This window comes from Ambystoma mexicanum, chromosome 3q (genome assembly GCF_040938575.1).
Source record: "Ambystoma mexicanum isolate Mex_15411 chromosome 3q, UKY_AmexF1_1, whole genome shotgun sequence".
In the NCBI taxonomy this organism is placed as follows: domain Eukaryota; kingdom Metazoa; phylum Chordata; class Amphibia; order Caudata; family Ambystomatidae; genus Ambystoma; species Ambystoma mexicanum.
In genome coordinates this window covers 1102813670-1102885758 of record NC_090926.1, presented here as the reverse complement: position 1 = coordinate 1102885758, position 72089 = coordinate 1102813670, and positions in this window count along the sequence as shown.

The following is a 72089-nucleotide window of genomic DNA, read 5'->3' as shown; positions in this document are numbered from 1 at the left end:
ACATGGCGCAGGATGTCATCTGCGTACAAGGCCAGCTTATATTCTCTGCTGTTTACTCGCATCCCTTCCACGGCGGCATCTACTCAAAGCATTTGGGCAAGCGGCTCCAAGGAAAGCGTGAAGTTTATTGCCGAGAGGGGGCAACCTTGTCTCGTTCCCCTACTGAGGGGGAACCAGCGGGAGAATTGGGAGTTCACTGCCACAGATGCTCTTGGAGCCGTATAGACTGCTTTGATTCCTCGTCGGAGAGTGGGGCCCAGGCCTATTTTCTTTAACGTGGCTTCCAGGAAGTGCCATTCAACTCTGTCGAACGCCTTCTCGGCATCGATTGAAAATAACGCTGGCATGTTTGATGATTTTTTGGCCTCGTCTATTAGGTGAAGGTGTTGGGTGTCCTGACCCACGTTTGGACTATTATGCTGCAACATTTGGTGCTGTGGGCTTAGGAAATCCAAGATGGTGGAAAAGCCCACATTTGCGCCAGAATCCAGGAGAACCGCATAGTTTTGCGCGCACCAAAATGGTCCCTTGACCTGCCACCCACCAGTGCAAAGAAAGATGGTTCTGTTCAAAATCAGTTTTTATTAATGTCAAAAATTGCTAAGATCATGGGCCCGAAACCACCAAACAAAAATACAACTATGGTTGAGTGTTTTACTTTACTCTACTACAGATCCACATCAATGCCATGTCAAGCAAGGATCATATACTATCAAGTAAAATCCTTTCTTTTTGAAATGTATTCATTCAAGACAGCTGTCAAAAATAGGTGCAGTACTGGCATTGGACACTGACCGGCGCTGGCGCTCTATAAATCCTGACAGGAGAGCTGTCTTGCAGAACTGTGCAGTGAACAGAAGGGGGTCTTATGTAATTAAAAGTTCAAAAGACTTGCCTTTCCTGAGAACTCTTAACACCCCAGAGACCCACACCAGGAGGCAGGATATCACATGGCCCTGTTGATTGAGAGGGAGGGGACTTCCCTGCAGCCTGCTGGACCCAACACAATAGACCATTTCAATTTGATGGGGTATGCTGATTTTGGGTGTGGACTGTAAACAGAGCTCTGCTCGGAAAAAAGTGCAGCGAATTGACAGTTTGCTTCATTTCAACCACGTGTAAAAATATCTGTCTTTTGCTTCCATTACTGAATCCCGTTTTCAACCTGATAACCATCCCTGAATCATTGGTACGGCTGACCTGAACTGATTTAAAGTATCTCTCACTCACCCTGAACCTCTAGAGGGAATTAAAAGCATTTTCAGCATATTTTTCACTTCATTGCCACCACATTTAAAAGGATCTTGCCTGTTTTAAAATCATACCTGTTTCCCTCTAAGCTCGCTGGGGTGAACTGGAAATTTGTATTGCATTTTGTATTCTTGAGAATTGTGTGCTCTCCTTCCATCTCCTTATCTTGCCTAGGGGGGGAGGGAATTGTCAAAGAAAAAGTGATCATATTATCTTTTGTTGAAATCATAACAAGTTTATTTGTGTGCTGCATTTTTCCCTCATTGCTTTCCTTGAAACCATAAAAGTATTTTCTGCTACCTTATCCTTCTTATACTAACTCCTCATTGATTGTAAAGAAGTGTGCTAGTGTCAGATTATCTATTGTCGATCAACATTATATTCATATGCCTAAGTGTGATGTCAAATATTAATTTATTATAAAAGTGTGATATATATATATTGTTTAATTTTTCCAATAAATCTTTTAAATTGAAAAACAAACCTACTTCTTGGCTCAGCGAGGTCAGGGGGATTCAAAGAGAGGGGCGTTATACAAGGGTTTATCATCCAGAGTATAACGTGTCATAAAAATATGTGAATAAGGGCTTCCCTTGAGCAATCCCAGACAAGGCACTGACTTAGTGGGAGTCCTTGATTGGAGTCACTTGACAAAGGGTCTTTCGAGTAGAATCTGCACCTTGTCTACCTAAGATGAAATCCACTTGGCCGTTGTGGATTATTACGGGCATGTGTGACTCCAGCCGTGCAGTGAGGATTCTTGTATAGATTTTAGCATCGGTATTTAGAAGGGATATTGGGCGGTAGGAGGCGCACTGCGCAGGGTCTTTGCCCTCCTTGGGAATGACTGTTATTAGCGCTTCTGAGAAGATTTCGGGTGCCACGCCGGATTGGAGGATGTTGTTGAAGAGATCAACCATGAATGGGAGGAGGGCGTCCTTAAAGGTCTTGTAAAACCCTGCTATGTAGCCATCATTTCCGGGGGCTTTCCCTGTTGGAAGTCTTTTGATCGCCTCCTCAATTTCTTCCCCTGTGATGGTAGCGTCCATGGCTTGTGCTATGTCCAACGGGAGAGCTGGCAAGGATACTTTGTCCATGTAGTCTGTGATCGCCTCTGGATGCGGGGCGGCATGCAAAGTGCATAGTTACTCGTAGAAGTTGGCAAAGGCTTCAGGGATATTGGGGGAACGATGGTCGTGGGGAGCGTCTACGTTGTGAAACGTAAGGACCCATTCTTCTCGACGTTGACCTCGGAGTCTTGCGGCGAGCAAGGCGCCCGCTTTGTCCCCATGTTCATAATGTTTTTGCTTCAGACATTAGAGTTTGTGCAGGATGCTACCTGTTTCTAGTTGTCGCAGCTCTTCCCTCTTGTCGTTGGCCTGCTTGATCTTTTGTAATCTATCAGGGTCCGCAGATTGGGCCATGAGATTGAGTTGAGTGATTTCATTCCGGAGTCTAATTTCTATGAGTTGGCGTTCTCTTTTCTTTGCTGCCCCTCTTTAATGAGTATTTCCCTCCAAGTGGCTTTGCCTGCCTCCCATACTATATTCATGGAGATTTCACCTATATTGTTTTGCTCAATGTATTGGGTGATGCCCTGCTCAAGCTATTCCCGAAAGATTAGATCCTTAAAGAGATTCTCTTTGCATCGCCATTTGGAGCTCTTGTGGGGGAGGGCCATCTGATCAATAATGACCATGACCATGTCATGGTCCAACCATGTGACGGGAGATATGGTGGATTCGGACATTGCTGCAGTGAGTTCCGAGGTTAGGTATATATAGTCAATTCTGGAGAACGTAGCATGTGGTGTAGATAGAGAAGGTGAAGCCTGTTCGGTTCGGGTTCATGTGTCTCCATGCGTCTCTGAGACTGTAGGCGTCCATCATTTCTGCGGCCAGTGAGCATCCGGAGCCCGACAGGGGGGTCATAAGTGGGTTGCCTGCTTGCCTGTCCTGTTCTGGATCCATCCATGTGTTAACGTCACCTCCAAAGATCACTTCACCTTCTGCTTCAATCATGACTTTAGGGATTGTTTGTTGTAGGAATCTGGACTGTCCTGTATTGGGCGCATATACGGACGCAAGAGTGGTGATGGTGCCCTGTATCTTGCCCACCAGTACAAGCGCTCTGCCACTCACATCAATCCAGGATGTCCTTTAGATAACTGGCATCTATTTTTGTGCATTGGGGCCATTTGGTGAAAGTTTGTCCACTAAAAACGAGATAAAGCTTCATCAATGTTATTATCTGTTCCAGCAATATGCCTCGCTCCTACCACAATGTTTTCAAAACAGTGTGATCTCGGTTATAGATCTTTAAATTCTTAACTGTAGCTGGAACTTGGTTGTTCTTCTATTAATAATTCCCACCACTTCAATGTTATCTGACCAAGCGGTTAGTTCTGTGTTTTCCAGATGCCTGCCCCAGATGTGTAGTGCTAGCCAGATTGCTATGATTTCAAGAAGCGTGATGTTTTCTGGTCCCGCCTGTTGCCTGCCATGTGTCTTCCCATTCTCCGGCGACCCACGCTGTTCCCAGAATGGCCCCAAATCCTTGCTCCCAGCTGCATCGTTAAAAAGCACTCTTCTGTTACTTGTGTTCAATGGCATGAGCTATAGTGTTGTGCCGTTGAAGCTTGTGAGGTATCTTCCCATATCAGTAAATCATCTTTAACTTCCTTGCCTGACCTAATGTGCAAATGTGGCTTTTGGCAGCCTTTTGTCCTTAGTTCCAACCTCCTTGCAAATGTTTTGCCCTGTGGTATGACCATGGCTGCAAAGTTTAAGCTTCCTGTCAAATATTGTATCTCTCCCACTGTGCCTTTTCCCTTTTTACCTAACATCCTGATTTTTTCTAGTAATTCCTCTGCCTTTGTGCTTGGTGTCCTGCAGACACCAGAATTGGAGTCTTTTTTTATTCTTAAGAAAATTATGCATGTTGCTGGTTTGGTTGTCTTTTCTTCTACCAATGGTATGCCCCATTGTGCTGCCTTTTCTATCATTGTTAGCATGTCTTGGCATTCTCCTGCCTCTATATGCCCTATCAACATGAAATCATCCAGGTAGTGTGATACCTGAGCTTCCGGTAACTGTTTTAGAAAGGCCCACTGAAAAAGTGAGCTAAATTGCTCGAGTAGGGCGCAAGATACTCCATTGGTAGACATTTGTCCACATACAATTTTCCATCAAAAGTAAAACCTTAACAGGGTTGCGATTTTGGGTGCACTGGTAAGAATCTAAATGCTGACTCGATGTCCAGTTTGGCTACCAGAGCCCCTTTTTCCGCATTCCCTGACTTTTTCTGAGTGCTTCTTGGAAATGGGTGTAGGTTACTGCAGTTTCTGTTTCTGGGATTCCATCATTCACGGATTGCCCTTGTGGGTATGATAGATGATGTATCATTCTTATATTTTCCGGTTCTTTCTTGGGCATTACCCCTGGTCGGGAGCATATGTATTCTTTGAAAGGCATTTGTTCCCAGGGCCCTCCAATTCTCCAAAAATCTAGTTCCATTTTTTTTAATTTTCTCCTTCATTATCCTTGTGTTGTCTCTTCTTGATTTTTAGAATCTTTGGGATTTTGGGTGGCCCTTAGCCCTTGACGGGGATGTAGAATCCCTCTTTGAAACCTTTCTCATTTATTTGGCAGATGCTTTTGTCTGAGTATGCAGCTAGCGCTGCCTAAAAACGTTGATTGGGGGTTTCCCTAGTTTAGTTATATTTCTGCCTCCTGTCTTATTGTTCCTCTTTTTTGGAGCCTCTGTTTGGCAGACGGGTGTACTCACCCTTTCTATACTTATCTGGCTCAGTGATTTTATTGCTGCTTGCATATGCTGTCTTAATATGTGACTGAGTCTTTTCTCCATTCCCTGCTGGCTTCCCATTCATTAAGTATAAATAATTGTGAAATAATTGTTTTGATTTTTGAAATACATCAAAAAATAATAATAATTTAAAAAAAAAGTATACATAATTTTGGACCTCATCCCTTTTTATCTCTGGCCGTTGGGCCATTGCTCTCCTGAATCTTTCATCGTATGCGAGCCATGTGTCTCCACCATAAGCCTCTTTTACCTCTATGATTTTATCTATGTAGGCCATTAAATGTGTCCCCTCTTCTGGTGTTTTCTCCAATATTACAGTTGGTAGAATATAAAAAGCCTTCAAACAATTGTCCCAATTGTGTTCTACCTGCGCAATTCTTGCTATTACGTTTCCCTCAATCTTTTTTCGGCTCTTTAAAAGCACCCATTCCACTTGGTTGTGCTTCTGCAGGTGAAAATATTTCCAAGTACCCTTTTTCCCAGACTGATTCTGTGTCAATTTTCCAGGCTAGTGGCCTCTTGTATCCGTTCAAAATCCCACTCTCTAGTGTTTTCAGTCTTTCCATTAGCTGTGCATTTGTGACCATCATGTCTTCTTTTTGTGAGGCTGTTGCTACAACATTTGCATCCCCCTCGCCTGTTATTGTGGGGCCCCCCTTCAATTGTTGGGGATGCTAGAAAAGGGGTCTGCAGTGCTCGGCCCTTGCCCCCCAGCTGAGCCTGTCTGACCCTGTGTGCAGTTGGGGCTGGTCTATGCCATTACCGGCTGTTTCCCTCTGCCCACTCGTTCCATAGCTGTCTCTGTAATTATATGATGTTGCTCTATTTTATCAAATTCTGCATTTACTACGGGGTCTTATTGAGTCAAATACTTGTTTGCAAAGTCATCTAAACTATCAGACCTACAGGCTTTCTTTTTACCTTCCTTGCTGCCCTTCTTTCCATGTCTAGCCGAGGTCTGTTTTGCTCCTACAGTTGGTTCCCCAATAACTGTCATGTCTGCCTCTTCATCAACTGAGCCTTGCTTAGTCTTTCCTTACCCATTGCCAGCCGTGTATGAGCTCTGCTTCCACTGCCCAGAGCATGAGTTTTGTTTTCTGTCTGCCTGCTGGTTCAATGGCTGTGCTCATCACCATTTATGGTTGCTAATTTCGAAATTATTCCCCCCACACTGTTTAGCGTGCTTTGTATGCACAAATTGACTTGAAAATCTCGGACAAACTTTCTCCCTCTTGGAGGACAGTAGAACCGGGTCTGCTGACAGGGAGATAGTCAGTATCCCTGTGGAATCCCTGAGCTGGCTGATAACTATGGACCTTGTGGAGACGTCAACCAAATACAAATAAGAGCCTGGACTCAGTCAACCACTAACAAGGGCAGAGAGAGCTATTTGAACCACCGGTTACAAATTCACAAAGAATGGAAGAATAGCTGCAAGGAGCGGCTGTGCTTTCCTGAAAAGGCTGAGTGACATTGGGTGGAGGCCCGGTGAGAAGGTTTGAGATCTACTTACTTTAAAACTGATAAAAAAAGAGAAGCTGAAGCGAAAGCCATTCTGACCATAGGTTTGATTTATTTTTATTTTAGCCAAACCTGGAAAATAATCCCGAATAAATTGTATGTGAAATACATTGATATCTTGTGTCCTTTATAGAGACCACTTAACCTTGTGACATATGATATAGTGAATTTGTATCAACGGTGTGTGTGAATAGCAGAGTTTGGGAAATCCGCTATAGCACAGAGAACACTAACATTTTATTTGTTTCTACTCTTTCGGTCGCAGGTTCAAATCCCACATGGTCGACTCAGCCTTTCATCCTTCCGAGGTAGACAAAGTGACTACCAATTTCGAATGGGTATTAATAATGTATGCAGATATGTGCTATGTAAAGTGCTTTGGATCAAAGCGCTATATAAATATCAAATTATTATTATTATAATGAAATGGAGCAAGAAGCAAGAATAAGATTTATTCGGTTCACATTTCACTTTTTGGAGGAGGGAGCGGGGACTCACAACCTCATAGGCAGGGAGCAGTAAACTAAAGTATATGAAGTGAGTCACATAGGAGGGGTTCAGAATGTTCTTCATTTTCTCAGGACACTTAGGCAGAGGGTAGCAAAAAGCCAGTCCAGGAGGCCATCCAAAAATGGGCCGAGTTGGCTGGGGTTGTGATGTGATGATGTCATTGATTGAGGTAGGGGAAATATCTTGAACAGAGCCTTGGTAACCATGACACAATCTCTGCCCAATCACAGGAGTGGATCGGTGTAGAGGATTAATGTTTGGCTGTGTCGTTGCAATGAATATAGACTTCAGTTATGACACAGATGTCTTAAAAGATTCAGTGGTCATAGTCGTAGTATTCAGTGATGTAAGGGGTGTTTTTTGATCTGTCATTCCAGGGGGGTGAATTGGGTTATTTAAGAGTGAGCATAGTTGTTTAAAGGTGTGTTTCAAGGCTAAAGTGAGGCATTGTAGGCTAGTTGCTTTGAGGGTCGGAGATTTGAGCCATAGGATAACTGAAGGATGGAGGTTGGATGATATCCAGTAAATGCTGGTAAAGGAGATGGTGGCAGAGTGGTGGCAGGAGGATTGAACCAGGACTGGCTAAGGAAAAGCAGATGAGAAGGAAAGGAGCAACAGAGGCTGGAGGGAAAATAATTGAAATTAGTTCCAAAGGAGATGATGAGGACAAAGGTGAATTGGGTGCAGTTGCGGGTATGATATGATATGATATGGTACGATATGGCATTTGTAACGCGCCTAAACACAAGTGTTTCAAGGCGCGAGGGCCAGATCCCATTTGGGATCTGTTCTGAATGAAAGGACGTTTGGGAAGATGTGAGAAGTATGTGATTTGGGTAATCTATGTGGCAGCTCACTTTGATGTAGTGAATGTGCAAATGGAGAGATGAGTTTGCGGTAAGGAGTTAGGGATGATTGGCAGGTTTGAGGCTTGGGCCTGCAGCCTTGTTGGCAATCTGCATAAAGGCACGGGACTTAGCTCACTTGTTTTAGCTCACTTCAGGTATGAGCCATGGAGCACCTGAAAGACTGACCACAACTGAGTGCCCACATGTGGATCACCCGGTGAAGCCAACCGTGCAACACATTCTCGATTTAAGGGCAACTGACTGTGGGTTAGAGTGTTGTGCACCTCTATTTACACTGGCAGAATACTAGGTCCTGATGGAATGTGCTATATTTTGTTCAGAGTACTTAGCTTCCTGAATGCTCTCCAAGGGTATCCAAATATGGTATGGGGCATGACCGGGATCAATGATGGCATGGCAGTCCACTTCAATAACTACACAGGGGTTGCACATGGGTATCATGAGATGCTTTTCAGCGATCTGACAAGGTCGTTTGATTGGGATGGTAAATCCAATGAAAATAGCCTGGCCACTTCTGCTGTTGGGTGCAACCTGCTTCCAGGTCCAACTTGGATCCTTCGTTTCCTCTATCTCACTCTCTACCTGTGGTGTTCCCCAGGGGTCTAACCTCTCTCCCCGACTTTTCAACCAATACCTGGCACCTCTTGCTCACCGCATTGCTGCTCTCTTCTCCAACATTTGGTGCTATGCGGATGACACTCAGTTCGTTTTCAGACTCCCCTCGGCCACCTCTTCTCCTTCCCTCATCTCTGACTGTCTGTCCGGTATCCAGGAGTGGTGTGCCACCAATGAGCTCTGCCTTAATGCCACCAAGACAGAGATTCAGCTCATTGGCACACCTTCACCCTTCTTTCCTGCCACTATCTGGCCTGCCTCCCTTGGACCTCTTCCTGCTCCCACCTGTGAGGCTAAGAATCTCAGGGTCATCTTTGACTCCACACTCTCCTTCTCTCCTCACATCTCTGACATCTCTAAGAAGTCAAACTACCAACTTCCCTTTCCTCTCCTTCCCCCAGAAGCTCACTGTCTCCAGAGCTCTGGTTCTCTCCAGGCTGGACTTTTGCAACAGCCTCTTTCTAAATCTGCCTGCTTCTACTCTTCGCCCTCTGCAACTCATTCAAAACAGGACTGCGAGACTTGTCCTTGGCCTCAAGCCCAGGGATCGTATCTCTCTAGCACTGAAATCTCTGCATTGGCTCCCAGTGGCTGCAAGGATTAAGTTCAAGACCCTCTGCATTGTCCACAAAGCCTTCTGGGGCCTAGGTCTCCAATACCTCCAACTCTCTCTTTGTAAATACTTTCCTACTCAATCTCTTCGCTCATCCACCTCCAACTCCCTAAGGGTCAGTCGCTTCTCCAAGCAACGAGTTGGTGGTAGACCTCTTTCTTCTTGTGGGGCCTCCCACTGGTACAGCCTCCCTGCCTCTCTTAAACTTGGGGAGAACCATCTCCGGTTCCGGAAGCACCTCAAGATTTTCCTCTTTCCTTCTGCCTTCTCTCTTCTTCTCCCCTGCTGTTCTCTGCCTGTTTTGCATTGGGCATCTGGCTACCCTCTGATTTCGGGCCCAGATTCCCTTCCCACCCTGCAGTTCCCACGCACTGCCTCCAATAAAACCTTGCATTTGGGTCTGTATCTGCTACCCTACAGTCCCCTCACTTGCATGTATTAGGCACCCGCTGTCTGCACTTAATTCATGCACTTGTTTCCACTCCCACCCTACCCTTGCACTTTCCCCTTCCCCTCTCCCCTGCACTTGCACGTTCTCAATGTCACTGGGCCTAGTAAGATCGTTATTTTGTCCTCTCTTGTACCCCTCCATTGCCTCGTCGCGTCTTGAAACACTTGTACATAGGCACAATATAAATAAAGTATCATTGATGTAATGCTGGCTTGAAAATATATTTAAATAGAAATTCTTAAGGTTCAAATGCAGGATGTTGCAGGGAACCACATTTTAAAATCACATTGCTAGGACACAGCTGTACCAAAACTGCAATACCTTTAGAGATTATTAATTTGGGTGGCATAAGAAACCTTGCCTTTTTTATTAGGGACATGCAGGGCCATCTTTGTTTGTTTGTGCATTCTGGGTATTATACTTCTGAGCATAGAACATTAAGTCCAGAACTACCATTTTCAGAATGTAAAGAAATCAAAGAAAAATACAATGGCTGGAGAGACACCTCCCACATGAAATGGTGTTAGCAGGTAGGCCATTAGTAAAGGCATTATGGTTGGGGCTTGTGGGCAATGATATTACTGGAATGCATGGGTTAATGTAAAATCCATCTTACCATTGGCCTTTTGAGGTGAACGCCACTATCTCTATTTACAGTAGTTTGCACCCCTCTTCCGTTAACACTGGCCCTTGGTCCATGCGAGTGCATGCTGGAAATCACATTGCATATGTAAAGGGAAGTTTGGTATCAAGGTGATTATGCTCAATGTCACTTCTACCTTCACATTAATTCCCTGAGTGGACCACGGGGAGGCCCGCTGATAACTGAGGGATGCACCAGATCAATCACTTGTTATTGTGCTCCCTGACCTGGAGGTTATTAACATATGTGCTAACAAGCAAACTCACAATGCCAGACGTGCCTGTCCATGACTCTACTATAGGCCAGTTTTTTGCCAGACTGGACCACTCGACTAAATTGTAACCAATCTTACTAAACAAATGCATTCTTTGCAATATATTTGACTAAACGCACCCTCTTGGGTAGTCCTCAAACAGTCTGTTCTGGATAGTAATCAATTGTCTCGGCTGGTAAGAAAGCAAGCGGGTTGAGTGCTCGCTGCTGCGAGCTGCAGGTTGCAGGTTCACATCCTGGCAAGGCCAATTCGCCCTTTCATCCTTCCAGGGTTGATAAATGAGTACCTACTTTGATTGGGATGATACAAATATATTCTATGTACAGCCCTTAGGCATAACAACGTATCATTGTCAAGTTTATTCCTGAATAAAGATTCCATAAAAACGAAAGAATAAAATAATACAAGCAATTAAAAATAGCAATTGTAACAATAAATACATAATAAAAAAAAGAACAGCGAGCAGTCATTGCTATTATGCAATATATTAGTAGGTTTGCACAGAGATTACAACATTCAATCATTGTTGCCAGTGGTATTCATAGCAGGGTGTATTTTCCTAATGCACATATCCTGTCTAAGATGTGATAATAAAGACAACCCAATAAGTTTTGTTTCGGTTCTAAGTATTTGCTCTCGTTCGTGTGTAATCCGGGCAAAAGCACAACACATTTTTACAACTATCAAAGCAGCATGGACAAACTGGCTTTTTTGATTTTTATTGAATAATAAAACGATGCAGGAAGTTCTATAATAGAAAGGGAAATCTGCTGATCAGATTCCCTTTTCGCAGCTCCATGCCAAAAGCATAGCACACATCTTTGTCTTGCTGTACCAGTATCCTGAGTCCATTGCCTGCTCTATCCATGGCACCAAGAAGGTTTGAAGGCCACAGATGCCCGCCGCTGCTGAAATCCACTGCTACAAAAAAAGGAAAGAACCAGCAAACAAGCCTAATCTGCCTGTGCCCCACGACTCTGGAACCTCCTCCCTGTCAGCATCAGACTCGCCCCCACGCTCCTACAGTTCAGAAAAGAACTCAAGACCTACCTTTTCAAGGAGCCTCTCCTCCTCAACAACTTGGCCATCGCGTCGCCACCGTGCGCACCCTGGCTTGCGAAGCACCACTCGCCTTCTTCCCCGCCACCATGTATAGCTGCATCCCTCCTCTGTGCTTCTCTGTATCCTATCGCACTCAATAAATACAATAATAATAATAATAATAATAATGTAACAGCGGCAATGAAAGAAAAGCGTCTGCCGTGCAGGAGCGGCATATGATATAATATGGCATTTATAACGCGAATATACACAAGTGCTACAAGGCGCGACGGGGCAAGGGAGGGGAAACAGTGGGAAGACAGACAACGATCCTACTAGGTCAAGTGTCATTTAGATCGCGCGAGAGCAAGGGTAGGGAGAAAGGGAAAAGTGCCTGGGGGAAGGGAGAGGGGAAGTGCAGTACATGGGATAGAAGAATAAATACAATAAATCGATAAATAAAAGCGGCCTGATGGTGGCAAGTGCAAGGTAAGAGCAGACATAAGTACTGGTAGGTGTATTGTAGGGATACAGAAAACCAGTCCCTAAGTGCGGGGGTTGCCAGGGAGGCAGGGCAGGTGTGCAAAAGGCAGGACCTGGCCCCAAGATCAGAAAGGGTGGCCTGGTAACCAGTGCAGTTTCGGCCAGGAATTTCAGCAGGAGAGAGAGGCAGAGAAAGCAGAAGCAAAGAGGAAGGTTTTGAGGTGTTTCAGGAACCTGGTTCTCAGGTTTCAGGGAGGCAGGAAGTTTGTTCCAGAGGGAGGCCCCTGCCGAAGAGAGAGATCGACCACCAACTCGTTGCTTGGAGAAGTGGCTGACCCTGATGGAGGTGGAGGCAGATGAGCGAAGTTATTTGGGAAGAGAGAGTTGAAGGTAATGCGGCCCCAGGCCCCAGAAGGCCTTGTGGATAATGAAGATGGTTTTGAACTTATTCCCTGCAGCCACTGGGAGCCAGTGCAGAGATTTCAGTCCTGGATAGATACGATCCCTGGGCTTGAAGCCAAGGACAAGTCTCGCAGTCCTGATTTGGATAAGTTGCAGAGGGCGGAGAGTAGAGATAGGCAGATTTAGATAGAGTGCTGTTGCAATAGTCCAGCCTAGAGAGAACCAGGGCCCTGGAGACGGTGATCTTCTGGGGGAAGGAGAGGAAAGGAAGAATACCTCTGAGGAGGTGCAGCTGGTAGTGTGACTTCTTAGAGACGTCAGAGATGTGAGGAGAGAAGGAGAGTGTGGGGTCGAAGATGACCCCGAGGTTTTTAGCCTTGCAGGTGGGAGCAGGAAGAGGGCCAAGAGAGGCCGGCCAGAGAGCTGCAGGGAAGGAGTGAGAGGGTGTGCCGATGAGTAGAATCTCAGTCTTACTGGCATTAAGGCAGAGGTCATTGGTAGCACACCACTCCTGGATAGCAGACAGTCAGAGATGAGGGAAGGAGAGGAGGAGAAGGATATGAACCCCTGTACCCAAATGACAATGAACATAAGATTCCCATGATGGTGGCAGGATAATCTCTGAAATAAAGCTATGCCTGAGTTTAGGCATAGTGCATGGTACTATTTATGATTTTGGCCACCACATTCCATATCACACATGTGTCAGGTCCTATGAATCCGCTCTGCCGTGGAAGGTGATGTGTATTGGTCAGCTGGGCTTAGCTCGCCAAATGGATGGACATGAATCTGGCAGCCAGGCCTCCTCTTTGATCTCTTTGTGAGGGCAGGTAACTCCCTTCACCCAAGACAGCCACACAGCAGGCAGCTGTCTTTGGCCCTGGCATCAAGGGTGCACTCACTTTGAAAAGGAGTAGGTTTACACTAAGGGGCTGTATCTCTAAGGGCCTTTGTTCTCAGTGAGAAGGAAATTATGATAGGCAGGAGGGCTCTGGTCATTGGAAGGAGACTTCCATCATCGTGATTCTCACTGTCCCTCTCTCATTTTCTAGTCCCTTCCACTTGCTCTGGAGCAAAGCACTTTGGGTGTGACATCAAAAATGCAAAGTCCACTCCGTTCAAGAGCAGGGATTAGACCACTTTAACAGGCTATCTTTTGTTCAACCACCAGAGGACTTTTGCCTTTAAAAGAAGGGGTCTTTCACCCCTTATGAGATACGATCTGAATCACTGGAGAGTCACACACCGACTCCAACCTTGGGTTACAACCACAGCTCGACCCAGCTAGCTCTTGAACTGCTGCATCATTGATTGCACATTGATGAACCCAAGATAACCACTTCCACATCTGTCACATGATAACTCGTACCACACGTAGTGTCGCTCATCGACCCCTCCCTTTGACTAAAGTCTGACTCAGACTGTCCAACTGTGAAGCATTCCTGAGGCATCCTTTACAGCCACTCTTCTAATGCACAGAGCACTTGTCTTCACCCCTACTCAGTGACTGCTTGCTGCTTGGGCCTCTATGATCCTAAGTGCCCGAACTGAGCTTGATCTGGCCACCTCTACGTTTGACACAGGGCCTGACTCTGTCAGGCCACCAAGAACAGAATCCAGGAACTGATGACTTTGAACTGCCCCCTCGGTCCACTTGGATCCTAGAGACTGGTTAGGCCACAATTGCTCCTGTTTTCATCCAAGATACCATGTTCTGTGGTGGCTGGTGAATTAACCACCACCCCTGACACTACAATCAGAGTGATACTTTCTTCAGTCGCATCATCTCTGTTCTTGTTTTGGGGTGGTTTTTTGTATAGTGTTTTCTTTTCATTCTATGTGTAGATGGTGTGGTTAATTAAAGTATATCTATTTTTATTGTACCTTGATTGGACATTCCCTTTATTTTGGACATTGATTCTGTGCTATTTGGGCCACTACTGGTTCACCTTCACATTCCTCTTATGGGCATAGCCTTCACTCAGCCCACATTACCACAAAAGTCCAAGGAGGTATTTCTCTTAACTGTCCCTGTTTTACCTTTATGATTGTGTTGTGCTTTGGTTTGTATAAGGATGAGGGCTGAGTGGGTTAGTTTTCCCCTACTCATCCATGCACTCATGCGGAGCAGAATCCAACTCATCACAATATGGTCCTCACCAGTAAGGCGAGTAATGAATCAAACCCCTAAATAAGCAAAAGCAGGTGCTCTCGGTATGGGGGCTTTGTTACTAAACATTATGAATGACATAACTTTACTCTTACAATTTGAACAAACAAGTATGGTGGATTTCAAAGTATGAATTTAAAGATTACTTAGGTTCATGAAGACAGTATATTTAGAGAGTAATGCCTGTGGAGTCCTGGCTAATAACATGGTATCGTCCAACTATGCCACAACAGGTAATTGCATATCACCAATTTTTTATAATTATAATTTTCATTGCTGCTCCTATACGAACCAGGCTGCCATGAAGATCATTAATGTATAAGGAGAATAAAAGAGGCACTATCACACATCCATGTCGAACACCTGTATTAATGGGAAAGTAGGATGTGCACCTATCATTGTTACCATTTCTGATACATGCCTTGGTTTGCTGATGAATGTCCACAAGGATGGCCAACACATTTGCCAGGCAGTCTCATGATCTGAGCACAGCCCACAGAGTGGCCCTATCAAAGGCTGTGCACAGGTCCATGAAGGCCAAATAAATAGATTATTTTTTAATAAGTGTTGAATGTGACCCAATCAGGTTAGGATTCAGCACTTGTTCACTTGTACCAAGCCCTTATCGAAAGCCCAACTTGGTATTTGTCAAAACACTGTTAGCACTGACCCACTTCTCTAATGTATTTAATAAGGGCCTGTCTGCTTACAGCTATAATGAATTGTAGTGTGTGATTGCAGGTGCTATTTCTTTGGTGACTGGACCGATTTTATGTCCCGGTCCAACCATGCCACGGCCACCATAGTCAACTTGGGTATTCCTGTATTACATCAATCACAGCTCAGGGAAACATTGTGGTGGATTATGTGGAGATGTCCACCTCTGGAGCAGTCTCCTCCCTGGCCAAGTAGACATATCGACACCACTCAGTGGATCAGTGAAGTGCTGTACATGATGTGCCACCAGCCCCTTTCACCTCCACTGCCACTCCTCCCTGCTTGATCCTGGATAGCACAGTATGCTGGACAGGCTACACGCTATAGATGCAGGTCAGGAACACATGGAGTAGCGTGGGAAAGAGTGCAGGGACTGGTGCATGTATCTCCAAGGGGCAGGGTCTGGTACAAATACATCAGATACTAGTGCAGATGCAGCAAGAACTGTGAGAAAGTACTAACCCGAGGGGCGCTATGAAGCAGAGAATCAGGTGGCAGCTGTGCAGATAGAGCTGGCTGCCGCTATAGAAGAAGATGCATATTCTGATACAAGGTCTGATGCGGAGTCCCAGAGACATGTGGCTCAGGAGGCAGCTCTGATGGTTCCACAGGAAGGGGACAGATACACGTGTGCACTCATCTATGCCTCATGCAGCATTGGGAGTACCTTAAATAGGGATGACTGTCAGAACCTCTCTCTGAGGGCAATTCACTCTCATAGCCAATCCCATGAAACCCTAATTAAGTTGCTTCTGTGCCATTTCCCACATGCAGACATTATTCAGCTGCAGCAGGAGCACACTCTATCTGCTGTTGTATCATCCTGCAACATCACAACCGGCACCTTTTCGGCCTGCTTGCAGTTTCACCTAAACTGGGAGTAGGTACCCTACCACTCCAGCAAGGAGAACATGCCTGAGAAGGGGGCTGCAATTTACTTTCCTTGTCAACTCAGACCAACTTGAGCTACATTACATTTCTTTTTACTAACACTCCCCTTCCAATGGCAATACTCTTGATGTGTTGAACTTTGAACCATCTGGATTTATTTTACCCTGTTTGGAAATTGATGGTGTTCTATGTTTTGTAATTACCCTTGGGACCTTTTTTCTTTTTTGAAATGGGCCTTTAGACTGCCCCTTGGATTGGTTTTGTCTTTATTGGAATTAATCTTTGGAACACCGACCCCTGGGTAATTGTGTCTTTTTAGAATAAAACCTGGACTCCCATCCACCTGGAATTCTTTTGTCTTGTTTGGCGAAGCTCCCAACACGATGGCGAGGCCACACAAATATTTCAGTGCTTTGATTAATTAAACTGGATCACGGAGGGGACAAAGCAAATAAATAAAGATCTCTCCAGTACGGAGGAAAATAAAATTCATTGTCTTGATTTCAAATTAAAAAATGTACAGGTTTGGGAAGCCAAATGGATCTGTGTCAGGGTGGAGTACATGTTTGTAGTTTTCTCTGTACCGTTCACAGAACACTTAGTGGTTGCTTTTGATTCTCAGTCTTTTCCACAGGGATCCTAATGACCTATCTGACCTCAGTCATTCTCCTTCTTCCTACACTGTTGGGGTTCCCTACACCTTTGGGGGCTTGCTATGGTTTTAGGGTTCCTTTCTGTTGCAAAGGTTCACTTAGGCAATGAGATCCCTCTCCTTTTGGCCTCCCCAGGGTTTTGGGTATCACTTCTGTTTTTTGAATTCTTTCTCCTTTTAGCTTCAAATCATTTTTTACAAAGCGCATCTGGAGGTTCCAACATTGTGGATAGGCACATTATAAATAACATATCAATCAATCCAGATTAATTGACATTCTGGAGTGCTCTCCTCTTTTTGCTTCAAAAAAGGTTTTTGGAGTCATCTCAAATTTGCAATACACTTCTGTTTGGAGGTCCACCTCTGTTCTGGTATTCTCTCTTATGGCTCTACTACAGATTTTGGGGATCTCCTCTGCTGAAGTGGATTCAGCCGGATTTACCGGTTGAAAGTCATATCTCACAGCCTCTTAGAGATCCGTTCAAAGTTACCTTTGCCTCAGTGCAAATAATTGCAGTTTAGGGTTTCTAACAGTTTTCTCACTCAGTACTCCAGTAAACAGCCTCACACCATTTCCTTCTCTCCAAACCCTCTCTGATTTCCAGTGAGATGTTGTATACGTCTGACCCCTCAGTCATGTCTCTCTCATTCCAATTAGTGCTTTCATTACACATCACATTAGTCTTCTGAGATCCCGCCATATCTCCACTCACAGACACAATGCCAACTGGCTACCCATCCATGACAGAATCACTCTACGCACCCTTGCCATCACACACAAATGCCTCACAAACTCAGCCCCAAAATTACTGGCAGACAAAATTTGCTTACACCAACCCACATGCATTACCAGATCATCTCATTCCCACAATTTAGTGGTTCCAAGATACAACCTAAAAGCGCAGATGGAGCCAGCTTCCCAGTTCAAGCTGCCAAATGATGGAACTCTATCCCTATCCCCCTCGGAAAGGAACCATCCTTCCTCACTTTTAAAGCCAGCATAAAAAACTGGCTGAGCAACAAGTCCCCTCAGTAAGATATAGTCACTAGGCTAGCCAATCTTCGTCTATGCCCTGGCCCAGCCTACTCTTCAGTGCACTACTGTATTGTATCTCCTGTATCTCACATCTTGACCCACCGGTAACCAGGGTCCTCTGCTGTTGGTATCCTGCTTGCCTGCATATGTGTGTATATCCTGTTTGCCTGCATATTTGTGTGACCTTTAAGTTTCTCAAGCGCCCAGTTACCTCAGGGTTCGGAGTGCGATACAAATAATAAACAAATACAAAAAATACAAATACATCCTAGAGAGGTTTGAAAAAAAGATTGTTAGTCCTTTTCTTCCTCCAATAATTCTCCCTTCAAGGGAAGTGTGTTACTCTGGTGACCTTCAAGTGTGGGTCACAAAGCTATAAGAGGAGGACCAACCATTGTGGATATTCCTTTTACCAAAGAGAACAATTTGAAAGCATTTGTTGGGCTGACGTCTAATGTCTAATTGTTGCCTCCTTTCCCTCAAGCACCTCATCCTGGTATATCCTGCTGACATTTCTGAAACTCCCTGACATCCCCTGACGATGTGTTTTCTCTCCCCACCTGTCAGGGAGCACTGCTCCTGATGGGCCGATGGGGCTTGTCCCTCCAGCTGGAGCACTGATGCTTGGTGTCACTAGGGAGTGAGCAATCCACTCATCAGGATTCAGGTGGGACCGACATTCAACTCCTCTCCATCCAACACCAAACAAGACATCCTCACCTCCCATAATATGACTATATGGTATGGAATTGGGTCTATGATCGGATGCTTTGTCACACTTATTTGGAATGGATTCTCTCAGAGGATAGTTCAGGGGCAGCGTGCTTGCTTTGGAAACAAAATGACACGGAGCAACACAGGTTCAATCCTGTGCTTAGAAACCTCTGGGTATCAAGTGAGTTATAAATGACCCATTATGATTGAGTTGTTTTTTTCTTTTTTGTAAAAAACTTATTTCCTGCCACACCGTATGTATTCCGATTCTATATTGATGGAAAGTTTCCCTCATCTTTTTATTACATCATTGTTTATTTATTGAGAAATCCCCTGTCCCATTTGCAAAATCATTTTTTTTAAATTAGAAGATACCTATTCTGATAGAAGAAACATTTAATTGTTTCTACTACTTTGAAGTTATTGGTGCGCTGTGGGTGAAGGAAGCTAGGATGGTTTCCCAGGGAAGTAAATATGTTTGTAAACTTTTATTCAACAAAGAAAGTACCAAATATCATATCTCTTTGTATGAAACCAGCTGAACTGTCTGTATTGTGTCCATGCTTGCCTTATCTATCTGCCCCATCAGTGTCGCCCTCATCCACAACTAGCTCAGGCACAGGCATATTGGTGGTGATGCATGCCTTATTGTAGCGATGATGCCTTCATGTCACAGGATACTGGTATCATCAGGCATGTTCATTTGTTTTCCAGTAGGATGTTTTAAACTGGGGACAACTAATGGGGGAATTTTCCAACCACCCCAAAATCAAGCGCGCACAATTTTAATTTATTTAATAAAGTAATTTTTATGAACCAGGGTCCGCACAATTTAACAATATTGATGCCCTACAACGTCTACAACGCCTCTACTCTTTCAGAACAAGAAACTTGCAGGTTTGCACAGAATGTTAGAAGGTTTATAAACAAATTCTGCATCTATGGAATTACAACTTCGATGAAGAATGATGAATTCACTGGTTGCATCACATTTCCTTTCTAAATTTGCTTGAGTCGAGATTTAACACAGATACATCACCATCTATACATCTGGTTTTCCCTGAGCGCTTATCCACTATGGATTGCAAAATGAATGAGGACTCTGGATAACATTTTTATTTGATATCACAACATTGAATCAGAATATCCCACCTATCTAAGTCTCCCTACTTCTTATTAATTACAAATCAGCGTTATAGAAAACTCCATTAAAATATCTGCTACTGGACATTCCTAAATGTAAATTGCTTGTAAAGAAAAATGTTTCACATTAACATGCCAGTTTGCTATATTCCTTTCAATGGAGCTTCTATTGCATTACCATGTAAACGTGTATAGTTATCATTTTCAGTCAACAACTTAAAGGTGGGAAAATGGGTAGCAGTTAATGACTCTTTCCCCATTGCCTTCAATGGTTCAGTGCCAGTAACAGAACTCTGCTTGGTGATATAACCAAGAAATGACTTCAATTTACACTATTTTTCTAGTTATGCACACAGGGAGATATCCTTTTGCCTCCCAGAATACTTCTTACATAGGGAAGAAGACATTATATCTCCCAGTATGCAGACCGTAGGACATATTCTATATAATACCAGAAGTGCATACACTTCTGAAATATTTAGTAATTTCTCAGGATGCATAATCAATTGATCTACCCGACCCCCTCTGTGCCTTCACTAATAAAAAGGGCTGGGATTTAATCTAAGTCCATTTGGAATACATTTTCCATCTGCATTATATTTCTCGATGACATTATACTTACATCAGAATTTCTTTTTACTTTCTCCCAGACAGTTCAGCACTATCTGAATGAATGGTTCAATTCTTCCCCTGACTAACAAGTGGACATCTGTCAGCGTGATGGGGTCAGCTTCCATCCACAGTGTGGTTCCCTTTTTTCTGTATTTGCACCTGTCTGCTGTCTTTTCCACTGAAGAAGGCCAGGGATATAACTTCCAGGTAGGCCTCTCTTACACTCCACTGCTTATATTCCAATATAGTATTTAGGACCTTCCGCTAAAAAATTACAAGAGAAATTGTGATTCCATATGTAAAATTCAAAAGGCATTTTATTCTCTACTTTCAACAATATTAAATTCCATCTCTAGATCCTCTGCTTGGTAACAGACCATCTGTTGGCATATACCTTTGGTTCTTTGTCCTTTGGTTCTGTTCATCATGGTGGAACAGCTCTCAGGGCTATTTACGCTTCAGTCTCGCCCCTTTGAGTCATACCAGGACCATTCTATCACTAGAGTCCCAGTTTCACAAAGTATAAAGTGTTTCCTTCTAAAATGGCCTGTCTGACCTACAGATCCAATTATTTGAGAGGGGGCCGATGCTCACCTCCTCTCAGAGCAAATACATTTTATTTTTAAGGGGCTTTAGACTATGCTCCGAGACAGTACCATTTGTTTTGATCTGTAAGGCCTGGCTTCCAGAGACAAACACTCTAGCGAGATTCTCTGGCTTTTATGGTCTCCTTCAAAGCCAGTGATCACCCTTTTCCCATGGGAAGGCAAGCCATTCCCCAGTCTTGTTGCTGTGTTGCTACGGGTTCACAGTCCAGGCCTAGGTTGGTTTCATTTACAAAAGCAGACTGTATTCGCCATTGCAAATGTCACTTTAAAAAGGTTAACATTATACGATCTTTACAACCAAACTTCTATCAATATGCATGTTTGTGGGTATCTGTAAGTCTTATCATTCTGTTTTTTTAATCCTGTAAGGATATAATACAAACAAACACTAGCAGGTCTCTTGACTTTGGCTCTGCTATGAAATGCTATGAATTGGACTGTTTTTTTCATTTAACAAATGATTTCTGGATTCTTCCATGAAACTGACATTATTTCTGTTTGTGCCTGTCTTTTACTTGAAGCTAATGCTCTTGTTATAGGTGGGCTGCTAACCTTGCATAGTCCCTCGCACAACGGGCACTTTTCTTTCTTTGCATACTTTTCTTCTGTATAGAGTTTCCCATAGATCCCAGAGGTCTTAGTCAGAGGAATGGAGGGGATTTTGAGTGATTACTGGTCTGGAAATACAAGCAGCGCTCTGCCACAGGATTTTCAGAGGGAAAGGCATGTTACAGTATTTAAGGCACTGAAAGTGGCTTTGTAGCGTTAGCATCTACCCTCGGACGGTATTAACAACAAGAACAAGTTAAACCAATTAGTGATCGATTGGACAAGGCTTGTATAAAGTGCCTAAGTGCAGTACTGTGCATAGGACTGGGCAGTGCACTGACTTAATGTCATTCATGTACAAATGGTGTACCCAAATGAACCTATGTATTACCGGCAGTAGGTCTTTAAATATTTTTAATGTTGTTTTACTGGATCACTTTGAGTGGTTTTGTCATGCAAGTTCTGGTCCATCACGTGTGCTTAAAATCACTAAGACTTATGCAAGGTAATGTTTCAAGTAATAAATCAATTATGCCATGCGTGGTGTTGCTGTGGTCCTTCCATGATGCATGGCAGATAGCTGTTGTGCAGGATCATTGCACAGTTTGCTGACCATGGGAACCATGAAACACATGTCTGAAGAGAAAGTATGTGCTACAGATCATTTTCAGATTGCTGCTTGCCTCATGTGTCAGTTCTGAATGACCCACCCCAGGGCTATGGGCAGAACAATGGACATGCTTGTGAAGTCCAAGGGCCGCAACCGTGTTAGGGAATCCAGAAGTGGCATAGAATGTTCCTGCAATGCTATTAGGAGTAGCTGCTTCTCTGGGCAAAATGGTGAACTGCTCTATGTGATGCATTAGGATATGCAAGACCAGGACTGGGATTTAAGGAAAATAGGTGGTATTATGCCATGTGCGAGTGCCACTGTGCCCAGGACTGAAAAGCTTGCCTTGGTGTGCAACACAGTAAGAAGCATCTGGGTCATCCTGGAAGTCCTCTAAGATTGATTGAATTGTGGCTTTGTCCGACCGGAAGGGGCTTCTTGCCTCCTGGTCACTTAAATCCAGGGGAGGCTTCCTGGCATTGTATACCCTTGGCACTGTTGTCTTGGTGATGCTGATATGTTATGTTATGTTATGTTATGTTATGCTGCAGTCCACTTGCTGTACACAAACAAAGAGGTCTAGCCTGTTTTGTTATTTTAAGGGCTGGGAGTCTAAGACTGACAGATAAGCTACACAAAACATATATACCACAGGATATAAATAAACTCTCTTGGCATTTAACAATTATTTGCTTTTTTGCGATCTCTTTGCAATGGAACAAACCTTCAATTTGTATCACAATAATCTTTATTGTTTTTATACATAGAAAAAAAGAAGAAACACAATGTTAGAAAAATTGATTTATTTAAAATACATGGCTAAATCTATAGTTCTACAATAGTTTCAAAATGGCCACACACAACCAACTGTAATGAAATATGCAACACATAAAGTCCAAACCAAATTAATTCCCATACATTGTTCATTCATACAGTGCAAAAAGCGCAACATAGTTTATAAAGATAGTAGGTCTTAAAAATCGACCCACAGTGCAGCGCACTGTTTTGACATTAAATGCACCGTGATATTAAAATGCTGTCATTTATCAAATGCGTTGTTCTAATACAATAATTCTCCACCTAATTTGTATAGGCTATCCAGGTCTTGTTGTCCAATGAAACGTCTACAGTGTCTACTCCAGTTTCGGCTCGGTAATCTAATTGTGTTTCATACCCAAGCCATCTTCAGGGCACATAAAATCATTCATGGTCACATTGGTATGTGCTACCAACTTGACGTAGTGCATGTCTAGACTCACAACATGGGAGAGGTGAGGGAAGGGGTGAGGGGAAGAAAGAGATGAAGAAGAGAAGAGGAGAAATGAGAAGGAACAATTAATGACTCTTCCAGAATCATTCTAATTTGTCATTAATTATATAGTCAAGACAATACGTCAAGAATGAAAAAAAAAATCAACTTATATTCTATTTTGCCAGTGTTAAGAAATTGCAAAGGGTCGCTATATCCACTATATGAACCTGTCTCACACGTTTGCAATAACCAACATGACACAGTGTTTACTGCTTGACGAAACACTCAGCAATGTTGATGAAGGAGGTTATGCACGATATTGTGCCGAAAGGGCAGCAAATCCTCCTCCATTGCCCCAGTTAGTCGACACTAAGAGTATTAAAACGCTGACAATGCAGAGAGCCAAGCGATTGTCCTGTCTAAGGGTCCATGTCGCCACAAACTGTGGCCGTATAGTCCACAAGCTGGACTGCCCATGTGGGCGGGACAAAGACTGATATGCAAATGGATATTTCCCATCTGTGAAAGGTACAGTGAGCAAAAAGTGTGTGCTGCAAACCCTCATCTCAGAACAGGTTATCATGCCATGTTCTTTCTGGAGAGGAGTGCCTGCTACCTTTTTTGAAGTATTTGCAAGGAACTTGGGGTTGGTCACCCTGAGTTACCTGGAGGCAACCAGACGTGGACTCCCTGCTCACTGTGCTCAGAGAGGCACAGCTTCACCTCACTGATGTGGCCCAACAAGGCTGAAACACATGTATGGGGTTGCTGTTGGTACTCTTGTTCAGAGAGGAATTGCCATAGCATTTCGGTGCTGGACTTCCCATGTGGGCGGGACAAAGACTAATATGCAAATGGATATTTCCCATCGGTGAAAGGTACAGTGAGCAAAAAGCGTGTGCTGTAAACTCTAATCTCAGAACAGGTTATCATGCCATGTTCTTTCTGGAGAGGAGCGCCTGCTATCTTTTTTTGATGTGGCTGTATAGTAGCCAACTCATACGAGCCAGAAAACCTGGCTAAAAAATCAGCAGATATCTGGCAAGTCATAATGTAACAATCTAAAACACATGATCAGGGTACACATCACCAGGGCATGCAGCTAAACAAAGAACAATTCCTGAAAAAGGAGAAACGCGACTCCAGGTTGCAAGGGCATTCCTGGTGAGAAATGATGTGACAATCGAAGCATAAAGTCATCCGTTCCAGATGTGCAGAACCATCACAGGTCTTGATACAGGCAACATGCTTTAATTTCCCAATCGGCGTGCCAACATCTCGGCATCTAGATCTCAAAAAGATGCAATCTACGGAGAACCAGGACGCACACAGTAAATGATGTGTATATGCACTGAAAAACCCCATAAAGATGGTGTTATAGGAAAAAACCAAACTGGTTGTTGCCTCCCAAACACTCATCTGTGTCATTGTACTGATGCCCAAAATGGGGCTCGACAGTCGTGCAAAGTTAACCATGATGACAGGCTTGTCACGTGCATCATGTTTAGAGAATTGCTCGCAAAAAATGTGGAGCATTCAAACATGTCCAGAGTGGGCCATTTGTAGTGAAGAGGAATTGCCTTCATGTCCAGATGAATACTGCAGGGGCCCCCTTGCAGGAACTTTGTACGCAGGGCATTGAATCAGGGTTTCTGATGATGGAAGAAGCATGTTTTCTCACACCAAGAGTTTGCAGATTGCCCACTATATACGCACTTCCCAAAGTTCATAAGAACGCCACTGACCCACCGGGCAGACTGATTGTTTCATTGTGTGGATCGGTTCTGGAACCATGCAGTAAATATACTGAAAATATACTCTCATTGAGTTGGGAAAATATATGCAATCTTTTCTTAAAGATACCATGGCTACCATCAATCATTTTGAAGGACTAACGTTTGAACATGAGAATAGTTTATTAGTTACGTAAGATATCACTGCATTGTACACTAATATTCTTCAACATAAAGCCATGGCATGTATAGAACACAGGCTAAACAGCCGCCCACTGCCCCATGCAATACCTACTGATTTTGTACTGAATCTCTTGCAGATCGCACTATGCAACAATTCTTTCCCAATTCCTAGATGCCATATATCTACAGAAATGGGGGACTGCGATGGGTGCAGCTTTTGGTCCCAGTCTGTCCAATATATACATGGCTGATTTTGAGGAGAAATGTGTTCACAATAACAACCCCTTCAATAGCCAAAACACTTGTGCATAGGCGCGTTATAAATGCCATATCGTATCATATATCATATCATTGGAAAAGATACATCAGACAACATTCTTTTCATCTGACAAGGTACAAAAGAACAGTTAGATGAATTTATCATCTAGTTGATTCATTGTAACATCAATCTTGAATTCACCTGTCACTCAGATAACCACCAGCTGCCTTTTTAGGATTTGTTAATATCTCACCACAAGGACCGTATCTACACTTCACTATACCGGAAACCGACCAATCAAAAAATCATTCCTTGTTGGAATACTCTAGTCAGCTTCCATTCTCCCAAAAAGACAATTTACTGTTTTGCCAATTTTTACACCTTTGGCGTAATTGCACTACAAATAGTGACTTTGAATACCATGCGAGCATCCTGGGGGATAGATTAATAGCAAGAGGATATCCCCATAAACTCATCAAGAAATCAGCAAAGAGAGCACGTTGGACTCACAGAGAGCACTTACTATGACACGAGAAAAAGAAAAACAAGTCGGACCATATAGTGTGCGTGACCACATTTTCTAAACAAACAGCCCAACTTAAAACAAACTCATTTGAACCTGGTCACCAGCACCAGGTCCTCCGCTATTTGTTTTATAATGTGCAAAAAACATCCAAGATAGCTTAGTTCCTTCCCGGCTAAATAAGCCAATGATCAGCTTTGCTCAAAATAATCTGCGAGCAGCCTGGAATCAGCAAAAAGAACAAGTGCTGGGTCAGCATGTCTGCAGCAATTGCAGCGTCTCCCAATTTACATCTAAACAACAGTATTTGCACACAGTAACTTTTATTGGCAATTACGACAATTCACCAACTGTCAGTCCTACAATGTTATATATGTGAACAGATGCCTGTGCAAACAGATTTATGTGGGGATGACCACAAGAAAAGTGGTCACTCGCATTAACAAACTCTCCTCACGTATTAGGACAAAAACCTCAACGGCACCTTTGGTTCAGCACTATGTTGCAGCAAATCATACAGAAGATGATCTACAGTGGGTAATAATTGACCAACTTAAACCAGACGCCAGTGATTATTCTATGCAAAACAGCTTATTGAAGCTAGAACAATGCTGGATACATAGACTACAGACCCATGAGGCAGGCCTCAATGAAGAATTTCAATGGCCGGTCCTACTACTGTAAAACCTAAAATCTATGATGGCTTTATTTTGTGCATTATGGAGACTTTGCTATACTAAAGGGCTGAGTGCAGCTCCGGCCTCACATAGGTGTACATTCACAGTGAGCACAAGTTGTTTCACTGTACACTCAAATGCCACCTAGCAATGTACAAATATTGGTTGATTTTTTTTGCCTCTGCGATGCAAACTGCATGACAGGTCTGGACACAGTAGTGCTCCACAAATTGGGCTGCAATGGTCTGACACCTCAAAAACCATTAATTACATCGATGTGCATTCATAGGCAACTGCCCCGCCATGCCAGATGGAGGGTGCACATTTCATATCTATGTTTATTTCTACACATGTGGTCGATTTACATTGTATTATGCCATCATGGTCATTTCTCAATTAGGAATGCACCTGCAGGTTGCTCCATCGCACCACCATCCACCTCTTTCAAGTACTTTTTGTATCAATTAAGATTTTCCCTTGAGGATTGTTCTTCACTCTTACAAGAATTATCTTGTCCAGTGTCAGACCACAGTTTAATTCAAACGTAATCATAATGTATGGAAAGCTGTTAGCACGCTCCTCCCAATATGGCCACCGCAATAAGCAGAGGTAACATCAACACGTGATGGGATCATGCATCGTAACAACAGACGTCCATCATGCAATAAGCTACATTTCCGGTGTCCAGTGTTTCTTTAGACAATGGGTTGGCAGCCAGGGAAATATGTTTATGGCCATCTCGGTTGCGTAGAAAACATTGTTCCGAAACAACATTATCACGGGAAAAGCAAAGGAAAAACTCGGTAAGCAACATATGAGCTTTTGCTCAGAACAAGAATTAGCTGATGTATGGCTTTGTGCCTCAACGGGGGGTTTCTTGCAACATCGGGAAAGATTGTGACACACAACAGTGGCATATGTGTGTCACTATGGGGCCTGCTGGCAATTGTGCTTGGCACCTGTCAATCAACAACAGCCATACAAGACTATTTCCATGCGGGCAAAGTTCCTCGATTTGGGCATCAGTACCGTGTGCCCAGATGGTTATTTGGGAGACAACAACCGTTTTTGTTGTCTTCGATAATACCGTCGGGCACACTCTTCAATATTTTTTTTGTTGTTTATTATTTTCTCCCCTTTTCACTTTCACATTAATCTAACTATGTTGGTGTGCTCCTTCTAGATACAAATTCATGCAAACTAGACGTGGAGATTCCACAACACACCCGTGGGAGAGCTACAGCCGGGAGGGGCCCCTGCAGTATTCATCTGGACATGGAGGAATTTCCTCTTCACTACAAATGGGCCGCTCTGAACATGTTTGAATGTTCCGCATTTTTTGGGACCAATTCTCTAAACATGATGTAAATGACTAGCCTGTCATCATGGTTAACCTTGCACAACTGACGAGCCCCGTGTTGGGCATCAGTACAATGACACAGATGCGTGTCTGGGAGTCAACAACCGGTTTTGTTGTTTCCCATAACACCATCTTTATAGAGTTTTTCAATGCATATAAACATCATTTACTGTGTGTGTCCTGGTTCTCCAAAGATTCCATCTTTTTGAGATCTAGATGTCGAGATGTTGGCACCCCAGTTGGGAAATTAAAGCATTTGGCTTGCATCAAGCCCTGAGATCAGGGACGGATGACTTTTTGCTTCGATTGTCATTTCTCACCAGATATGCCCTTGCAACCTGGAGTCACGTTTCTCCTTTTTCAGGAATTGGTCTTTGTTTAGCTGCATGCCCTGGTGATGTGTACCCTGATCATGTGTTTTAGTTTGTTACATTATGACTTGCCTGTTTTTTAGTCAGGTTTTCCAGCTTTATGAGTTGGCTACTATACAGTGCAGTTTGTGGCGACATGGACCCTTAAAATGGCCAATAGCTTGGCTCTCTGCATTGTCAGTGTTTTAATACTCTTAGTGTCGACTAACTGGAGCATTCGAGGAGGATATTCTGCCCTTTCTGTACAATAACTTGCATAACCTCCTTCATCAACTTGGAACCTTGTTCCTGTTCCATTTTTCGAGTGTTTCTTCAAGCAGGAAACACTGTGTCATGTTGAGTATTGCAAACATTAGAGAAAGAGGTTCATATATGGGTATAGCGACCCTTTGCAATTTCTTAATACTGGCAAAATAGACTATGAGTTCATTATTTTTTCATTCTTGATATATTGTCTTGACTATATAATTAATGACAAATATATATCTGGAGGAGTCATTAATTGTTCCTTCTCCTTTCTCTTCTTCATCCCTTCGTTCCCCTCTCCTCTTCCCTCCCCTCTCTCATTTTGTGAGTCTAGACCTGCACTACGTCAAGTTGTTAACACACACCAGTGCGAAACATGAATGATTTTATGTGTCCTGAAGATGGCTTGGGTACCAACCATAGAGGAAGAGAGATGGTTTAAGGGTACAGATGGTCCCCAGGATGAATTTCTAAAGCATTGTGTCAAACTAAATTGTGTTGAATGAAACATGTTGGGCAATTAAGGGTATTGTGAGTTAGTGACAATACATGAAAAACATTGTAAATTGAGTTGGAACTCACCCCAGGGTAGCACTGAATGGGGTAGGAATATACTTAATAGATGGTATACGTTACATGTGGTATCCTTTAGTAAAAGGGAACCAGTGAGCTACTGACCATTTTGTTTCTTGAGGCATAGTGCTGTCCTTCAAAGTACTGTACATGATTTAGATTTGTATAGGCGGGATGTCACAGGGTTCAGCACAACACAGGTTGCTTTATGTATGGCAATTGTTTTTTATGAGAAATATTGTAAAAGGTTTTTAGGAATTTTTGCAATTTTAACAAAAATGTTTAGTTGGTTATACAATGATTTGTGATTTATACGAAATAAAATTGTGAAATGTGTTTTTTTTGCAGTGATAGTTATTGTGTGGTGATTTAGTACCTATCTGCTAAAAGTACTAGCTTGATTTGACATAGGGATTACATGAAGGGATAACAGGTGGACTTGTTTGATCTTTGGTCGAAGGATTGTCCAGAATTTGTTCTTAGGAGCCTGGTCATCATGCCGTTTAAATGGCTCTACGTCTCTGTGTGGTTGTTGTACAATAACTTGCATAACCTCCTTCATCAACTTGGAACCTTGTTCCTGTTCCATTGTTGAGTGTTTCTTCAAGGAGGAAACACTGTGTCATGTTGAGTATTGCAAACATTAGAGAAAGAGGTTCATATAGGGGTTATAGCGACCCTTTGCAATTTCTTAATACTGGCAAAATAGAATATGAGTTCATTCTTTTTTCATTCTTGATATATTGTCTTGACTATATAATTAATGACAAATATATATCTGGAGGAGTCATTAATTGTTCCTTATCCTTTCGCTTCTTCATCCCTTCCTTCCCCTCTCCTCTTCCCTCCCCTCTCTCATTTTGTGAGTCTAGATCTGCACTACGTCAAGTTGTTAGCACACACTAATGCGACCATGAATGATTTTATGTGTCCTAAAGATGTCTTGGGTATGAAACACAATTAGATTACTGAGCCAAAACTCGAGTAGACACTGTTTGTAGAAGTTCCATTGGACAACAAGAGCTGGATAGCCTATGTGAATTAAGCGGAGAATAACTGTATCAGAAATAAATATTTGATACATGCCAGCATTTAAATATCACGGTGCATTTAATGTCAAAACAGCACGCTGCACTTTGGGTCAATATTTAAGAGCTACTATCTTTATAAACTGTCAATTTTGCGCTTTTTGCACTGTATGAATGAACACTGTATGGGAATTAATTTAGTTTGGACTGTATGTGTTGCATATTTGGTTACAGGTGGTTGTGTGTGTTCTTTTTTTTATTTTTTTTTTATTGATTTTAGCTGAATTTAATCAACTTTTTCAATTTATAACAACACATTTATCAAAGATTACATATAAAACACATGACAGTATAAAACATAAAACCATAAAACAGAAGCATTCTCTTCAATTCATCATATCTAGAAGAACATCATAGAATATTAATTTCACATATAACAATGGAAGTGGGGAGTGAAGAACAACAATAACCACGACAATTAATAAAATGAAAAGCTTTCCTAAACCACGAAAAAATAAAGAAAAATACAAGTGCAAAAATACCACAGATCACTAGTGGTAACATAGAAACAGGGCAATTAGCATTTGACATTCATGTCGTAATCACTTTGTACATGGAAGTGGTCATATTAGTTAAGCATCACACAAGGTTGTAAGTCCTTATAAAACGCGCTATATATCAAAACAACAACACCCCCGCTAGCACCAATACTGGTGAATACATTTGAGTTTTACATTGCCAGTCAATTGGCAGAACAATAAATATAACACTCACAGATCTCAAAGGACATTCACCATTAAGGATCAGTCTATTTTATCAAATCTAAAGCTTGCAGAAAGTTGATTGTTGCCAATTATATACTCATGGAGTTAGTGGTGGAAATCGCAAGCCATCTAAATTCATGCCTCATCTGACTAAAATAGGCCAAGTGTTTACTGAAGTGACTTTTTCTTAAATGCATAAGATCAGGACAGTCTACTATGACATGCTCTAAGGTTTCAACAGTTGTTATATTGTTACAAAAACGACACCCTTAGGATTCAGGAAAAATCTCTTTCCTGCGTGCTTGAATTTCACGAGTGGGGCATAAGTTAAAACGCATGTGCAATAATTCATTCCTAATGGTAGGAGAAGGAGCTTTACACAGATAGAATGCCATTTCTCTATAACATTTTGCAGCGAACACAGAGGGGTCAAAGTCTTTATACTTCAAACAGGAGTCTCTAGTATCAATCCAATCCATCATATAGAACTTTTTCTTTGCTCTATCCGGATCGGAGACAAGAGTTTCAATGGAAATTTCTGCATTTATTAATATGGATAAGATGTTTTTAGACCATGTTTTAGGAAACTGATGGGAGGATGACAACAGATAACTGGATACTGTGGCTAAGGTTGCAGATAATAAGCATTTTCTGAACAAGCTACATAAGCGCCAATTATACATTGCCAATAGCGAGGTCAGTCCCAATTCATATTGAATCATCGTCCCTGGAATGCTTTGTGGCAAGTGAAGAATTGCACGCCAAAACTTTGCTTCCAACACATTCAGAAACACTGGTTGAATCACACTATATGTTTCTGAACCGTATAAAATGGTAGGGATGACATTTAGTATCCAAAATATAAGGGCAGGTTTAATAGAAAATGTCCCATATTTGTGCATAATGAGTCGAGTCTGGCGTATTGCTGTGAGAATTTTAACTTCAGTTTTTGTTAGCTGGGATTGAATAGTCACGGGACCATCAAATAAGATTCCCAAATATATGTAGTTAGGAACCACCTCAAGACTTATGTGTTCTATTTTCCAGTTCATTCGGTGACTACGCTTGCCTTTTGGAGTATAGACAACAATTTGAGTTTTCTTGTTGTTTACCACCAACTCATTAGATCGAAAATATAGACATAGTGCTGCTAGGAGGTTTTGAAGACCAATAGGTGTTTTAGATATTAGCACTAAGTCATCCGCATACCATAGCGCTTTCACCTCGATGTTGTCCAATTTCGGTGCATCTGCGCAAACCTCGTCAAGGGCACTTCTGACGTCATTGATGAAAAAATTGAACAGCGCCGAGGCGAGTATGCATCCCTGCTTAAATCCGCGTTCAGTTAGGACAGCTGATGATAGAAGCCCCTCTAAGTTTAATCTTACACTAATTGAAGTGTTCGAGTGTAATGCAAAGATGATGTCACTTAAAGTTGATGGGCAACCAGCCTTTAACAATTTATCCATCAGCCGAGGTCTAGAGACTGAATCAAAGGCCGAGTGTAGGTCTACGAACGCAAAGTACATGGGCTGTTTGATGGACTGTGCTCGATGTTTAATGCCGTGAAGAGTGATTAAGTTCACCGCATTCCCTAGACCTGCAACAAAGCCTGTCTGGGCGGGATCACACTGCTTTGCATTGAAGGTCCATTGATTAAATTCCTTTAATACCAAACGGGAAAAAATCTTGCCTGGCGCATCTAGGAGAGCAATGGGGCAATAACATTTTGGATCCTTACGATCACCCTTTTTGTAGATGGGAACTATTAAGGATGTGCGCCATGATTTTGGAATTGTCTTAGTTAGTAAAATGTGTTGGAAGGTATTATATAAGATAATGGCCCATCATTCTGGGTTCTGTTTGAACATGTAATTTGTTAGACCATCCCGTCCGGCAGCTCTTGAAGAAGATGACTTATTTATGAATTCCCTCACAATGTCTATAGAGCACTCCAGAGACCAGCTTGAAGAAGCTCTCTGAGTATATTCATACTTAATCATGTTATGATCAGCATATAGTTGAGAGAAATGCTTTACCCATTGTGCTTCTGGGACACCATTTCATTGGACCTCCAGTTGAGAGGAGGAATTACACTTGTTCAATAATTGCCACACTTGTGCCGAGTTTTTTGAATAACAAGCAGACAAGAAATTTTCGCTGTCAACTTGAAAAAGCAGCGCTTTTCTGGCACGAGTTACGATATAAGCATTTCGCTGTTTTAATGGCTTTGAGCTGTTCATTTAACGGCAATTTGCAAAAATTACGTATTTCTTTTCTTAACAAGGTTTTGCGTTGTTGTAAAGCAAGGTCAAAACCATGAATGTGAGATCGAGATGGTCTGGTGATTAGCGGTTGGATATTTCTAAACATATCGAGCACATCAACATAAGATGTTACAACATTTGTGCTTTGGTGTTTTAAAATGGCTGTATTTAAAGTCTGTAGCTTGACTGGTGACCAATGAAAGCGACTCTTACCATTATTAGTTATCAGCGCTTGATTAGACCATTGTTTAATAGTAGTGTCTGATTGACATAAGGCGGACCATTGGAGAGACAGTAAATGATGATCACTATGTGTTTGCTTTATGATTTCGAATTTGGTGGCATTTGCATGTATGCTTTCACTCACATAAATGTAATCTATAGTGGATCTAGAGGCTCCTCTTTCCCACGTGTGTTGAGGTGGAATGTCACCCATAATGGTCCCATTCGTCATTTTCAAGTTTAGATCTTGAATAAATATACTCAATTTCTGGCTTGCATTGCACAACCCCTTATTAAGTGTTGGAAGACATTCAAGATTCAAGTCGCCAACCACCATTATACCAGAGATCGATTGCAGGCCAATTGTTTCAAATACTGATGATAAAGCACGATAGAAGGCATCATCAGTAATGCCCGCAGGGTTACGATAAAGGTTTATAAGTGCAAATACATGAGGTCCATGAGTGATCCTGACCACCTGAATAAATCTATTCGGAGAAAGCCAGTCCCCAATTTGGAAATTCCTACTAGATTTTACAGCCACTAATAAGCCAGCCGAGGGCCTGCCTTTGTTAGAGGACACTGCAGGAAGCAAGCAAATAGCATGATCATCCCATATGCGTGCATGTAACATCCAAGTCTCTTGCAGAGCTACAATGTCATAGTTGTTTAATTGAGCATTCACTGTCCACTGTAGATGCGAGAAACCTCTTGTATTCCAACTTGCCAGAGAGATGGTTTCACTCTTCTCAACTATTGGTGGTTATAATGAATTTTTTGTTGTCAACCTACTCTGAGAGCAGTTAACCTCAGTGCAAAAGGTACAAGCGCACTCTATGGTCGGTGTCTGTACTGCTGTCTCAGTTTGTTCTTTGTTCTCTTGGGCAAGTGGACGAGCTGGATCTAACGCGAGCAAAAAGCCCAAACTAAAAAGGTCCATTTTCGCTTTCCATAAAGCGTTTCGGACCAGCCCCGATTTGATCCATAATCTTACAATTGATAGATTATTCTCACAGATTAATTCAATCTGGTCAAAATCACTCGAGGACAAGTCCTCCAGGGACTGAATGTCAGCAAAGATATTCAAAACACTTGAACGACACAAGTCATATTTTGGAAAAGGCCCCTCTTGACACTTTGAGATTAAGGTATGAAAAGAGTTGAATCGCTGTGTTTTAATATCTTTATGGGTATGCACTTGAGTTTTAGGTTTCACACCAGAGATCACATTGGAGTTTCTCATATTTGAACAAGAGGAAGGAAGGTTAAACTGCACCTTCTGCACTGGAGCGTCATTTAGGCGGGCCGAAGATTGGTCTCTGCGGCGACACTCATCTTGAACCTGAGCAGAGCCAGGTAATCCAGCAAAAGTTGGAATTTCTGTCACACGATTTATCTCAGGAAGCACCTCGGCCAGCCTCTTACCAAGATAGGCATCTACAGCCGATTTCAAAGCAGACAGCCGATTTTCAAAGCCTGCGGAAGCTGCGGGAGCTATCTGTCGACTGGAGCTCACCACAGCAGAACCGGTCGAAAGAGAGGAAGCCGCACCACCCGAAGTGTGAAGCTTTTGGGGCATAGTTAAGGTTGAATCATGCTCAAAAAGGTCCACCAGTTCATTCAGTGGCACATAACCACTAGGAGGAGTTTGGGATGAATTTACAACCAGCGGACCAGAAGTGGAAATGGTTGCAGACTCGGTAGCCACAGACACCAATGGGGGAGCAACAATATCTTTAACGACTCTCAGGCTTTGAGGTTGAAGCGCTAAAGGCGCAGTGGACCACGTCGCTGAGCTGATTGGTGGATTTTTGATCTGGATATTTTTATTGATTTCTTTATTGGTCTTTCGCGTTGTTGATACTTTGGATGTCGATTTAGTTGTTTTTAAAACTAAAGTTTTCCTCTTGTTTTTCTGAGCAGGAGCCTGACCTTCATCAGCGCTGCTAATCTTGTTAGCAGCAGGGTAATCAGGTCTCTGTGGAGAATCAACACTGATCCAAGAGTCATTTATTTGGTCAGTAACGTCATCTATGCACTCTACAGGACGAATTATTTTTGCAAAGGTTGGAACAGCTGTTTGCGGAGTTCTTACGCTCCATGACTTTGGAATATGATTAATTTCTAACCCTGACAATCTCTGTAAGATCTCTGCTTTATGTTGAGCTGCAGCCACAGAACCTGAAGAGCTTAGACTTTCCAGGGTAGAAAGTCTGTGCATAATGAGGTTCAGAGTAGTGGGAGATGACGAGTTTTGAGAGCATCGTTGCATCCACTCACCAATCTGATCAATTTTTGCTGTTTGGAGCGCTATTTTGCAATCCAATTCTTTAAAAAGTTTGAAGAGACTTAATATGGTTGTATTCACGGCCCCCAAAGTAATTTCTAGGAGAGCCGGGTTCACATGCGGCTTGCCAGGAGTTTTTACCGACAAACGTCTCGGCGTTGGCTGTATAAAGGACTCATCGATTACATGCCTTGTAGAGTCCATGGAACCAGGAAGGTTGTAGTCAGTAATAACAGACAATCTAGAGCTCTCCAGATCATTATTGCACTGTTGCGAGGATGTATTAATCATTGCAGATTCTTTTGCATTCACGTCAATGATCTCAATCACATCTTCGCAAACAGTAACATCTACCGGTGTATTAGATCTTTGGTGCTTCGAAATTGCCCTAGACTCAGCAACACAATTCGTTTTAGCTGTAGCACTGGCAGCTTTCATCGAACTGTCCAACGTTTCTTCCTCAACTACCGTTACCATTTTATTGCACTGTGGAATTTTGGCAGGAGACTGAGGTAATGTTAATAAGGTTTGGTCAGAAATGACCACAGAAGAGATTGGCCCATTAGCGCCTAGTGGTGAAGTGTTTGTAGATTCAAGTAGCTGCTTGTTTACTGATGGCAGCATGCTTTCAGGCAGGCCAGGCACGTGAGTCACTGCTGAGAGATCATTTATTTTGTCATAGAAATTTCTAATATCTCGATTTTGTGAGGGGGTTTTAGTTACTGGAGTGAGAGTAATCGATTTCTTCGAAATTCGAGAGGAGCTCTTCTTTTCTTTGCACAGTTCAAAATTGTGCCCATTTACTGGGGTTTTAAGCTCATCCTTTGGAAAAGTTATCTCAGGAGTGGCTTTGCAAATCAGCACGCCATTTACATTATTACTAGTGTGTTTTGGAGCGGGTACTACAGGCATGTCCGATTTCAGCGTGTACGGCACACGAGACATGAGTAGCCTACTAATTAAAGTTCTTCTTGTGCAGTATATCAGACAATCAGTGTACACCACGCAATTAGAAAAACAATGAAAAGCTCTTCAGACGCCAGTTAAAATACGTTACAACCAACACCATGCAAAAGGTCAACAATTAACAAATTAATACACATGAAACACAGAGAACCATCGACAAAATACAGGAAAACTAAAAGGTTGGGAGTTTACGCTACCCGCGACCGGTCGCCGTGGCGAAGCGGCAAAGCGGGACTCTGCGTGGACTCCATGTGTGCGTGCGCGCTGTATGCGCGGGTTCTTGCTTAAATAGCACGCCCACTTGGGCTTAGAGGAGGCTAAAATTAAAATAAACAAGGAGTAAATATAAATATTAATATAAAGTCTGAATAATATAGTAAACGTAAGTCCAATCCAAGGATGTAGGAATCCGCACCTTGTGGGTGCTGTAGATAAAACACGTAGAGAAGCGAACGGGGAAAAATTCTTCCAGCGGTCCTGGCAAAGGCAAAGCGGGACTCTGCGTGGACTCCACGTGTGCGTGTGCGCTGTACGCGCAGGGTCTTGCTTAAATAGCACACCCACTTGGGCTTAAAGGAGGCTTGTGGGTGATGTAGTTAAAACACGTAGAGAAGCGAACGGGGAAAAATTCTTCCAGCGGTCCTGGCAAAGGCAAAGCGGGACTCTGCGTGGACTCCACTTGTGAATTTTTGAAATTATTGTAGAACTATAGATTTAGCTATGTATTTTAAATGAATCAATTTTTCTACACATTATACACATTGTGTTTCTTATTTTTTTCTATGTATAAATACCATGAAGATTACTGTGATAGCAATTGAAGGTTTGTTCCATTGCAAAGTGATAGCAAAAGAGAAAATAATTGTTAAATGCCATGAGAGTTTATATATACCCTGTAATATGTATTTTGTGTGTAGCAGTCCGCTTGCTGGGCAGGGCTTGTGGAATGCTGAAGGGCTGCTTGCTCTGGGGGCTGCAGGGCAGGATGATGCAGTGCTTGCCGGATGGTTGCTGGGTTGCCTGGTAGGCTTCCTGTTGCTGCTCCACAATAAGGGACTTGCTATTAGTTTTAGGAATTGCCTCATAACGATTAGGGGGCTGCTGCTCCTTCCAGGGGGCTGTCTTGCAGTGCAGGTGGCAATGTTTGCCATTTTACATAGACCCACCCACTGATGCGTGCATGGTTTTTGGTGTTGACTGTTCAGTGTGCAGTCCAGACTTGTCTTGATTGTTGTACTGCTTTGAGGGTCTCACTGCTGATGTGTGACAAGGGATGACTATTTAATGAGGTTGTCAGAATAATTTCCATTGTTGCTGTAAAGCTTTTATATCCTCCCGCCCCTCATTTACAACTGTTCTGTGTTGGTGTTAATGTCAGATGAAGTTTTCATTCACAGTTTTGCTTTCCGCATGCATCAGTAATTTGCCTTTCTATGTAGACTATAGGCTTGTTAAATCTGATCATAAATGGCCTGTGGTTTCACTTACAGCCTTCAGTCGGATTTTCCATGCTGATATTAACATGGATGAAACACACTTGACCTTTCCACATACTTTCCTCTTTTTGTCCACATATGAAAGTGATGCTGTGAAGGATCTGAGGCTGTGAAGCCACCCGTATCTATTGGAATAGCAATCCTAAATTGACCAGAGAGGCTCCAAATGCAAGTCTAGTTGTTTGTGACTTGCCTGGAGTTAGGACTCCTGGCCGTGAAGTGAGGGACAGACCAAGCCCCACTGCGCTGAGAACCTGAGCAGTAGCAAGAGGGATGTGTTTTGTACACTGCTTCACACAATGTCCTTCCAAGCAATGGTTTTTACTGCTCGTGCATCACAACCTAAAAGGGTCCCAGAAGGCTATTAGGTGGACTGCTCCAAACTATGACCAAACATGAGTGCCCTTATGTTAGAAGATATGTTTTGTGATGCGGATCAGTTAACACAAAGCTTGCCTTGTCTCTGAGAAGGAGCTACCTCTATGTTGTGTCCTTAGGCTCGGGATCTGCAACATTCAGCTTTCTAGTTGTTTATGACTACATTCCCTTCAGCCCTAGCCCTCATACTGAATGCTGAGGGGCACATGAAAGTCTTAGTCAAAATATTTAGCAACCCTCAGGTTGCATAACCCTTCCTTAGAAAGACAATCAAAATCGCTATTAATCTTCTCTCAGCCAATCAGAACATTTACCGTGCAGTCATTAACTCCTGGTATTGACTGCATTCTAAACATTCGGTCTTCAGAAGCAGACAGGGACACAACAATGCAATTTCCAGGCAAGATTTTATTTCAACAAGCCAATTCCTATCTGGGAGGAAGTGTTTTACGCCGTATTTACTTTCACATGATACAAAGTCCATGCTCTTGTTAAACATGTTCCAGTTCAACCAACATGCAATTAAAATGCTTAACTTACAAAGACAACCATGCTACATAAATACTACTACCAAAAACACGTTTAATTTACCACCTCAGTTTGTCTATTTTCTTTACTCACTCTTAAAGCACCATTTTTAACTTCACCACAAAAACTCAAAAAATGCATTACTACTACCACCATGCGCTAATAGCCTTATAGACCTCAGCAGTGGCCATTATCTCTGGGGATAATGACCATTCTCCGGCTTGCAGGTGTAGTTTCGCCTCATGCCATAAATTAGTGGAGGGCCATTATCCCACGATAACAACCCCTCCCTTAGTCTATAAGGCTATATTATGCAGGTATCAAACTAAAGAAATTGACATTAAAGATTTGACACAGTGGGGAATGCCAAGAAAGTGAGCAAGACAGTGAAAGAGTGGGTGTTGGTCATTTTCGAAGCACCAGAACCCGAGACCCCGTTCTCGTATTCACCCACACCTGTGCCAGGGTATTATTGAGCCCCTGCAGGAGGGGAAGTGCTGCAGAGTACTCTATAGTGGCATGGAATAAAGGGAAGGGTGGGAGACATTTATGACGGAGGAGTGTTTCTTGCAGGATATTGTTCCGGTGGGCTGTCAAAGCTAATTATACCCTCCAGTAGCAGTGGAATTGCATGTTTGTAATTTCAATGTTGATGAAATATTGCCCTCCGACTGTAGCAAACAAAAACATGCACAATTTCCGTCGGATGAAGTACATGCAGAAAGCTCTCACTGTTGCCGTATGTAAAGCCACCGTCAAATGAGTCATGTAATGAGCTGGGCTGTTAATTGCACTGATTGCATAAACATATTTTATGTACGTTCCAAAATGAAAGATGGAGCAATTAGTGTTCCCACGTTGGTACCCAAGGGCAGCCATTTGTAATTACCGGCTGATCATAACTACTGCGACACTACATTTCCAAACGCTAAAGTAAGATGGGGGCGACTTCGGCGCCTTCTGGGAAAGGCGTGCTGACCTGCAGGCAGACCGTGCAATCTACTTGCAAATTGTGGGAGAGCAGAATGAAAGGTTCATAGAACTATGGCAGCAGGCTTCGACTTTCAACACCCATGACCATTAAGTGTCCACCTCACCTATCCAAACACCAGCCAAGCATTACTCAACATTTTCCTCCTTTTTAGCCTTTAGGCACTTTACTCCCTCTTTTTCATCTCATCCTTACAACACCATCCTCATTTTGTTACAGTATGAAATAATTAAATAGCGTTAGGATTATGTCATCAGAGCCAACTATCGCTTTGATGCTATCTCCACTGGCTCTTGACTTGCTTGAAAAACAATTGCTTTTGTACTAATGTCGTCCATTTGCAAGGCGTTGACTTGCCAAGTGTTCTGTGGTGTCTTGCTCAGTGACGTATATAATGCAATGCTTGATCAAATAGATGGACAGCACCCATGGCATTCCCTTGCTAAAAACCAATACACCAACATCTGTTTCCTCCTCATTATAGTGCATACTTCGGACTACAACTACCTTGAGCTCTAGCCAGCATAGTCACTGGAAAAGAATCATGGGAGATGCCCAAAACATCTGGAGAGCTGCAGGTTGCAGGCCTCTGCATTGTAACCTTCCAAACCCCTGGGCTGATCCTAACTTCCTTTTTGGAAAGAAGGGAGCCCATGACAGTAGCTGCTACTGTGTCAGACAACATCCTGATTTTGGGGGATCTAAATACCTCCATTGATGTCAAAGAAAATCTCCCGGCACAAGAGCTGCTGGCCACTATGGATGGGTAAGGCTTCATGCAACTATCTCAGACCTGACTGCTATACTCTGGATGTTATGTTCTCTAATATCTAGAATTTCAGCGACCCAGGCTTTTCTGGTTCTTTGGACTGATCACTTCCTGATCCAAGGATACCTCCACCAGCCATCTAGGAGTGTCAGGTATCAACGTAGCCCTGCAAAGGGCTCCAAAACATTCAGAGTAGAGAAAAGAATGTCCCGTGAGCACCTTGCTTACCTGTTCTTCCTGAACTCTGATGACCGTCTCTATACAAGTGACCAAGACATTTTGCTTATTGACTTCTACTATGAAACAATTACAGCATTGGATATCTTGGCAAAGAACACATGTTTGGACATACAACCCACACTCATGAAACATGAAGGACAAATGCTGGTTCGAATCTGCATGAATTCTGAAGCCTAGTAGATCAAGGAAAAGGCACTTGACATTGTGAGAGCTATTAACACACCACACCAGAGCAAAATGGCCTTCTTCCATCATTGGATGGATTCAGCAAGACATACAACTAAAGAATTGTTCACCCAGCTCTGGCCAACAACGTGGCGGTCTTCTTCACAGCTAAAAGGCACAAAGTCAGAAGTTGAATTCTTGCACCCTCCTCCCCCTCAAGATTTGGACCATAAGCAAAAGCACCTTCTTCTCTGCATTCGTCCCCCTCTCCCTGAGATCCCCATAACAGCCCTCTACAATGCATCTGTCTCCTCAGGAAGTCTTCCTACTCCACTCAAAACCCAGACTCTCTTTGAGAAATAGAATGCTAACTCAATTTCCTTAAATAACCATCGCCTCATCTACACCTTCTTATTTGAGGCCAATCTCTCAGAAACGCTGGCTATCAATGGTCTAGTCCATGAGAAGCACTCAAGTTTCCAACTGACTAGAGGCACGGAAACTATGCTGCTGACGGATAGAGAAGAGATCCTTCTGAACGCACCCTCTATCGATAACAATGGAATATTATTTGGATAAAACAGAACACGCTTTTGTTTTAAGCCTTGAAGTTAAAAAAACTATCTTTGTCTTTGCTAACCTGCATGTTCGATTTTACTATCTACCCCCTCCCACCTGCATGGTTTCATCTCCCCTCCACCACCTGTTTCTGTGTGCACCAAAGTATCTTTTGCACATGTGAAACACCAATTCAATAATTAAATAAGAACATTATCAACTAAATTTCCAGCTTCTCACAGTCACTGCATCCATCAGTGCCACTGCAACACTGAAACATTGCTTGCAAAACACTCTTGACCACAAACTCCAAGCAGAAGACATGCATACAGAAACCGAACTGGTTAACCACAAATACTGACATTTCATACCAAACATCCCCTCTCCCATGCTGAGGCTCATTCTCACTGCACAACGCGCCTTTTATCCAGTCGAGTTTCTACCTCTCTGTATATTGCAACAATGCAACAACAAGCTACCTTCCAACACCAGTCCAGCTCACCTCTTCCAGATCCTGCAAATCCAAGGAGGTGCAGTATATAAGTGACAAAAAACATAATGGCACACAAGCTGTGAATAATGCAATTGTTTTGTGACACATAATGAACCTAGCAACAATATTTAAAAAATAATGTTTCTTTGTCTGCAACAAAACCACCTTGCCTTCCCTTGGACACTGTGAACATATTTCCCTCTTCTATGAGTACATGATATCTGTTACAGATGTTGACATTTGTAAAATATTATTTGATTTAATGTAATGCTCTCTAGCAAATGACATAAGGTTAAAATGATGAACCACTGTAATATCAAGTAATTAATGTTAAAACAGACAAAACAAAGCGGGATTGAAACTCATCACTCACTGTTCACGAAGAAAAACATGCTATGTTTATAAGCTTCATTAAAAGAAGAAAGTCATTTTTTAATGTGATTGTGCATGCGTGCTGCCATCTTCTATAAAGAAAAGGATGCAATGCAAATGCACTTATACAGATATTCATCATAATGTACAGCCTAAATACAGTATTATTTGATGGACACACGTATTGTGAGATTTCTGTTATAAGTAAATATGATATTTGTGTTACATAGGGCAGAACATACCTATCCAGTTTCACCTCAGCCTATATGTTTAAAGTGATCCCATATGTGCATGTCCTGCAAAACAAAGATTGTAAAGAAGGATTATGCAGACCCCATTACATCAACCTTAGATAATTGTGTGAGAGATAATCAGAGCATCCTTCTATATGTAAGATCATTCCTCGTCCTCAAAAATACACAAAAATAAGTCAAATTGAATTCAAGGATCAGATTTGTAATGGTCTTATTGTTGTAATCTAATCTGATAGGTCACCCTTTCAATAGTTTTATGGTACATTGTTAAACATTGGCTGCACCTTAAACGAAGCAAATACTTATACAGGACCCTATCTTCTAACTGTGGAATACATTAGTCCAAATAATGTTCTTCTGTTCCCTTAAGCTGCTTATTAAAATGATCCGTTGTTTAAGAGAATGTCTTTCTGACAGCTGATAGTTTTTGTTGATACAGGGGCAGGCCACACACAAATGAAACACAGTGCAGCAAAAAAGGTATAATGCAAACACAGTTTCAAATGGTGTAGGACAAAGTGACAATTGGGAATACTTTATTAGTTATGACTTCTGAACCATGTATCTGAATAATAAACTGGACAAAGATGTAGATTTAGCAGATGCAACATGAATCCTGTGCTTATAACAGGATTTATTAAAATGTGTTATGTATTAACCATTATGCAGGAATGGACAGAAACATAACTGATATCTACGGATTCAAAATAGTCCAATGAAACTGTACATATACGTCTCATAAATGACAAATGTAGAGACATTTTTGAAAAATATTCAAGCCAAATATTCCTTTCACCCAGAAAGAAATAGGCTGGTTTGTAGCTCACAAAACCCTCTTAACACATCAGAATTCACTGTACCAGTAGAAGGCAGAGGTTGTGATAATATAATGGGACCCTATCACTGACTCTGTCCAACCCAAAATGCTGCAAGAAATGGCATTGTGTGGGTGCATTTATTTGAGTATTTAAACTGAAACACTGGAAGAGCTTTGGGGAAACACAGGATCAGAAGAGGTCACCCAACTGGGAAATAGCTGTTTTGGATTCCATTTGGAGGTACTGATGGGGGCAGCTCTTACATGGGCCTTTTTCCCACATTTGCACAGGCCTTTCTTAAGACAGAAACATATTACCTAGGAGGGATTTTGGCAGCAGGAGGACTGATTGAATGGAAGAGCTTGCCTGCCAGAACTGACTGCAGCCGGTCGATGTCCTTACCCATCCTGTTCTTTTGAAAGGACAAATAAAAAGTGAGTACCATATCCCAAATTACTTAATACATTTTTCCCAATTAAATTGCAGATAGCAAAACTATTCCGGAGAATTCTGTTTAAAATCTGGATCAATGGAAGATCAATCAAAAGGGGAACATAGTGCAAGGTGTAAGGTGTATGTGCTTTGTGATTTATCATTAACATTGAAACTCTATATAGTATGTCAGATGGGAAGATAGCTCAGGGCCAAAATGTTTGTGTTGGAAGCAAGACAACACAAAGCAACACAGGTTTGAATCCCTGTCCCATGCTTAGAAACTGGTCTTCGATATTTAGCGTGTTGTAAAAGATTACTTAATTAATTCGCATAATATGCCTTTCCTCTTGAAATTTGGGCTATCCAGTGGCCTTGTACGGCTCAAATTAAAAGTGGAAAGATTTGTCTTTTGATTGGTGATTGCCATAGGTAATAAGGTATTTGAAATCTATTCCCTGATGAACACCTTGAACAGGGGTGTTCTAAGGGTGAACTTGATTCCTTGTGAATAGTGAGAGAATTAGTCCCCGCAGTCCCAGAATACCAGAATAGGCATAATTCCAGGGAAACCGATACCTTTATATTATGTTCAAGAAATCTAGAATTCCCACAGATGTAAAATACTATTGATTTCCAAGCTAGGAACCAACAGTTTGTTACAAACAGTGTAGACTATTTTAGATTTCAATCTTCCATTATATATCTCTGATATATATTTCTGTTAGTGGTTTCAGAGGGAACTAAGTAAACTGTTTTGTTTGCAAATGTATTCTGAGAACTGCTTCATCCTTTAGTATCAAGGGGCTGGTGGGCTGGAGACAGCTATAATTCCATACTGTAGATTGATGGTCTCCTAAAAAGTAAATCAAGCAATGCTACTGTGTGTGTACATTGAAGTATTTGGGCTTATTGTCGAGAAAAGTCATTCAAATTAGTTTGTCTATGTATGGATGTTTGTGTGACATTCGAACAAACACATTAGAGCGATATCAGCAGGCAGAGTGCATGTTCCTTTCTTTAGACAATCTGCCTGAATTAAAATGTAGTGTTGTGGGTGGATTCCCCATCATTGTACGTTAAGGGACAACATTTAATTCTGTAGTTTATTATAATTATTATCTTTTTTTTACATTTATACTTTTTATTTGCATTTTTGATACACATAGTACCTTACACAAGAAAAAAACAAATGAAACATGTCATCATACTATAGAATACATATTTAAACATAATACCTCACCCAAAAATCTTGAATAAAAACATCCACTTTTAAAATATTGCTAGAGGACAAGGGATGCAGTCTAAGAAACACTTGTTAAACCCTATCAAAACACGCACAGCCATTCACTTCGTTTCCATAAACGGCAAAAGGGAAAGGAAAAACAGAGAACATGTAGAGGGGAAAAAGAGCAAGAGAAATGATGCATGCTGCCTTCCAGCATTCCACTCGCAGTAATCAATACTCATCTATGGGAGCACTCTATCCCTGGTCAGTCAATAGAGATACCATCCAATGTATAGGTCCGCCTCCCCCTATTGCAGTCTGAGGATATTTTCTGTAGAAATTTTACCATTGCTAAGATCAGTGCCATTTGAGGTGTCTTCATCAGCTTTTCCCAAAAACCTGCTCATTCGAGTGAATGAATAGACCCAGTCTCAAAATCCTATTCTTACTCAATTTAGGGCTTTCCATAAACAGATGAAAGAGTGTTTCGAACGGGGCTAAGACACATAGCCTTCACTTACCCAGTTCTCTCTGTACTCCTGTTTTAGGGCCAATGACCTCTAAGATCAGTAGACAGTTTAATCGAGATTTAAAGTACCATTCCTGATGTACTTGGGAGAGAAATATGTTTACATACGTTTTTCGATCTCTTATCGGGGTATAGTAGATTTCTCTCCCCCTGTATAAGGACAATCTCCCCAGATCCTGAATATCTGTCATTACATCCCATCTTTGTATCTTATTCTTGATTACGTAGTCTGACTCCCCTCCCACGCCCTCCACCATCTTGCGAAACACATTGCATCTTGTTTTAAACTTCCTTAGGAAGGGGTTGGCGCTGCGGAGCAAAATATCTTTTATGTGAGAGCCCAAGCTCTTTCCATCCGCATTCATTAATTTGTTCCATAAAGCAACACTTTGCTTAACATGTTGGGCCCACCACATGGTCAGCACCAGTTCCAGCCAGATGACACTGATTGGAACCAACATTGGTAGCCCCAGCGTATGTTTTAGGATTCTGCCCTCTAAAATGTTATTGAATTTGCTGTTGTTGGAATTCACTTACTTGCTTCCATATAGCACCATCGATGTTGTTTTTAATTTATACAATTCAATCAAAGGTTTCAATGAATAAATGCATAGTTTGAATTTGACCATCTTCATCATGGATTTGCAAACCCACGTCTTCTCCTCTAACCTTTCTTTACATTTTGTAATCTTTCTTTTCTCGGTGATCAGAAACCCCAGGTAGCACAGTGAACCAACTCTTGTAATCTTTTATTGTCCAGCTTCCAGACGTAGGACTTCATTTTCCTATGGCTCGGGGTGATCATGATATACGATTTACTTATATTCACTACCAATTGATTGACTTTGATGATTTATTTGTTTATTTATTTTTGCTTATTTATAAGGTGCCAAAAGCCTGCAGGCATTGGGGCGCCAAACACAGGCATGAGAGAAACATAGTGAGCAGGACAAACAGAAACAAAGGGAAGAGAAGGGAGAGCGGGCAGATATCCAGGAGGGGTGTGGGTTTTCAGTTTTGCGCAAAAGATTTTAGGGTCTTTCTGTTTTCTGAGTACAAGCGGAAAAGTGTTGCAGAGATTAGCCACGGTTGCAGGAAGCTATTTACCAAGGCCATGGGTTTGTGAGTGGTTAACCGGACAGATCAAAGATGAGGTAGAATACTGCAGGGTTTTTGAAGGCTGTTAGAGCCGTGTCAAAATTTCAAGGTATGTGGGACAAGAGACATACAGGCATCTATATACCAATGTAGCTGTCTTAAACTGTACCCTGGGTGAGACAGGCAGCCAGTACAATGGTTGGCAGCATTCAGCTATGTGGTCTTTTCTGGATTTCTTTTTATCAATGCAGACCGCATCATTTTGGACCACATGGAGTTTTTGTAAGCTCTTTTTTGTTGCATCTCCCAGTAGGGCATTGCAGTATTCGGTCCTTGGGAGGATCACTGCACATGCAATGGATGCACTATTTGGTTCTGATAGAACTGGGCAGAGGTTTTGAGGAGCCAAAGATAGTGTGAACAATTTGAAAGATTGGTATCTTGGGTCAAGCTTTTCCCTGGCATGAGTGGAACAGGCAAATTATCAGTTCTGTCTTGTTGTTGTTCAGACATATCCGATTTCGGTTCATACAGGTTTCTATCAGGAGAGTAAGGTCATTTAGTCTTGCTAGGTCACGCTCGTAGTTCCCACAGAGCTCCAGGACCAGGACCAGCAGTATAATCAGCATAGTTGGTAAAGAAGTCACCTGAGCTTTGTAGCAGGTCACATAGTGGTTTAAGATACAGGTTATAAAGGAGAGGCAATATGCAGGTTTCTTGCAGGACACCATATACAATGGGTAAAGGCAGGGAGAAAGTGTTGCCCCAACAGACGGTAGATGTTTGGCTGGACAGAAATGACTGTACCCATGTGATGGAGTCAGGGCTAAGGGAACTGGTGCTGCTCAGTGTCTAGAGCAAGCAATCATGGTCCAAAAGATCGAACACTGCAGATATGTCCAGCAGTACCAACAAGCCGGTGTTGTTTTTGTCGAAAATACTTAACAGGTGGGACTGTAGGTCAATTAGGGCCGTCTCGGTACAATAGATAGGTCTAAAACCTGACTGCCTGGGGTCCAAGACAATTGACTATTTGACAGAAATCTGGAGTTTCAAGGTGGCAGTTTTGTCTAGTATCTTGAGCAAAAAGTTGCAGTTGGTGATGGACCGCAGGCTGTTTTCATCATGAGGGTCTAGACCTGCTTTTTTAATCAGCGGAGAGATGGTAGCCCTTTTCTGGAGCCTGCAACCATATAGTGATGGAAAGAAGTGTTTACAAATCTAGTTAGGAACGGGGCAAACATTTCCTTATGGTCCAAGATCATTTTTGGAGGGATGACATTTTCAGGGCTTGTCGATGGCTGTATGGAGGATAGAATGTGTACCTTGTCTGACGTAGTGATGGCCAGGAAGTTGAATTTAGGCAATATTTTGCATGTCATTCCTGTCTCTGTTGGGTACAGGAGGTGCATATTGTCCAAGCTGCTTTGGATCTTAGCTCTTGCAGTTTTAACTTTGCCTTTAAAAGCCAGTTGGACCCTAGCACAGTCATGGTCAGTGTGGATATTAGGGGTGATAGTGATTGTGGCTTTTCCAGCAATTTAAAGAATTCAAAGAGTTTTTGGAGCAGTTTGTGGCATTGTGGATTTGGTTGTTAAAGAAGGTACCCTTGGCTTCAAGCATTTTTTCCATGTAAGTTTTCTCAGTCACTTGCCAGTTTCTTTTATTGTCGTTTGAGTCATTTGGTCTCGGCCATTCTCTTGTACCTTTTAAGAGAGACTAGTTCTTGTGTGAACCAGTTTTGGTGTATCATGCTGTCTCTGGCTTGTTTTGGTCAGATTGGTGCCACTCTGTCAAGCATGGTGATCATAGCGGTGGAAAATTAGTGTTCTAGATCGGAAGGGAAGTGTCAAGTTTTGATATAGATGACATGATGTGAAGTAGACGTTTGTGTAGGTTGGTATCCATATTTTTTGGAAGTTAAGACTTGATTATTTTCGAAAGTGGCCGTGGGGCACACATTTAGAAAATGATGGCATAGTGATCAGACCATATACTGGTGCTCTTAATTTGTACTGTTAGGTTTCTGGAGGCCGCCCAGTCGAGCATGTGCCCCATATCCGTGGTTCAGTCAGAATTATGAACTGAGAATATTAGGTTCTTTAAAGCTGACTCAAGATCTATAGCATCTTTGTCAGAGGTATTGTAGTACCAACGGTTATGGTCACCAACAAGGAGCGTGGAGCAATTTGGGCCATTCATGTTGCTAACGATGTGGGTGATTTCACTATTTAAGAAGGGGGCGGTACACAAGAAGAATGTTTAGGCAGCTACAAGCAGAGTAGGACATTTTGAAGTGTACTATTTGATATCCTTGGCAATCGACATTTTTCCTGAAGAAATGTAACAGTTTTTTGCGATAATTGCGACTCCTCCACCTTTGCCCTGGGTGCGATTTTGGCAGAGGATGTAATAGCCTTCAGGGGTGGTCAGGGATATCTGAGTTCTGCTGGCTTCGCTAATACAGGTTTCTTTGAGACACAGTGTATAAAGATTGAAGCTGACAATATAATCATGGACATCTATGGCGTGTTTATTTAAGGATCTGGTGTTTAGTAAGGCACATTTCAAGGAATTTGGCAAAGTGGAGTCAAGTTGTTTGATGTTGCTATTATTTATAGTAGATGTATTGCTGGCTACTGTACAGTGTTTGACTGGAGGGTTAGGGGCATCACTCCAGCTGGGAGGAGAGCCAGATGTATTGAAGGGGGAACTGAGGTGTTGATATTCTTATTTAAATCTACCATGTTATGAAATGTAGCATTGATGGCAGGTTGGAGGTTCTTTGCGGAGGTACGAGGGTCTGCATATGTGGTCGGTGGGGCATCAGTTTGTTTTGTGACTGAACATAATTTTTGAGGGGAGGAGTGAGTACTTGCTGCATGGTCTGTAGAGTCTGTAGGGGAACAACCAGGAGTAAGGGTCACCGATGTTGTGGGAATAGAGTCCAACCTCATGCTGACATATTTTTTTCCAATCCCACCCATCTTGCTTTTTGGGCTGCCAATAGTTGTTTTAAACTTTCTAAGTAACCCCATAGTGTAAGACTATGGGATAGCACGTGTGCGTGGCGAACTGGTGATAATAGGAAGGGCCCCACACACTCAGTACCAGGAGAAATGGTGGTGTAGACAGATGCAGCGCACAAAAGAAGTACCTCTCTATCCCATCAAATTATCTTTGGAGCCCTGCATGTGTTAAGTCCATGAGGATAATGCTATATGTATGTGCTAAGCAGTTGACTGTCAGCGTGGGCCACTTAGCAGAGAACCTTCCCTGAAGAAGCCCTCATCCCACAAGTCCACAAGATAGCGATCAAACAGAGTTGGGGCAAGGCCACACCCGTGGCGCACTCCCCACTCCATACAAACTTTGAGACAAGTCCCCCAGAGTGTTCAGTGGCACTCTCGCCAAGATCCCTGTATATAACATCTGAATCATGTTGAGCAGACCCAAATCAATCCCCCACATTCTTAGTTTTCTCCATAGGAGGCATATGTTGACATTTTCGAAGGCCGACAAAAGATCTATCGCAGCCACATATAGAGTTTGTGGGAACTGTCAACTCAGTGTCAGAGATACAAGCCGAAATAGCGATCCCACTCAGCAGTGTCCCCACACCGCTCTTAAATGCCGTTTGTAGGGGGCTAAACCCATGTGTCTTTTCCGCCCATGATTTGTTTCTTGCAGCACCAAAGACAAAAAAATCTTTTATGAGCAGTCCATCAGTGAAATTAGATGATAGTTTATGGGAACCTCTCTCATGATTTTTATGATTTTTAAAAAAAATTGGCACCAAAGTTACCTCCAACCATGGCTATCGATGGCTATTTGTAAAAATAGTCTATACCAATCTGTTCTTCTAAATAATGGTTAGTCAATTCTTACTATTGTTTTCTGTAGTGTCAATGTTCGCTGCTAGGCCACATTATTTTGTTTTATACTCAATGAACACCCTATTCTAATTTCATTTTGTTGAACAAGTCTATGCGTTTTTAGCTTTATAATTAGCACATAACATTACAGAGTATTGTTTCCAAATGTAATCTTTCGTAGTGCATGTTTTCAATGCAGGTTTGCTCTTGGTGCCATTTTTTATAAAGTACATTTTTTGTTTATTATCAAAGGAATGTGGTTGTTGGTTTACTCACTGCGATACTTGTTCAATAGTAATATTTATTTATATTTCTTTAACAGATCATAAGGACAATCCAAAAATGTCTTCTTGTATGTTTTTGTTTTTGGGTTGCACTAATAACAGCTATGCTAAAAGTCAGGGTATAGTCCTGCACGTTTTTCCAAAGGATTTAAATTTAATAAGAAACTGCCTCTTGAGCTGCGTATTTTTCAGTGTTTGAAATTGAAAGCAGAGCCAAGAATGTCTTGGATGACGTGAGGGGCAATCGATTTCGCGTCTGCAGCATGCACCTCTCAGAAGATATGTCATCCCAGACTCCTTCGCAAGTTACTTCCCAATGCAGTTCCAAATGAATTTCAGCACATGCTGACCCAGGTGAGTAATCAACGCTGCATTTTTAAATGTATTTTACAATTTTCAAAATGTGCCCATATACTATGGGCATCATTCTAACTATGCCGGGTCCAGTAACAATGGTGCCGGTAAGCCTACCGGCACCTTTGTTACCGGACCTGCACAATATGACAATGCGCGGGGGGGCCGTCCCGCCTGCCAGGGTCAGACCTGGTGGATGGAACGGCATTCGCCAGCAGAGTTTCAAGGAAGAACCAGCACCATTATTAACGGTGATGGTGCTTCCATGGTCCACATTCCCATTTGAGTCCTATGGGACTCAAATGGGAATGGGGAGTTGCAATTACCAGCGCCTGACTTCCCGGAACGCTGGGGTTGTAATCTCCCAGTGTTTCCGGCAAGCCAGGCGCCAGTAAAATTCACAATTCCAGTGGCAACCTGCCGGTTTTACCCGCATGGTTACCGCCAGACTTGTGATGAGGGCCTATGGGCCTCATTACGACCCAGGCGGAATGGGTTTAACAGCACCGGTAATGGTGCCTGTGCCGTTAAACCCACTATGCCCTATTACGAGGTTCCCTCGCGGGACCCGGAAAGGACGTCTGGTCACACCAGACGTCCTATCCGGGTCCCGCAAGGGGACCAGGGAGCTAACAACGGGCCTCTTATTAACGGGTAAATTGAATGAGGAATTACCGGGTCCTCCAAGGTTGGAATGGCCCGGTAATTCCTCATTCAAGGAACCCAGACACGGACCCGAGTTTGGAGGCAGCCATGCCACAAATAGCGGCATGGCTGCCTCCAAACTCGTAATGAGGCCCCATGTCTTATGAATGACCACTCAATATATTGAAATAGTCTGTGAACAGTTAACATAATGAACTGTTTTCAGTTTTTGGGGAATATTTCCATTCATATTTTATCATACAATGTTCCTTCGTGACATGATGTACTGTGGTTTATACATTTTAAACTTTAGATTACTTTGTATATCCCTACTTTAGGAATAGTCAAATAGTTCAGTGCATTGGGAGACTTTCCAAACATACTCTCACATTGTGTACATTATTAATAGGCCTTTTTTTTAAATCACCATGTCTGTCTTTACATAGACTGTACTGATGGAAGTACAGATCATTACCATGGAGATAACAGATAGGTCCAACATCCTAATGGTGAGGCCAAGCGACTTGCACACAGATTTCTTTAAATCATTTTTGATGTGGTCTAAATTATAATACTAATGTACATTTTCTATCAAACAATGGTATGAATATATACATTGATTAAAGGACTGCGATGCTACACCAACCACTATTCCGGAGTCAACAACAACCTTGCTCACTTTTCAAGTACATTTTTTTGAATAATTCTTCAGATGCGACTATACAAAATATGCATTTGTTCAAATTCAACTTAAAACATATTGATTATTGCTTTGTATAATATTATCTTTTGATACAAAGTGGCTTGTAGGATTCTTTGTCAATATCGACCATCTTTTGCATGTAATTCTTTACTTTTATTTTCATTTTACATCTTTACAATTACTGTTCTATAGGCAGAGCCTGTAATTTCAACAACATACTATTCTTCTACTGAAACCGATCTAGCGGGTTCAGGTATGAGAAGGGAAAATGTATTTGTTTATACTAATAGTTATAGATTAACAATATCTTTTTTCCATTTACGCTGTTATTTTTTTGATAATTTGCAATACTGTCAGCAACTTGCAAAGCATTAGATGAACAACCTTGATGTATTTATCGCAGAAACACATGCAGCAATGAAAGTAAACCTTCAGAAAAATGTACTTTGCCACTGAATAACATAGACCTTTTCAATATATGAATGGTGTATGTTGGAATAGGTGAAACTAAATATCATTACAACACATGAAAGGGGCCACAATTTAATCAATATGTTCTGCAGGTTGATCTCGCACCAACTCCCTGCGACATCTCTGAAAGTTATCAGGTACATTTCTCAAATATGTCTTTTTAAAATGTTACATGTGCACAGTGTTTGACTTTATGTTAATGCTAATAAAAAAATGTTAATCGGATGATTAACCATTTGTTTTACATAGTTTAACTGATATTGTAAGGTCGACAATCATTAAATCAACTTTCGCAAGATGTACTTTTTGTGATCATGATTTTAACATTAAATTGTTTAACAATTTATTCAATGTTCTTTGAATTTATTATCTACAAGGAATGTACTACTGAAGCAGTGGAAATTGGAGAAACTCATCAACAAGAGTTTTACATAAGATATTGTAAAATATCAGCTATCATCCATTGTAACTGTAATGTAATATTTTTTAGTGGTTTCCATAGTGATATTTTGTTATATTTATATATATGATTCTTTAAGTGGAAGAGCACATGTCAAGGTTTGTACAATCTCAAAATGCTGTTTTTCAGCTTGGTCTGCTGGTCGGCACATCCAATTTGAATGTTTAAAGGAAAATTCAGGAGACAAGGGTAAGCAACAGAAAGGTTTCTTTTAAAAATAAGTTGTTTAGGAGTTATTTCATTGATATTACATTTTAATGTTGAAATTCATATATTCTGTATGTGTGCTATAGGTTAAGCATGTTTCTTCTTTTAATTTAGAGACGTAGGAAGACGAGGAGCATAAATACTGAGACAACTACAAAAATGAATGATGTCATTTGGGAACATCTACATATTGAGGCTTAGCATGGTCTTCGCAAGGTCCAGTGTTTTGATGCAGACATCCAGCTGGTGGAATATGAAGTTAATGTCAGCAGTGACCCATTGAAAGTAACCCTGGATCATTGTTACAGCACACAATTTCATCCAGAAGAGACAGACAACACAGAAGATATTCCAATCAACGCAATCAACACCCTTTAAAACAATTCTATCTAAGAAACAGACAATGTTCCCTGTTTCCCCAATACATGTGGACAAATTGAAAATATCACACACAGAAATAACTGATGCATCTTTGCTACTGATTGCCAATTGTGCTCGTGATGTGGACTTCACTCTTTCTAGTGTTGAGGACTTCTCCACCACCATGGAATCGCAAACAACTACACTTCTGGATGATTGGCTATTAAAGGAACCAAAATACATTGTAATCGACTGCTGCCTGATCGAGATTATGAAAATGATTAACGTGATCATAAATTGCATAGGAGGATTTGTTGAATTGTGCCGTTGGTGAAGTTTACTTGTGTTGTCAAATGCACCAACCTGAAGATGAACGGTAGCTGTGTACACCACCTTAGCTCATGTTCATGGTCTGCTCAACCTATGCTTGGAAAAGTGCCTGCTGGAAATGTCCTTTGTTCATCTGTTTTGTTGTTTAGCAGATCAACGTTCAGAACAATTTCAAGTTTTTCTAACTTTGTGGGACTCGAGTTCCTTTCAAAAACCCAACACTACAAATATCAGAAGAATTTCTTTTTCCCCGTTATTAGCTAGGCATGGACACTCTAACAGATGCCAGTGGACAATGCTCTTGCTAGCAAAAGGCTCTGGCTTGCTGGTGATGAACAGTGTAACAGTCCAGGGTTTTCTGCTAAATACTGCCAAGACATGGAAACCAAAAACACAGTGAGTTCAGTCATAGTGCAAAAATCTGAAAGTGCGTCTTCTGTTGCAATGGAAAAATATGGTTTCATTAAATCCATTCAACTCAGACCAATGCAAATAGACCTGATAGCCACTGACAGGCATATTTCAATAGCCAAGGCACTGCAAGACCAGTTTCCAGACATAAAGCATCAATATGATATATGGCACGTCACAAAATCAATTTTGAAATTAATTACACCTGCTGGGAAAAAAGGCTACAGATGACATTTTAAATTGGTCACAGTCTATCAGCAACCATCTTTGGTGGAGCTCAAAAACCTGTGATGGATCTGTTGATATTCTGCTTGAAAAATGGCATTCATTAATGCACGATTGTGCTAACATACACTGTTGGGAATTAGAAAATGTCCACGAATGTGCACATGGACCATTGAGCAAGGAGCAGGAGTGAAGGTAAAAGTATTTGGTTCCAGGCTCCCCTCCTCATACAGGACTTGAGAAGATTGTGCACAACAAAATGATTTCAAGAGACATGCAGGGACTCAGCAAATTCTGCTACACTGGAGATTTGGAGGTGTTAAATAATGTGCCTGAAATACAGGTCTAAAAGGTTGCATTTTGACATAGATGGTATGGAGGCCAGAACAAGACTGGCTGTACTTACACACAGCGAGAGCTCCTTGTTCCCTAGTGATAGCTCCTGGTGACCGGTTACTTCTGGAAACCACGGCGGTGCTTGTATATTCTGCTTATCTAATCCTAATTTTGAGCCTGTTTGTAATGAACTCCCAATAATTGAAGGGCCTAAGCAGTAAATTGGAGCAGCAGGCATACATAACCTCAATGTCTCCAGATCTCTGGTCCCCTCCAGACTGGACTACTGCAACATTATCTTCCTCAATCTGCCTTTATCCTCCCTTCATTCCCTCCAACTAATCCAGAACAGGGCTTCAAGACTTATTATTGGCCTCAAGCACAGGGACCATATCTCTCCAGACCAAAAATATCTCCACTGGCTCCCGGTGGCTGCGAGGTACAGGTTTAAGACCCTCTTCATCATCTACAAGGCTTTCTGACTCTTTCCCTAAAAACGTCCTGCTTAGAGACCTTTTGCAATTCTCTGCAGATCAGACAATATTCCAAGCAGAGAGTGGGCGATATATCTCTTTGTAATAGCCTCCCTGCCCCTCCCAGGCTTTTGCCTGATAGCCTTAAGTTCTGGAAGCTTCTCAAGACCTATCTTTTCTCTTCTTCATTCCCACCCTGCTAATGCCTCCCTTTGTCGCATTGATTGGCTGCCTGTTCCCTTCTGAGCTCCACAGGGCACCAGGCCCTCCTCGTCCTGTATACTGCAGCACCCTTTCTTCCTGTCCCCCAACAAACGCCTTTCCGGGCGCCTTTCCCCTGATAAGCCTGGTGGGGTGTGCATCACTACCAAGCCTGGTCCACCCCATCCTCATGTTCAGCATGTGGTCCTCAATCCCTGCTTCCCCTGACACTTGCCCACCTGGCCCCCCTTAGCACTTGCTTAGCCCTATTAGCCCCCTTCTTCCCCACCTCCCCCCTGTACTTGTGTGCCTCCTCTTGTTCCCCACCTCCCTCCCACCTTAGCATTTTCCATTCCACCCCGACCTACACTTCCTCACCTACCTACGCCCTCTCCCCGGCACCTCTTTTTACTGCGCTTGCACGATCTGAATGGCACAAGGCCTAATAGAATCATTATTGTTATTGTTGTTTTCTTCCCTGTCCCCCGCCTTTTTTGTCTTGTTGCGGCTTGAAACACCATTTGATGTATAGCTGCTTTACAAATAACCAATAAATAAATACAATAAATGAACTCTAAATTAGCAGGAAAGTAGGAATCATGATAAGTGGCTGCATATTGCAATAGACCAAAAGTTTATGTGCCACAGTGTTAGCCAACATTGAAATAACCGGTGAACGAATAGGTCTTGGCAATGTGCACTATGAACATGTGCCTGTGGCCTTAGCCCATTTACATCTTACTGTGGAGGCCCACATGTGTAGGACAACCAGGTGCACCTGCATCAATGGAGAAATTAATAGGATATCTGGAATAGATCTACACAGATGTTAGTAAGATGATAAGATATGGACTTCTGTAGAAAGAAATATGCAGAGCCAGCCGTAGAATAACAAGGCTTTACTGGGACTACATGTCGGAAGCACACGTGGTAAGCACAAGAGGTAAGTTAAATTCATATATATGCAGGTATATGTCCGTTACATCTCAGCCCCAACTGACTCTCTCTCTGGAACGCACATCAACATCCACCCAACATTCCACATTATATTCCACAACAAGCACTGCCCGCACTCACACCAACTAAAGAGAAGTAAGACCACAACATAACATATCTCCCCTCTTTACACAAAAGCACATTCAAGGAAAGAACAGTAGGAGAAAACACTAACAAGTATGATCCGAAATGACCACCAATCTCAGATCGTGATACGACACCTCCAAGACCCATACCAAGCTCTACGCTCCAAGCCACTGATGCTCACCCCACTAAACGATATACTAGCTCAATGTAGATAATCCTCAGCCATTACATGCAACCATTCTGGAGCTGGCCCACACCACAGACACCAATCACAGGGATTGAGCCCTCACACAACCACACAACACAGCCAAACCAAACACACACAATACCAGCATCATCCATCCACCCTAAACAAAGTTTGCAGAGACAATCAATTGAGGCTACAGAAGCCCCCATTGCATCCAAAACAAGTGCTAGGACTATCAATCCCATCCACCTTGGCACACCTCGTGCCGGGCCCCCCAGTCCCACCAAACCTTGACACGACCTTGAGCTGGGACCCCCAGTCCCACCAAACTCTGGCACTGATGTGCCGGGACCCTAAGTCCCACCTAAAACCTTGCCACCATGTGCCGCGACACTCAGTCCCATCTATAACTTTGGCACCTGGTGCCGGGACCACAAGTTCAACCAAAATTGACACCTCATGCTCACTCAACCAGCAAAACTCGCCACATACACAAGTCTCAATCTAACCGCACTAGCATAGGAAAGTTGCACACTAAAGCCTGGTAAATGAGAGTTATACAGAACTTCAATCGGGTCCAAAACTTCATGCCCCAAGGACCATAAGCATAGGCGACCTTGTATAAGCCAAAGATTTTGTTAGATACAGTGAGGCATCTTTTGCACAAACATTTCAAAACAGAGATCACATTAAAGTCATGAGGCAAGCATTGCACAACTTCCAAAACAGAAATCTCATTAAACCAATAAGGCATGCATTGCACAGCTATCCCTACAATGATGCTCCAACACTCACTTACAATTACTCACACGACGGCACAGGCAAATTGAGCACATAGGTATGACAGACAGGAGTTAGACACTACTACCGAGTCCATAACCTATTGCTACACAGTCCTTTAGTGTGTGATGAACACGTGGAAGAAAAAAAATGTAATTAACCAAACATAGCACAACATCACCATCTACATTTGTGCAAGCACTCCTCCAATAAAATTCATAAAGCAATTTGTTCAACCACTCTGGCCTCCCACACTTCATCAAAATGCATAATATTTCTTTTTTTTTATCATGCAGTTCTTGAAACCCTCCTAAGGCCTCAACTAACAACTCAAAGGTCTTCACCCACCAGGTGATTGGCCATCTGGTGCCATGGACAGAATTATTTTATCCCCCTCAGCAGACTCACAAAATGTCCCCATCGCATTGTCTAACCAGTCAAACATTGACAAAGAGTCTGGATATCCCACCACTGGAACACACTTTGATACAGTACTTGGATATCCCCAAACCAGATCACACACTGAAGCAGTACTTCCCTTTCTCAAATCCGGAACACACAATGAAGCAGTACTTTCAATTCTCATAACAGGAATAAACTTGGAAGGAACACTTTGAAACTTCGGAACCGAAATACCTATGAAGAAATACCCTCATTATTCAGAGTTGGCTCATGCATCCCATCACCATCATCACCTTCCACATCCGCAATGACAGTGTCTGACACGTTTGTCACATCCGTGATGACATTGTCCCAACACATTTTCCAGGAAACTCTCTTCCAACCTCACACGCCTTCTGGCTCTATCGTCAGTCCCATGGGCCAACGCAACCAACAGAGATAGATGCGCATGTCCTTTTCCACTCACAGAACTTCCATCAAGCCAACAGATGTCCTCATGACTGCAAGCCACCTCCTTCAGAACCCCTGATGTCATCATTCCTCTGCTGAGCTACGAGTCATGAAGCTCATCAGGCTGCTTCTCCAGACCCCATCATGAAGCGCAAGGCATCCAAGGCGACAAGTAGATGGCGCTAACCACATTCGTGGCACTGCTATTTGGGCAATTTCTTTACATTTCCCAGGCGGAACAATATTATTTCAGCCTTCATGTCCATATTAAGCATTCCCCTACCCAAAATGGCCAGCTCCTTGGAGATGATGTGCGGCACTAACTGAGTGGTCCCTTTGCCTGCGTGGCCTCCCGCCGGGTCGTACAGAGCTGAACCTTAGGGAAGGCAGACTCTAACCATGGGCCTCCCTCTGGAGTCCGGTGGATGTCTCCCGCCGGCGCTGTCCGTACTATGGTGCTCCCTTATTTAACGCGCCACAATTCTGCGCTCTTTTCCTTTGTACAACTCCTCACCTCTGACAGTTTGTCCGCCACCTTGCAGCACGTCCTCAACGTCGATGTTTTAAACTTGTTTGGGATGGTAAATCTTGTGTCTTGAGGCCCCAACTCACTTCAGAGTTCCTTGTCGCCAATGATAAAATATGGACTTCTGTAGAAAGAAGGATGCCGAGCCAGCCGTGGAATAACAAGACTTTACTGGGACCACATGTCGGAAGCACAAGCGGTAAGTACAAGAGGTAAGTTAAGTTCATATACATGTAGGTAGGGAGACATCCACCGGCCCCTTGTCCATTACATCTCAGCCCCAACTGACTCTCTCTCTGGAATGCACATCAACATCCACCCAACATTCCACATTAGATTCCACACCAACATTCCATCGAGCACTGCCCCCACTCACACCAACTAAAGAGAAGTAAGACCACAACATAACTTACACAACCTCACTAATTCGAGGCATGTTGGCCACTTAGTGATGTAATTTTTCTTTTATTGTTGATCATTGCACATGTTGCCCTGGATGGAGCAGTCCACCCAGCCAGGTGCAAAATCACCCCCCCCCCACAATTACCAGTCTGGCGTGCCGTCTCTATATATGAACCCACCGCTTTTCTTTCATCTATATCAATGAATCTGTATTTCATGCTGTAACCATCTCTATATGTGCGTTTGTGCCTTTTTAATGAGCACTGATGAAGGGAAGCGAATAGCTAATTACCTCACAGCAATACATACTTATCAGGTGTTGGGTACTAGGTGCATAGAGTACTGTTGAAATAAGTTGGATAGTCCCAACAGTAAAATTATTTAACCAATTGGCAGAATTGCCAAAGTCATTGTATTGGGCTCAAGATGCAAACGTCTGTTTTCCTGGTGTGCATTGTAATTCTGTTTATTTCAGAAAAGAAGTGACCTACGACCAATAGAAATGCCACACATGACTAATTTGTTTTTTTTGGGCAAGGCCCTATTGCTGTATAGGGAAATCCCAGCCTGACTGCAACTCGCATATGTCATCTTTGAAACAATGCGTACATCTTGTGTGACCAGGCACATTGATACCTTTAAAATGGAAGTCATATTTTCATATGTGGGATACTTCAAATATTTCGTTGTTTTGGACTGCAGAGCTTGCCATTAATATTGTAAATTTTTGTGGCATGTATTCCCAAAAATGAAACGTACTCTGGCACGCTGGGAATGCTGGATCAAGAGTCCCATTACTATTAGTCCTTGAATCCACTGCACTAACAATTTGAAGGACAAAATGTGTCAAATATCCACATGAATTGATAAGATTCAATATATTGAAAGCTTAGTTTGGAAAGTTAAGATTCTATTACTTGGATCTGTCTTTTGAAGCGGTTGGTCATCCATCACATAGGGAAAATGGAAACTCAAAGACACAAAGAATAGACATAGTACATGTTAATTGTAACTTAAATTGATAGCTAGCACAAATATTTACTGTGTATATTCAATTGTAAAGTGGGTATTGAAATATATTTTTGCCTTCTCGATTTTACATAGTTATATTATAGCGACGTGCGCCTGTCATGGGTATGGTCTACCAGTCGACGCTTCTTCATCTGTAATTGTACAATAATCATCAACAACGCATCTGTGATAACCATTATCTGGGACGATCGCAAGACACCAATCTGTCATTTTGCGGTTGCAGCAATAAGGAGCAGGATGGCAGCCTGTAGGTTCTGAAACTGTGCAGATGTGAAAGTGTTGTATTTGAAATTTACATCACTCATTTCTTCTCTGTAATGGAACGCCATGTTCATCAATGACAAATAGGTAATGGAAGATAATACATTTCTGTGAAGAATTCAAAGACTGAGATTAATCGATCAATGAATGGAATCAGCATTCTAAGTTCACTGTTCACAGTTAAACAACAAATAAGAACCATAACCTCCATGAACAAATGTACCATAACTTCTATGGAAAAATTTACCCATGTTTCTGTGGACTTAATTACCTCTTTTCAGCATTATCTCAAAATGAAAAGTACTTGTTACACTGCCGACTATAATAATTTTAGCATTTTTGTGAAAAGAAAAATATTTTGCATTTTTTGTGGATGTATGTGTTTATGTTCCTGGTTCTGCGGTAGATATTGTTATGACGTTGGTGATGACAGGGTACATTTGGCTATGCTGTCCACTAACATCATTAAAATAGGTCAAGCTCATCGTGAGTATCTAGTGATGTCAGCGTTAGGGGCGGGTTTCAGAATTAGGGCCACAAGGGCTCTTAAACTTAGGGTAATGGATCAACGGATAAGATAGGCCAAGATGGTGGTAACCGACTTGTCGTTTTTGCATGTGTTAAAATGCAAAAAACTCAGGTAAGTTGCATTGGATTTTGTTTTACGAATGATCCATGTATGGTCGGAAATACATGCCCGATCAATTGGGCCAATAGCTTTTCTGCAGAACTAACCCTTTAAAATACAATTTCATTGGGTAAACTGAGTTCCATATTGTGAGTAGTTGTTAAGTGTGTGTCAGTAAACATTTGGCAAACATGGCTTTCACCACTTGGAGAAGATAATAATTCCCATCCTGCCATATTCCACTGCTGTTTGTTATTAGACTTCTGGTTTTGGTGTTGTATGTTTCTATGGCTGCTTGTAATTTTTTCCCTCCTGATCTTCCACACAAATGCGGAAAGACTATCATTAAGCAGTGTTCCACAAAATAGCACTTAATGTTTGCGTTTTGCCCATTATATAGCTGAGAAAAACATAATGCCTTAATAGGCAAAGCTCTGGAGTTTAGGAACCCTCATATTATTCATGCAAATTGGTAGTTTTAGGTTAACAAACACATTAAGACTGAATTTTTGAGATTAGGCTTAATCTCAAGTGAGCCCATATCAGAAATGTAATTGGCAACGAACCTATGGAGAGCCATCTGGGTACAAGCAAGCAAATCTGTGTCATCAGTATACAGCTGTGAAGGGAGCAATGTACCCCTAAGCCAGTAATGTGCCCCTCTGGACAGGGTCTGGACAAGGTTATAATCCTCACAAATCCAGGTCATCGAAGGGTGACCTGATATCTTTAGTTATCCAAGCATCACATGTCTTTGCACCTGGGGCATTGAGTGGGTTCGACAATCTCAGTATCATATTCTTAGGGATCATCACGCACCTGGAAAATTGGCTCCATTGTTGTTTTGACAGATCCACAATCCTATTGTAGTCTCCTAAAATGCAGATGTACTGTTTCATTGGGATTTATTTTCTCAGACAAGGTTGATCCTTTCAGTGAATTGCTTCTAGAATTCCTTAGTTTAAGAGGATGTTCATATTAGATGAGCCAATATAACCTGCCTATTTTTCCCGCAGCATAGACATCAAAAGCAGTCATTTTCTGGTGTATTCTCAACAGTGACATTATACTGTGTCATACCTTCCATCCATGGAATATATACACATTTCTAAAATGTGATTCTTTTTGCTGAGAAATGCCTGTGATCTAAAACCCCCACCATGACAGTCCCACCCTATACTCTAGGACAAGAAACATTGTGTTTTTAATCTAAATATTCAGTTTTATTTAAAAAAAAATCACGAGAATTATAAAACAAATTAAGAAATTAGAAGTAGTCCCTAACTCAGTGCTGGGTGAATCACCCAAAACATTGCACATAATTACAAGAAACTTGTCTCCAGAAAAGAAATACACTATGCCAGCTAATATTTCAATATCATGTATATTTATAATACACACAAACATCCATACGTACAAAATGATATCTGAACAATTATTTCAGACAAACCAGTACAATCCTGTCCAATATAAACATGGACATTATCATCACTTGCCGGTTTCAAAAACATCTTAGAATACATTTTACAACACAATTCACTCAGATTTCTCTGTGAATATTGACAAATGTTGGCATCAGAAAACAATATTGCCATAATCTAGAATTGATTCACTTTAAAATGTTGGATGCTTTTGGATTTTAGCTTGGTCATAGATACAAGAATTTGGTAGAGTGAACTTGTTTACTGTTATTCTAAAGGCTTCAAATCAGCATAGAAACTTATTTTGCAGAACAAAATGTCTTGATGTATTAAAGGGACACACAATCAAGATTGAAGAAGAACATTCATCTGAAAATTAGTTTTAAATGGGAATAGGAGTTTATTGAAGGCCGAATATGTCTATGTCTGTGCTATGTTATTTGTGAACATGATGTTGGTTATTTAAATGTGCATTACTTTATTGGCTATACAGGGGGTAATCTATCTCCTTCCTATTCCAATTTAAAAAGTACCCTATTTAGGATGTTTGTTTATGTAGACTATGTTTTTCACAGTCCAGGTAGTCAATCAATACCTGAAGATCTGTGTGTTAGGTTACACATCAACTTCACAGTGTGTGAAAGTGAGAGTAGCCTGTGATAAAGGACATTTTGTTGCATACAGACTGAGGATTCCAGAGGGTAATGTTCAGTTGATGGAGTAAGAAAGAGTAGAGAAGTTGAGTCTCAGAGGAAGAGAGGCGAGGTAGATAGGTGCTACGGGAGGCATGGTTAACTTATCAGTTTTGTTTGTTGGAAGGAGGTGGAAGAGAGATGGAGTAGTGGGAGTTTTTAGTTGTGAGTTTTACAATAGGGATAGGAAAGGAGGAAGTTCTAGCATGATTGAAGAAAGCGAAAGGTGAGTAGGAGAAGCAGCAGGAGGAGCAGAAGTGAACGCATTATACGCGAGTAGCACATTGTGGAGAGACAGTACAGTAATTAGGTAGCTTGTGGGGCACATGGAGAAAGGCCAAAGCAAAGGCCCATAGGCTCACAGGCAAAGAGTCTGATCAACAGCTGATTTTCGCCCTTCACTTTTCTGCCCTTAACTGGGACGCCCCATGGGTGTTCAGAAGGGATAACACACGCTCTTGTCACCTGATCCTGATCGCCTAGTTCATCAATGGTTGGTCTCTCTGATATTGTCCCTGATGTTGTTGGGATGGGGCGATTTCGTCCTGATTGGTGTTCCCAGAGTAGCCTCTTGTGGCCTTCAGCTGGGGATGGGGTTGATCCAAGGTGGCCACAGGAAGTGATGTCACTGATCTAAGATGTCAACAAGAAGTTATGTCACCAATCCAAGATGGCTGCTGATAGTGATGTCTCCAATCCAAGATGAACCAAGGATACGCTTGAATAGGTCGAGAAGTTCACTTCTACACTCTCCTTATTGCCTATTGCCGTAACAATTAAAACAACACTCAATTGATGGTACCTAAATGAGGTAACTTCTTGATTTTTATACAGTTAGAAAAGGTACATTGTCAAAAACAACACAGAGTATATACCTATCAATCATACATGGAGAAAAAAACATAAGAGCATAAACAATAATTAATCCAATTGCTCGTGCATCATAACAAGAGGTGAATCCTTCACTGTCGTTATCTGGTAGACAGTATAGTAAAGAACACAAGTGAACATTTCTAACAAGAACAACAAAACAGATAACAAAATGTTCCTCCGAACAACAGTAACAATACACTGTGATTAAAAGGTGCGCCTACACTGGGGTGTTTCAGCCGTCTATAAGGGCTAAATGTGCCTCATATCTGACACAGCCTTCTTCAGGACGTGGGGCTGTATGAGATGGATGTTCGTTGAGTGCTGTGGACAGGGAAAGAGAAATTAATCAGGGGAGTGCTCAAGTGGAAATTGCTTGGCAGTGAATAATCATTAACTGTGCCATGTGATAAGTATCATGGAAAAACACAGCTTACCTATGGGGATGAATAGCCACAGGCACTTTTATGGGAACACAGTCTCGTTTGTGGTGGTCGCAATCTGCTCCTATTGCCAAAATGAGGGGTGACATACTTAACAAGGTCTCCTCAGTTTCTTGAATACTTGCCCGAAAATACATGATTGAACTATATGCAAGTATATATGGACACTGTCTACTTAAATGGGCTTACCTCTTATTAGGGGCTGTAGTCTGTGATCGGCATTGGCCTCAAGGCAAAATTTGTCCTAAAAGAGGGCATTGTATCAGTTACCAGATCAAGCATTTTGCAGCTAGCGTGATGATTCTTCTAGCGTTCACTGCATACCTTTTGATTTCTTACTATCGTGGCATTCGCGGGCCGCGTTTGACAGGCGAAGAGCTGAAGAGCTCTGCACGGAATGCTGAGTCACTCTGTGGGCTCGAAGACCAGGAAGCACAGCGTTGCTAACGCCGTTGCTAGGTCTCGAGTCTTCTTATATGGGCGGCCATCTTGGAATAGTAGCCGGAGCCGTAACGGGACAAAAAATGAAGCTAGGGACCTGTGCGGGATCCGAAATTGCTAATAAAACACTTTTAGTCTGTCCCCTAATAGATCCTCTAATTATGGTCTAATTTGGACATAAAGTTTATGGCGGTTGTCATGGTAACTGTTTACATATTGAAAATTCGATCGTACACGGCGACAATGTCATGTCCGTTGTGTAGTGACTGCATAAATTGATTTTATCCACGTGCAGGCCACCACATGTAGATGTGTGTTTGGAAGTATACCATTTATACCAATTCGTAACACTGCATTGCATCTGACACTTGAGGGGCGGTACAATAGAGAGGCATAGTGTACTTGTGGCTATACATTGACATAGTATCAACAACACAAGACAGAATATTAATACCATTATTGCTCATGTCAAAAAATAACAGATCTTAGTTCTCGGGCACAAATGGAAGCATAGTAGCTCGTGGTTGATAACCATCAGCAGGGCTAAAACACTTTCTACACAGATGTCGTTGTCACATTAGGAGAGCATACAATATAATTATGGTATAGATAAGGGTATGTGGGCCTCAATTTCCATGCAATTCTCGCGGATCCGCAGAAACTGCCCATACGGTAGATTGTATTTCAAGCCCATGGGATGGTAGCTTTGGAAATGGAGTAAGCTGTTGCGATCTGTCGGTTTTCAGAATAATTCTGTCTTCAGGTGATCTCCTGTTTATATATATGGAGATCTAAAAAATCTATCTGGTGATGGTCACAGTGTATGGTGAATTTAATGTGTGAACTCTGTGAATTTATCCATCAGTGAAATCCTGTAGACCAAGAGGGGTGTCATTCCATATGATTATAATGTCATCTATATAGCCTTTTCAGAGGGCAATGTTCTCTAGATAAGGGTTCTCTTCAATGAATACATTGTTTTTCTCATAGTTGGACATATAGAGATTCGCGATGTCTGGGGCAAAAGTTGCCCCTATGCTCACTCCCTTCATTTGTTTATAAATCTGATCCTGGAAGAGGAAGACATTCCAGAATAAATTCTGTTGGTGTTGGTGGTGCCCCCACATCCCCAACCACATGCACGCCCGCTGCGCATGGAATGGGAAAGGGCATGGGGTGAGGCAGCCTGAACGCAGCTGGTAGCTAATTACTTCACTTAGAATCACACCCCTGTGGAGTGCACACAGCCCTGCCACATACCAGCTGACAATCGATGATGACATAAGGGACAGTCAACTGTCACAACCATACCAGCCTGAGATTGGTCACCTGGAAGTGTCACAATGTGTGCATCCCTACCTACAGAAACACCACCAATGCTGTGTCATCAAAAGACACATATGCTGCTAAATGCATTACTCCCTTGCAAAATACAACATGAGAACAGTGCCATGTCACCCAACCCCTCCCCAGCACCGCCACCAAACACACCATGGCATGTCATGCTATGTGAGAGCAAACAAAGCAATCCCGAAAACCTGACACAAGTGTCACAAAGTACAGTGTCCCTAATGGAAACTGGCCACACACAATATGCTCCCAGTAATGTTGAACTAACAACACACATGACCAAATACTTACCAACAATACAGTGCAGCTACACAAACTCAAACATAACTAAAACATGTTAGTACTAAGTTAAAGTAGTCGTAGTCTTACATCGCCCCCTTCCAACTGTAGTCTTGCAGGCTTCAAAACTTGTCTGTGTACTGCATACAACATGAACTCCATCTCCAAAGTAGACGGCCTTGTAAAGACATGAGGAATGAACCTGCAAATTCAGAGGGAGACATGGAAGCAAAAGCATACATAATTCCAACATGCAGTGTACAATACAACAACAATATACACAAGGAATGTCTACACAGTATTGACTACAGACTGCCCACACAGCTCATGGGAGCCCAACATCACTGTGTACATCACTGTCACTTGGTCACACCCTTTGCAAGCCCATGGAAACGGGAAGCAGGAGGGGTGTGTATCTCACGAACCCAAGCATCGAACCCAAACTCAGGACAAGCCTGCATGTGCCCAGCCGGAATACAGTGGATGCCCACGGTAGCCACACAAGGCAACACACTGTCAAAAAATAATGAAAAATAAAAAATAAAAAAATAAAAAATGGCCATGTGGGGGCTAAGGGGGGTGAGGCCACCCAGGAGGTCCGAGGACAGGGTGCGCACCAACAGCCGCCTGTGTGGATGTTGGTAAAAAAAAAACACCTCCATGGGCTCATGGCCTGCACGGCTATGCCAATGTGGGAGAACTGCTGCTGTCGCTCTCATTACCCTCTGCTACTGCCACAGGAAGTGGTGGTGCTATGGGAGGCAGCCCACGCAAAGCCCTGGTATGGTCGTCCATGGCAGCAAGCATGCGGGTGTGGAAGGTCTCGTTCTGGAGGATTATAGTGCAGAGATCCCCATGCAGCACCTGACGTGATACCCGGATCTCCTCCCGAGTTGCCTACATCTCAGCTGAGAGCGAACGTGTGAACCGCTCCAGCTTCTGTTCTGTCCTCAAGTTAGTGGAAGTCTCAAGGTCAACAAGAGTCTCCCTGAGGTGATGGAGTTCTACCCTCAGGGCTTCCCTGTGGCCCTGGGACTCTATTGATATCGATTGGCGTAGAGTCTCCAGTGCCGCCCGTCTGTCCCTGTTGGACGCCAACATGTCCTCCCTGTGTGATTGGCAAATGGAGTCTGTTGCCTGCTGTATTTGCTCCATCTGCCTTTCAGGGGGGACAATGGAAGTGGCCACCCTCTCCATTGCTTGAGCCATCATCTCAACTGATGCTGCCTGTTGGGTGCCATACTGTAAATGGATTGTTCCCATGCGGTATTGCCTGGTGGCGTACGGCCACCACGTCGGCGGGCACCACACCTGTTTGGGGCAAGGCAATCTGCGCCTTGCTGTGCCGGCACTGCCTGAGGCTGCAGGACTGCATTCCCCCTCTGATCTGCTGGGCCAGGAACAGGATCAGAAGTTGTGGAGTGTGACACTGCACCCGTAACCGCCAAAGGCTGACTAACCAACACTGACATCCCCATAGAGGGTTCTACCCCTGGTGCAGGTGGGTTGGACAGAACAGACCCCTTCCAGAAACACTTACCTGCGACACCACATAGGTCTCATCACCCGAATCAACACCTGAATAGAGGTCTGGGGAGGTGCCCCCAGAAGTCATCCAGGGAGTCATCCTGTGCCAGGTCAGGTGCCACAATGGGCTGGTCCAACAAGGGCTGAGCTGGGATGGTCTCAGACACGTTTCCCTCAACCATGGGGGGGGTCATGGGTGTCCCTGGACAGAATCGTCTGCAGCAAGAGTGGGTTCTTACCCACCACCACACCACGTCCCCCACTGTTGGCCGGTTGTGCCTCAGGTTCCTCCTGGGTCTGCACCATCTCCTCAACCTCAACAGCATCAAGTGCGTCATCCCCTGCAAAAACATGAAAGACAAAAAATGGAAACAGGCATTAGCACCATAGCACACAAATAGGCCTGACAAGCTACAGAACCAGAACATGATTTACACATGTACCACATGACTATACCCCTCCCATGCATGCACTGTCACAGAGTTGGAAGGGGAGGCAAAAGTCAGACACTGATGACACCAAGATGGAAGAGCAACACATTTGCTGCATGCTGGGTAGCACTGCCATCACACATTGGCCTGTGAGTGGCATGTCCTATACACATAAATGACACATGCCATCACACAGATGGCATGTAAGTACATCCATATGTCAGTGAATGAGTACTGTCACCCATCCATCTGAGATGGACATGAAGAGATGAAAAATGCCACATAGTGTGAAAAGATACGCCATGTGCCACACACTGCAACACATCCAGTGTACAAAAATACAGTGATTGCAGGGCCATGTACACATCAATGGTTGTGCACTTCAACATGACAGGAAACAACTAGCATGTTCCAAATTCAAACAGGGCCAAAAACATCATGTGATCAGGACAATACTCATTCAGCCTGAATGGTCAAATCATTCAACTACCAAGGTGACACATGTGGGCCAATGTGGGGTTCTTCAATGACAGAAGCATGTCACATATGTCACAATAGGGCTGAGGAATGTGTTGCAAAAGTGGGAGAATTGAAACAATCAGCCTGAAAGAACACTGAAAAATACAAACAATGTTGTTGCATGATGCCACCTCAAGGGCAACTGCCGTAATGTTGCGCTAAATTACTACTGTGGGCAGAAGGGATAGTGTCACACCCAAATTCAAGGCCGCAGAATGTTTTTGATGAAGCACATGGGTGACCCATACTACTCAGTCACACACACCCTCACCTGCCACTCAATCAGAACCCGTCACCCAAACAACATAAACATGCATTACACACACACGCATGGGCACTCACCGGACAATTGGTCATAATCGGGTAGTTCTCCCACACCTGGATCTGTTCCTCTGTGACGAAGGTCCCAGCAACAGACTTATGTTCAGTGAGTTTGTTGTCCTCTTGTGGAGACCCACCGCCAGTCACCAGAGTAGCGGCATGACTTGAGGCCAGCTTGTTCTTTGCTCTGCATTTCAGGTCGTTCCACCGCTTGCAGCAATCATCAGCTGAGCGCCTCACAAATCCAAGGGCACTTATGTGCTTGGCGATGGTCTGCCAGTGTGCCTTACGTTGACCAGGTGTGGTCTTGGACCCTGCAGTCACCACCATTTCGTGGCTATGTTGCAACACATAGCTTACAAGTGCATCAAGTTCCGAATCATTGAAGCAAGGCTTCCTTGAGGTACCGGAGTGTGTAGCCGTGCCTGGGGTCTCAGCCTGTCGTGCCAGAGCACCCTTCTTCCTCTTTTTAGAAGGTGGAGCGGAGCCAGAGTGGCTAAAGCCGCTCTGGTCAGTAGGGGCAGAATCACCGGTGGACTGGGTTGTTGGAGTGTGCGAATGCATATTGACAATAGGACCTGGTGCAGGCATTGTCTGAAGTATTATGTTGGCAGGGGGAACATCAGTATGATGGACCAGGACTGACACTGTCCTGGCTGGGAGAGACAGAGGTGGGGCGGATGGAGCTGCAGCTGCCCCTGCAGCCTCACCACCCTGCATACTTGGGGCAGCAGATGACATAGCTGCCCCAGATCCACGTGGCTTGGTGACAACTTGCACCGCCACACGTGGCTTAGACTTGCTGACCTGGAAGTCAGCCAGGGAGTCATCCTGTGCCAGGTCAGGTGCCACAATGGGCTGGTCCAACAAGGGCTGAGCTGGGATGGTCTCAGACACGTTTCCCTCAACCATGGGGGGGGGTCATGGGTGTCCCTGATTGGTCCTCCACACATGGGGGTCTAGGGGAACCCTGCAAATCCCGGCCTTGTCCCCTTCCGCGCTCACCACGTCCACCTTTTGAAGGTCGGCCACCTTTGCCTCCCTTACCACTTGGACGCCTCCCAACCATGGTACTGATGTTGTTGTGCATATGGGAGGAGCAGTAAACTATTGTTCTGGGCAATTGGGGGTCAAAGGGGTAGGGTACTAGATGGAATTCGTACCCTGGTGCTCTAACAAGGCTTTCTGTGACCCCTCGGGGAAGATGACGGGTCACACAACGCACAGGCAGCCCAAAAACAAATATAAACGTGCACGCAACCCCTCGTAGACCACGTGCGTGGAAAAATGAACCCGCACTACACTGTGGCACCCAGAAACACAATAATAAGTGTACGCGTGATACACGCAGCATACAATGACCTCTGAAGGGGTACGCGACACACGGGGCAAGCACAGTTGCTAAGTACGTGCGGAACTCACCATCTGCCTGGAAAAAGAACGTGAAAA